The sequence below is a fragment of the Topomyia yanbarensis genome, chromosome 2, assembly GCF_030247195.1.
Source record: "Topomyia yanbarensis strain Yona2022 chromosome 2, ASM3024719v1, whole genome shotgun sequence".
NCBI lineage: Eukaryota > Metazoa > Arthropoda > Insecta > Diptera > Culicidae > Topomyia > Topomyia yanbarensis.
This window is the reverse complement of record NC_080671.1, coordinates 98,631,006-98,692,228: the sequence shown is the minus strand read 5'-3', so window position 1 is coordinate 98,692,228 and position 61,223 is coordinate 98,631,006. Positions and strand designations below refer to the sequence as shown.

At 39.9% G+C, this 61,223-nt stretch overlaps 3 protein-coding genes and 1 long non-coding RNA gene across 7 annotated transcripts; 2 read left to right on the top strand and 2 right to left on the bottom strand.

The window, feature by feature from the left end:
- The first annotated feature begins 8,927 nt into the window (after nt 1-8,927).
- LOC131678955 (uncharacterized) lies at nt 8,928-18,633 on the top strand. The gene is made up of 6 exons (XM_058959413.1): nt 8,928-9,102; nt 9,163-9,278; nt 9,343-9,442; nt 17,650-17,818; nt 17,872-18,126; nt 18,185-18,633. Exons 1-6 carry the CDS (start codon nt 9,080-9,082, stop codon nt 18,623-18,625), a joined length of 1,104 nt encoding a protein of 367 aa, XP_058815396.1. The 5' UTR covers nt 8,928-9,079; the 3' UTR covers nt 18,626-18,633.
- Nucleotides 18,634-18,697: 64 nt separating this feature from the next.
- Nucleotides 18,698-32,298, bottom strand: LOC131678952 (protein rigor mortis-like). 3 transcript variants are annotated; one of them, XM_058959410.1, is made up of 13 exons: nt 31,799-32,298; nt 31,387-31,592; nt 30,789-31,330; nt 30,019-30,685; nt 29,725-29,958; nt 29,306-29,661; nt 28,689-28,931; nt 28,327-28,620; nt 27,762-28,151; nt 27,544-27,694; nt 27,386-27,479; nt 18,994-19,157; nt 18,698-18,922 (listed from the first exon to the last, which is right to left on the bottom strand). In XM_058959410.1, exons 2-13 carry the CDS (start codon nt 31,563-31,565, stop codon nt 18,799-18,801), a joined length of 3,438 nt encoding a protein of 1,145 aa, XP_058815393.1. In that variant the 5' UTR covers nt 31,566-31,592; nt 31,799-32,298; the 3' UTR covers nt 18,698-18,798. The 3 variants fall into 3 exon arrangements, with proteins under 3 accessions (XP_058815393.1, XP_058815392.1, XP_058815391.1); XM_058959409.1 differs by having other exon boundaries at nt 27,762-28,268; nt 31,387-31,580; nt 31,799-32,295; XM_058959408.1 differs by having other exon boundaries at nt 27,762-28,268; nt 31,799-32,294.
- Nucleotides 32,299-32,981: 683 nt separating this feature from the next.
- LOC131678957 (uncharacterized) lies at nt 32,982-34,524 on the top strand. 2 transcript variants are annotated; one of them, XR_009303770.1, is made up of 3 exons: nt 32,982-33,084; nt 33,962-34,330; nt 34,388-34,524. It is a non-coding gene; the product is annotated as an uncharacterized LOC131678957 (long non-coding RNA). The 2 variants fall into 2 exon arrangements; XR_009303771.1 differs by having other exon boundaries at nt 32,984-33,104.
- On the bottom strand, nt 34,505-37,278 carry LOC131678956 (reticulon-1-A-like). Its single transcript, XM_058959415.1, has 2 exons — nt 36,745-37,278; nt 34,505-35,613 (listed from the first exon to the last, which is right to left on the bottom strand). The coding sequence occupies exons 1-2, from the start codon at nt 36,954-36,956 to the stop codon at nt 35,046-35,048; spliced, it is 780 nt and encodes a 259-aa protein (XP_058815398.1). The 5' UTR covers nt 36,957-37,278; the 3' UTR covers nt 34,505-35,045.
- Between the last annotated feature and the right edge of the window lie 23,945 nt (nt 37,279-61,223).

Genomic DNA, 61,223 nt, shown 5'->3' with positions numbered 1-61,223 from the left:
TCGATTTCCTCTTGATTATTCCATTAGCCATTCCGTTTTTTTTATTCCAGAATTCTTCTACGAGAAGAACAACATATGTTCTAATCTACTCGAGAGCTGTGTCTGTTTGTCCGTGATATTCTCTCACTCTACTGTTTTCCTCAATTCGGCTGGTCTTAGTTGCTATACTAAGTACGAACACAAATGCGGTACGCGTTATCGCAGGCGTTGTTTTGCCTTATTTGAGCTATAGAAATCAGTGATCAAAAACCGTAAAATGCAATCTCATCGCGTATTGTAGTATTTTGGGTGACACGCTCAGAACATATTTTTCACCATCACATCCGTTTTTGCACTTGGGGGAACTGCGGGTATGCCTGATACCCTGGGTAAGCCCGACATCTTATTACTTTTCTCAGAAATACAATTTTGAATCAGTTTATAATAACAGGATAGTGTTGATGCTATTATTTTGAGCGTTGCTATGTTATATAAGTACTAGGGTGGCCAGACGTCCTGGTTTCCCAGGACATGTCCTGGTTTTTAATATACTGTCCTGGTGTCCTGGGACCTTGGGGGAAATGCTTGATTCGTCCTGGTTTTGCTCTTCCAAGGCAAAAATCCTCGCTTGGTTCATTCTAATCGCAACGCAAACAAATCGACCCGGTTCTGGACGTGGACCAAAATCTGAGCGCTATCGATGTTAATGAATCCATAAATAGCTGAGCTTCTTCTTGGTTTAAATCATCTTTCAATCTTCTACAAATTTTAATACGTGGCTTAGCCAGAAATTAGGTTTGGGTGGGGGGGTTTTGATGAAAATCACATTTTTTTCGGATAGTGCTAAAATTTAATATGAGTTTAATATATTATTGAAATTTTTTTTTCGGATGATGCTAAAATTTAATATGAGTTTGATAAATTATTGAAAATCCAGAAACATGTGTAGTCTATCAGACGTCGTTCCAGGCAAACAAGAAAAATCAACATGGAACAGTTTTCAAACCTCTATATTATTTTCTTGTATAATATGTCAAAGAATGCGAGCTTTTAAAGTGGGTTATATGTTCTAAAACATTTTCAACGTTCAAGATCATCTAATTTAAAAATCCTGTACTTTGAAAGTTTGACAACTTCGATAAGTTTTTCAACATAAAATAGCGCATACTTTAATATAAAAATTTTAGTGATTAATTCTCATAGAGGTAATTATGGAGAATGAACTCTTCAAAAATAGTAAGAGACTTGGCGCCTTCAGCAAAGTTATTGATAATGTCACAAAAAAAATGGTTAAAAATATGCAGGCTACATGAATGCGGCATATCGAGATATAAAATAACATGCTATATTTCTACTTAGTAGAGAAACATTTAGGTAAAAACTATTTTTTCTGCGCTAAGGAGAAAATTGTTTATTGCGTTTAGACAGACTCCTCAACAGAATTCGACATTAACTTAGTGACAGGACTAAGCTAGCGCGGAATTGATGCTATCTCCAAAAAACGGAAACACTCTTCGTTTCTGGGCAAACCCTATAATTTTAATATTTGAGAATTTGTTTAAGCCAGTTCTCTTGAATATAGCTTTTTTGTAAGCTTCAGAGAATCATAACTTGAATGCAATGTGAATTTTATTGTTTATAAACCTCAGAAGAGATTTATCAAATAAAGTAATATCAGAATAACTTGTTGTAAAGGTTTTCTACTACCATATTTCGATAATATTAATATATGGGATATTAATATTTTCAACAAAGTTGTTTGAAATAGAATTTTCGAAAACTTTACTGGAGAAATTAAATAAGTGAAGAGTAAATTCTCTTTAATTACTTCTAGGAGGATTAGCCGCCAATTTTTTAATTTTGATTATAGAGGGTTGGAGTCATTCGCCTCTTTTCGGGTTAGAGAAATCACTTTTAGAAAAATCTCTAACCCTATGTGCAGGGTTGGGAATTGAACCCAGGTGAGCTGCGTACAAGGGAATCGATTTACCAACTACGCTATGTCCGTCCCCGCCAAAATTATTTTGTTAGAAGATGGGTAGTTTTACGTTTTGAAGTTCTTCAATGTTACTCAACTTCGAAATTTGACAGTTTCGAATGAATGTGATCGTGACCGTTAAAAATTTATCGAGCATTTATTTTACTTTTCTTCATTATTCAAGCTCACAACTTGACAACGAGTCCTAGACACGAAATTTTAGCACGCCATTCAATTCAGCACTCAAATATACACCAATAATAGCCACTATCTTGAACTATATTGAAATATTTATTAATTCCAATCCTGCTTAGAGGATGTTCATATAATTGATAATACAGTAAAAATCAAATACTCATAAAAACCGTTCCTGATTTGGTAGAGACAAACTGTAAACATCATTTTTTATCATCCTCCAACTAGTTTCCGAAACGTTATTCTTGTTATAACTCATATTAAATTTTTGTCTGAACTCTGCGTAATCTGAAAAAAAAACATTTTCAGCGAATGTATGCAAGTTTTCGGTGAGCAGATTTACACACTTAATTTTTTCTGCCAAATCTTTTTTCGCCCCTTGTCCCGAAATCTCAACAGCTGAGATCTTAGTAAACAATTTTTTTGCTGAGATCTCAGTCAAAGTGGCGTTTCATACCTGAGACTTAGTAAAATATTTTACGATAAATCAACAAACAAATTCCACTTTACTGGGATATCAGTTTTTAAATTTGCTGACTACATGGCTGTTGGGAAATTGCTGAACCGAATTTTGTGTGTATGTTTCATTAACAATCAACCTATTCAAACTGTCATAGACAATCAACATATTCAAATTGTCTCTAATCCTTATTTTACAGCATCTTTTCAAAAATGAGCTCATGATAATTCAGGTAGTTATTTTATTTTACATTGAAGAAATTTGACAACTATGGGATTTCGGCTAAGAGATAAGTTACAAAATCCACAAATCCAAAATTTTCCAAAAGTTTTCATTATGTTTGAAACACGGTTCTCAATGTAGTGATCAGAGAATATTGCTCCAATTTTTTTTGAAATTATGGTACCTCGTAAGGCTCATTGACAGCAATAGCTCTCTGCTGCTTCTGATATCGAACCATGATATAAGAAACAGAAATTTATTTATTTTCATCAAACATATGTCGACTTCATAGAATGGTCTTTAAAACGTAAATATTTTTAATTAATGACAATTTTTGTAATTGTTTCGATACTACTTCACTGGAGAGATTTCCGGGTACCCACATTTAGGTACTGCAACATCAATAAAAAATCTCATGGAAGGCAACTGATACTGTTGATGTTTTCGCTGTACTTCAATGATGTACTTTTAGTGCTGAAGACTTCACGACCGTCCTTCGCGGATGATCTGTAGATATTTCGTCTGATTCGCTCAATTATAGATTTCTCCACCATCTGCATCCAGTTTTCGTTGATTGGTATAGAAAGAGCCGCATGTGTGTAAATCGGAAGTAGTGTTCGGTGAGCTCATTCTCACGAAATAAAGACCCCTTTGGCTTCAACTATCTGCAGAAATTGAGCTCGAATATTTTTTACTACAGAAAACCTGGAAAGACGTCAACAAAAAGGCAGGGCCTCTTACGACTGTCCTGGTTTTTTACTCGTCTAATATGGTCACCCTAATAAGTACATCAAACGTAACATACGTAAGCAAAGATGATGTTCTCTTGGATGTTATTTTTAGGTGAGATTCGAAGGTTTGAAAAGCACAAAAGCTTTGAAAATCAGTTGTGGAGTTTTCGTTTCGACTTCGTCTGAACACAATCCGACACCAACTTAGTGGCAGGACTAAGCTAGCGGCGGATTGACGCTAGTTCCAAATACGGACACCTAATCAAGCGTGATGACCCGCCAGAAAAGACATTCTGCTTTAGCTGATCAGAAGATATGAAGTCAAAGCTTGGTTTGACTTAGCTAGCCAATACAATTGAGCTGTACGCTAAATTTGTCCCTAAGGAGAAAAAAATTTGACAGAAATCAATTTTTCTCTATTAAATAAACAACCAAACAGAAAAAGCAACAATTTGAAAAATACGTAGTTTGTTATACTGACGGTTCTTTGTTGGAGAACCGAGCCGGTGCTGGAATCTATCGTCATGTACAGTATTCCAAGCAGAAATCTTCGCGATTATGTGTGGCGTGCAATCGGCACTTCAACAGGGAATTTTTGTAAAAGAATCTGTTTTTGCTCTGACGGTTAAATTACCCTGAAAGCAATCGGTTCGACAGATTCGAAATCGAGATTAACAATCGCATGTCAAACTCAAATCGAAGAGCCTGGCATTTCAAATGCTATCTACATTCTGTGGGTACCCGGTCGTTCCGATATTACTGGAAATGATTGAGTGGACGAATTGGCTAGAGCTGACACAGCGACTTACTTCGATGGTCCAGAACCAGTTCTACCACTGTCTATAAGATGGATAAAGCACAAGATTCGCTCGCTGGCTGCATCCGAGCAAACCAACCATTGGCATAGCTTGCAAACTTGCGTTCCAACAAAGACATTTCTGCCGGATGTGAATCTGAAAATGTCAAAAATAATTTGCTGCATTTTCCAAGCACAATTGCAGTATATATTCTAGTCAGGGCACCGACTGGACAATAATAACTTAATCACATGGCTTTTAATCAGCATGCTGAGTATTATTCCTCTGATCTTTGTGAATCCGATTACGAAACTTCATATTATTTGATATGTATCCCAGCAGTAATGCAATTGCGTATCAGGATTATTGCTTCTCCATGCATAGATGAGCCTATGTACCCCCTATAAAGTTCAGCCAGAAATAAACCAGTATTCCGGCTAGTTCTAGTTAGTATTGCGATTCTAACTAAAACCGGTTGTGTCAGTGGAGCTTTTTACGGATGAATTTAACTGGGATAGAGCTGAAACTCAAGGATATGCTATTGTTCGTATCCCAGTAAATTATAGAGAGCTATAGTTAAAGCCGTATTTGAATGACAATGGCTCTTCGGGAGTGTTGTCGTTCTGTTATCTCAACATCCTCTGTTGATATGTCCACTCATCGCGAAGTGTCTTTTATTCACTTAGGAGTGAAGAATACTTGCGTATTGTCTATGCTCTCTGTGTCATTATTTTCCTTATTCCTAACCGTACCACTTCCCCAATTCTTCCCATCAGGACAAAGACAAATCACGGCAAGGCACAAATCTCCGATCAACATGGGGAACGTACCATTTGAGCCTGTCGCTACTGAAAAAAATTCGCATTTTCCATGCATTGCCAACGTAGACTTCTGGGAAAACAAAATTGTTTTATTGAAGAGACAAAAATTCGTTACGTAATAGGGGAGGAAGAATAAAGAAATTTGACAATTTGTGATATGAAGGGAAGGAGAAGTCAATTCTTGCGTTACGCTATGTAAAAATGGCCCCAAAAAAAATTCTCTGTAGTTCTACTTTTTACGGCTCTTCTCCGAGGTTTACTTTTGAAGTTTCTAGTCGCCTTTAAAGAGGAGCGCGGAGGAGACTTTTAGAATGCATATTGTCGCAATGTTATAGTGATATATATATATATATATATATATATATATATATATATATATATATATATATATATATATATATATATATATATATATATATATATATATATATATATATATATATATATATATATATATATATATATATATATATATATATATATATATATATATATATATATATATATATATATATATATATATATATATATATATATATATATATATATATATATATATATATATATTGTCATGTTGTCGAACGATAATGGGACTGACAAGCATTACATTAGGGGAGAGTGGGTACACTTGATCCCACTTTTGTTTTTTTCAGTTAACTTTTTAATGAAATAAAATTAATTGCAAATATCGTCAGTTTGCAATCAATTGAAATTGTAAGAGCCGTGAATAATTTGTAAATCCAAATACCATGCCCTGTCAGTAATATGAACAGTTTTAAAAATCATATCAAAATGAAGTTTTTGTTAAAACGTGTGGTAACTTGATCCCCTGCCTACTAGGGCTAAACAAACAGAGCACACTATGACTAATTGAACCGAAAGTTAAGCTAACCACCTAGTCTGACAAAATAATTAATAAGACTACCATTTTAGATGCACGACAAGCTTTAACACCAGTAGAAAGTGAAGCCAGATATTTGCGGTAAATCAGTGCTGTTTAACTGACTGTTCCAACTTTCAATAACTTATATCAAAATTTGTTCGCGAAGCAAACATTTTAGTTAAATTTATACTGTCAGGTACCTTATGTAAGTGATTATTTCTATTCCTATACATTTTTAAAGTGTGTGTGAGAGTTAATAATAGGGATCAAGAGTACCCAGTGTTACAGAGATCAAAGGTACCTGTTGTATGAGATGAACGAAATTTAGTTTTTTTAGAAGTTGTGTAACTATTTATTCGAAAAACATGTTTTTCTAGACAAAGGTCCTTATAAATAAATTGTAGTTGAAAATATTCATAAATAATTAGTTCGATGAGTTCAAAAAAATCGTAAAAAGATCTTCAAGATGTATTTCAACCCATATTTTCAAAAATATAATACAACTTTTCCAAAAGAAATGTAATACATTTGATTTGTTTTTTAAACATAATAAACTACCAAATATGTCATTTTCTTTTTGCCTTTCTCATAAAGAAAGGATATGCAATCACTCTGAAAACCGACTTTTTAACCGAGGCCCGGAGGGCCGAGTCTCATATACCATTCGACTCAGTTCGTCGAAATTGACAAATGTCTGTATGTGTGTAGGTATGTGTGTGTTTTCAAAACTCACTCACTTTTCTCAGAGATGGCTGATCCGATTCGCTCAAACTTGATTTCAAAGGTATAACGCTCCCATAAGCTGCTATTGATTTTTTTGTCGATCGGACTTCTGGTTCCGGAGTTACGGGTTGAAGAGTGCCGTCACCCAGCAAATTTCCATATAAAATGACCATGATGTCCAAATGGAGTAACACATATTAAAAAGGGTGCAACATAACTCGGATTTGCGGGTCTAAGTCACTAATGATCATTCTAAGCAGCTTTGACCACGTTGGCCACCTATGACGGTTCTTGATGCCCCGGGTACTTTCGTATGTTCGTAAGTTAATGTCACACCTTTTTCTCAGGGAATTCTTGACCCATTTTTATAAACTTGGCTTCAAATGAAAGATACAATATTCCCATGGTCATTGAAATTCATTCATATCTGACATTGGGTTCCGGAGCTACAGATTTGTTATTGCGACCACATGGGAATTTCCCATATAAACCTGTACAATCGTAATACTTCAAAGGTTAAAAATTCATTTTCATTTGCAAGTCTAGATCACATCATTTCGTTTTGCAAGTCTAGATCACTGATGGCCAATCAAAGATTCTTTGAGTATAATGTCCACTATCGACAGTTCCGGAATTTTCGGGTTCTGGACATATTCCAGAATTAATCACATCGATTACTCGGTGATGACTGAACCGATTTTCATAAACCAAATCTCAAATGGAGGGTATAATTTGCGGATGGTTGTTGCATACTCCATCAGCCCCCTCTCAACTACCTCTCACACCATCTCTTTCTACATCACTTCCCCTCTCCCTCCCCTTTAACCTATATTCTCTTCATCCGCCATATACATTTTTAGAGAATTTCGTCCCATATCCATATATTATTATAAGCGAATTTGGAGTCGCTCAGCTCAAATTTGATTTCGAAAAGATCAGATCAATTCATCTTATAGTGATAAATTGATTTTGTCACACATTTTATGATATAAGTTTTGCCAATAGTTGGTAATGAATACGAATGAGTACATAAATAAACTATCCGATTTCATTATCGTCAATTCGGTTCTTGCGGATTAGATTTCACCGTACTTTAGTGATCTGTAACTTATTTTACTACAAATTTTATATTAGATGAGAGAATCTATCGACATTCTTACTATTCTTACTATGACTTTCAGCTATCAACTCGGTATCGTTTGATGGTTTTGTGATAAAGAATTTTGCGACAATTTGTGACATGAAGGAAAGAGGGAGTCAATTTTAGGCAATTTTTGTTTAATGTAATTTATGAATTGGCTCAATATATTGATTATCTGAGGTTCTACTTGCTACGGTTCTCTGAGGTTTATGTTTGAAATGGTTCTTTCAAAGCATTTAGGTGAAGTGCAAACGATCCAAATGGGTCCTAATGATGGTTTGGTATTTGTGCATACTTTTGTCTTTGTTAAAATATAAGAGAAAGAAGGAGATTTCTAGAAGAGCAATGTGCATATTGTCTCAATGCTGTAGTGATAAAACATCAAATCGAACGATAAAGGGGACGACGCATCATTACATTACAACCCTGACCAGGTTATACTAATGGCATATTCTTTTTTTACACTGCACTACACCGGTGTAGTCGGTGCTACACTCATTCAAACTTGGGTGTAATCAGTCTATCTCTTTCTTTGCACTACACCGGTGTAGCACCAAGAAAAAACGAAAACGCCATAAGATAAGCAGCAACTCTTACCCAGTTAAGCTCAGCCGGAAATGAACCGGAATTCTGGCTGGTTCCAGTTCGTATTCCGGCTCCAGTGACACAACCGATTCTAGTTAGAATCGGTTGTGTCACTGGAGCCCGTGGACGAACTGGAACCAGCCAGAATTCCAGTTCATTTCCGGCTGAACTTTACTGGGTACGCTGAATCCTCACTACGTTGAGGAAAACAATGACGTAACAACTTTGTAGTATCAAAGCATTGCTCTTAGGATATGAATAAAGTTTTTATGAGTTCATCTTACTGAGGATATAACTTTAACAGGCCCACAGAAAAAAAACTCTTCAATGGGACAGTAGCACAAATCATCAAATGGTGAGAAGCTCTAGATTACCCTTTATCAGACATCCGTTATCAATATCAACAGGGGAAGTATGTGTAATATTGACGTCGCGCACCTAAACGGCGTCCCGAAATATTTTGCCTATCAAATCAATAGCATAGAACCGTCAGTTGATTTAAAACTTGTGATCTGTGAATACGTATAGTACAAATTAGTAATAGCATTCGGAAGTCTTCACGAAATGTTCCGACTTCGGAATCTAAAGTAATAACTTGGCTTAACAGTTCCATGTTCTCAGTATCTAATATTTATGTTTGCTTACAGAATCCATCTGTTTTGGAAGATCTACTTGTGTACATTATTTTGTTTAATCCTGTACAATGAGTACCTAATACACATTTTCCACAGCATGCACTGGTCCCCAATAGAATGTCAAACAGGTAACTGTGTAACTACATTTCAGATGAAAATTTTTAAGTGAATCAACATGCCAATATCTATTAGATAAATGTTTGAGGATTCTGCTAGTGGCTGATCCACAAATATTAGGAAACACTTTCGATACCAAGCTGTATTGGCCGCTGGCAAATTATGACTCAGATAGGTGAGTAAATCTGACCAAACCGCTTATTAGTGATAACAGCATCGTCGAAAAGCCCTCCGAAAAAATCAATATCACGTGCGTGGTGTACAACAATCACCTATCGTTATCTTTTTAATAGCTCATTGAGTCGGTAGTCGATACGGTTCCTGTATGTCATGATGAGTTAACAGTGTTTAAGTTCAAACAAACTCTTTTACTATCGGGGTCCATCCGAACCTAGTACCACCAACTAAATGGTGAAGTACAGCATTCTAACCGAGCCTAGCAGCTGAACTGGGTAGGATTTCAAGCAACTGACCCACCTATACGGGATCCCGTTAGTAAACGGGACAGCGGAAAGGAATGGTTGTTTACCGCGGGCAAGTATCTCGCGGAAGCATTCCAGTGACAGGTCGACACGAGCAGGTGATCTGAGTCTGATTCTACGATGTTTATGAGTTTTAGCGCTGATACGGCTAATGCGGAGCCATAGCTACCTTGAATACCTTGTTGGTTACAGCGTAATTTTGCCAATGCCGGGCGTATCGTAGATCTCCATCTCTGTCCAATGGGTTCGTGGCCTCCCACGAAGTTGGTGTCCTCTTCTTGGCTCCCGGATGAATATTGTTTTCGCAATTCTTTCTTCCGACATTCGTATCACATGACCAGCCCATTGCAGTTTTCCGTATTTTATCTGTTTAACAATATCTGCAGTTTTGTAAACTTGGTACAACTCATGATTCATGCGTCTGCGCCACATTCCATTTTCGCATATCCCACCGAGTGTTGTCCGCAGCACTTTACCGTCGAAGACTCCAAATGGTCTCCTATCTGCCTCCCTCAATGTCCACGCTTCGTGGCCATGAAGAGCGACAGGGAGGGTCAGTGTCTTGTATAAGGCGAATTTTGTTGACGTTTGCAGGTTCCGGAATCAAGAGCAATATTGAACAGCCAATTTGAAAGTTCATTACCTTGGTTCAGCCCATCTACGGTAACAAATGAGATTGAGATCTCATCTGCAATCCGAATACTTCATTTTGAATCATCCAACGTCGCACGTATCAGTCTAATTAGTTTCGCAAGAAAACCATGTTCTGACATAATCTGCCACAGCTCATTTCTTCCCACTGAATCGTACGCCGCCTTAAAATCAATGAACAGATGTGGGTCTACAATTTGTACTCCCGGAATTTGTATCCGCAGGCTGAACATCTGATCCTAACGAAAACCAGTCTGGTATTCGCCGACGAAGGATTCCTCAAGCAGTCTCAGTCTACTAAACAGGATACCCGACAGTATTTTGTACGCCGAGTTCAGGAGAGATATCCTTTCTTGTAGATGGGATAAATTAGTCCATCCAGCGAATTCGGATCCATAAGAACCCGAAAGAAGGTAGATCGCGACAGATACTTTCGGTCGGGCTTGAGGGTTGGTGGAGCTTACCGGGGGTTGCTCCTGGTTCCACGCGCTGGCAACTATCGAGGATTCAATGCATGTCTCCGACACTTTCTGATTCGTAAATGATACGAAGAAGAAGGCTTTGATGATGTACGGTACGCAGATTTTGTCAATGTTGTCTCGGTGATTCCGAGCGACCGGTTACCAAGAGTTGGTGCTATAGCCACAGACTAACAGACATAACACTCAAAAACAAAGCTTCGCCCGCTTTAACGGTCATTTTAAATATATTTGTAGTTGGGACTGTGGCCACTTTTGAAATTATGGCGCCACTGACATATGAACAAACATATGGGGGATAGACTACTAGTGAAAAATTGTTCCCAAACCTGAGGGGTAACCCACCAGTAAATAAGTGTTTGGGACTGTGAATAAAAGGTGGAGCTAGTGTTCTGGGAAAATTGTCGGATCGATGTTTTTTGAGGGAATTCCCTTATAGTGTTATGTCTGTTAGTCTGTGCTATAGTATCGAGAGGGTTTTTAAGTTAAAATAACGACCCGAGCGAGAGGTTGTTGTTCTGTCGCGATGATTGACGGCGGAATATCATCTAGTAGGTATTGACTAAGTACTGAGGAGGCGCCAATAGTTTTGCTGATTTCGTTTCTAGATCAGAGTTGCTCTAGGTTAGGGTGACCATACGTCCTGATTTCCCAGGACACGTCCTGGTTTTGCATTGACTGTCTTGGTGTCCTGGGAAGTCGAGGAAAATGCTTGATTTGTCCTGGTTTTTCTCCTGTAAGCCCAATATATTTCTATTTATTCAGTCTTCGCTTTTCACTATGCTCCAGATCGCAGTTACGACCGACCGCAACCATAACTGCAACTTATTGAGTATTCGGAATGCGTCCATCGGAATGCGACAAACAAAACTTAATAAGTCGAATCTCCCAATTGTACCTTCCGATGTTTTTTTTAATCTCTCAAGAGTGCCTCGTCAATATCGATGAAACAATGTTTACCAGCGCTTCTTCTCGGCTTAAATCGCCTTTCAATCCGGGACCCGAAGAATTCTCTTTGGTACCTCTGAAATGACACATCGGCGTTTGGGTGCTTCTGCTTCTACTTGAGTCCTCTTGCTAGTGGCTTTTTTCGTGTTACTGGAAATTCGTTTCATAAAAAGAAAAATATCAACTATCGTGGAAAATGTCATTGAGCGCTCTCTCGAGCTGGGGATCATGGAATTACTACGGGGTCGATACCAGTACCTAATCAGTCGCTCTGCTTGTTAACAGTGCAGTGAATCAAACGAACGTTTCTACCTACAGTCTGCTGTCTATATGAACCGTGCGAGTACTATAAACAAGCAAAGCAATTCATTTCAAGATGTTTGAAACTCAACAGCAAATTTGCAAATGCAGTTTAGACTAACGGAAGTCGTCGTCATACACCACATTCGTTACTGTTAACGTTTAAAATTTGGCCATAACAGAAAGTTAAGCTATGGAAGACAACAAGTCGTTGAGCATGATAATGTTAGGACCAAGATATCCGTTTATATTGACAATGATAAGATTGATATGCGTCTGCACGATAAACAGCTGGGTACTATTAATAAATTTATTACAACCATCATGTCGGAATACGTAAGATGGAATCCTTTAAGGTTGAAACCTGGAGAAAATTTTTCTAGGTATTTCCAACGGTGTTTGTTTCGTGAGAATGCGAGTGTCGGAACCTATTCCTTCATATCTGAACTTTCAATTCAATGCAAAACGCGTGACCAAATGTCAAATCACGCTGTGCACGCATGAAGGACAGACCCCTGCGTGCCCTACGTTGTTACACAAGAAGACACACTACGAGAAACCATGCACACAAACCTCTAACGAAGCAACATCAACTGCAAGCATCACACAGCCCTTTATCAACATCAACTAAACCAGAAAGCACCGGAATTGCAGCTCAGGCACCAACGAAAACTGGAACAAGAGAACCTACGCACAGCGTGTCCGATCATTGTGATGCGCCTACTAATTCCCAATCAACTGATAGCACCACCGATAATAAAGTAAATAACAATTCAAACCAGGTAATCGTGAAAGCCCATACAACATTAACAGCAAGTATAGCATGAACGAAAACGATAAACCGAGAGAAAGCGGACTAAGTGATCCACAAGTAACAAGAGGCAATGAAGTAAATAGATCTTCAACAAGAAATAAAATCTTTACGCAAAGTAACAAATCGCGTACACAAGATCCGATGGATATACAATAAAATTCGATATATTTATTTTTATTTACACATTGATAATATTAAAAGATCCACGGCTCAGGTAATGCATTGAGGCGTATCAAATAAATGAAATAGCTAATGGACGATTAACATGCCGTCACGCTTGGACGCTGAATAGCGACTAACCGCCGAGTCTAGCATCCTACATAATAGGGAGTATGGAATGTCGCGCTCAAACCAGTGCTGCGAAATTTCAAAAACAGTTTCTGCTTGTATTTACCGGAACCAAAATTCAGATTCAGCGCCTCCCTCATTCATTAACTTTCCAACTGACTGAAACTTCATGCAGAATGGAATGCATGAGTGCAGAGGAAATATAAATTCCAAAGCATTTTTTTGTTTTATGTGGACAGTTTGAAGGCAGAAGCTGACATCTTCTACATTTTCGAGCATAAGTGAACTGCATAATCTATATCTGGTGCAATTTTGCTCAATAATCCCTCTCATAGGTAGAACGGAAACAAAATTCAGTTTGCTTCTGAAACCGAACATGTCCGAACCTGAATACGCTGTGTCGGGAGAACGAATGACGAGGGAAACGAACCAAACATTTCATTCATCGCGACGGGCATGACTTGAATTTTGTTTTCTTTCAAGCTCACGCAGGGATGTCAATTTTTTCAAGCTCTGGCTCAAACTGATATTATTTACACCAAGCTATCCACCAGTTTTCATATAACAATCGATTAAACGGAGAAATTTTTGGTAACAACGGTAGGTTTTGCAGCTCTCAAATCGAGAGATAATGGTTGTCATTGGGGATTGCCAGGCATAGCGCAGGGAGCTACTTGGGATCGCTGATGTTTCTGATTTATCTCAATGTCGTGTTTTTAGTACTGAAAACTCCTCGTCGGTCCTGCACGGACCATCTCAGCATGAAACGTTTGCCTTTGTTGTCTTGGGGATCGAACTCTGACGAAAAACTTTCTGGCAGAGCTCTTCCTCCCAGACTCCCAGAACTTTTTTACTGACGAAGCTCTGCCTGCCAGACCACAGAACTTTTAACCTGCCGAAAACATGCGGTAAAGGCAATGTCGATTGAGAGGTAGCGGGGGGAAGCAGTACTCTTTCGACTGTCCTGGTTTTTTACTTGTCTGAAATGGTCACCCTACTCTAGGTTTGCTCGGAACTGTCACTTTTGCATGGATATTGTAAACATTGGAGCGAACCTAGGGCGGCTCGATTCCAAAACCGAAAACAGCGTTTGTCTCCATAAGAGTCTGCGCTTTTGGCATATGCGACGATTTTCACTTCATACGTCATCGCGAAAAAGCTAGAATTCTTGGAATTTCGGTGGGAAACGGGTATTTCGCGACCTAGCCGTCTACCAGAAAAGCCGGAGCCCTATCGAGAAGCGATTTACGAAGTGTGACGATCCATACGAATTCTTTGGAGCTTCTTTCTTTGCTTCCGTTCGTTACGAATTTGTCCAATCGAATGAAAATTATTTTCAATTTTCCAAACATTAGCCTACTTCGCGTTGCTAATAATTTTCATTGGGTGTTATTATCATCCTCATGGTAACTTATATGCTACACTCAGGGAAAAAATACAGCAAATTTTATAGGAATATCGCATACTTTTTAGCCACAAGTAGCACGTATGAAAATCATAAGATTCTCTCATGAAACGGCATTTATTTTGTCAAATCGGTTTGCTATGATTTCATGTTCCATAAGGCATCTTTGATTTATCATAAGACAATAGGGTAACCGTACCGATTTTCGGTCTATTTAATAAAACTCAAGCTTATGATTATATTTATTACATACTATATCTGTCTACTACACGAAGCACTTAGTTTTCACACTAGCAATCAACGTAACGTAATACGTCTAGTTTAGTTCCAGATAGCCAAGGCTGAGCATAAAAAAATCCCCTAGTTTTAAGTAATTTGAAATGTAAAACAAACCAAGATTGGCACCTTTAAGCTAACGCAAACCTGCCTTATCAAATAAACAAATTGAATAAAAAACCATACTACAACCTTCCCGTGCCACCTAAGCCAACGCATTGAGGCCTTTCCGTCGGCTGGAATCTTTCCACCACTTTGGCCAACTCCGACACCTTCCTTTGGTCAGTGGTCGATCCGAGATTGTGACTGCCACTGTGTTGTTTCTCTACCACTTCGTAATGGCTTCCACTCCACCTGGATAACCTCCCTTCGTTGCTATCTCCGTTCCGTTTAGCCACTGCTTCGCAGTGTGCACTGCGGAAGGCAGAAGAAAATCACTCCTTCGCAGTTTCTGCTGAGTGTCAACAAAAACCTTTCTACTGGAACGTTGTTGCCGCGAACTTCGGAGAAGTTTAAGAATTCGTTCTGCCTGTCACGCCCTTCGCCTGGACGAGCCCACTTTCGTCGTTCCGTTCGATTGGTGATTTCTTCTTCGCAATTAGCTCTTAGCGCAGATCACGCGAATCAATCTTGTGCAGTAACCTCAATTCTTTAGAAAAATGGTGCTGTCTTACGGGATCTAACCCGAGTTTGACCCGATGTCTTGCTTGTCGTGCGTTTCTCTCGGAAACGTTCGATTTCTTCAGATTCTTGCTCGATCAACGCTGGGTTTATGTTTCGCCGTCGTCTGAATGCTTCTTAGAATGGAGCTGCAGCAGATGAATTCGAACTCCGTCGGATGCCTTTTAGGTAATGTTCGACTCGTGGAGATTACAGCTGTCCGTCTACTGCTATACGCCGTCCCGACGTTTTTCCATGTGATTCCGTCTCCGATTGAAACCGAGATCGATCTTTGTTGCGCACTTCTCGCGGAGAAGCGAATTTTGCAATGCTGATTGCCAAATTACTCGTCGAATATGACGGCTGCTCCCTGTTTTGTCACCAGCACAATGCGAGTAGAATTTTCCGTTTCCGTTCTGCTCTGGCATGATCGTACTTATGTGGTGGTGTTGGCAACATTTTCGTTTCCACTGAACTGATGTGACATGAACTTGCTGTCAAACTAAGGGCTTGATGATTGGCGATTTCAGTCAGTTGGCGAAAACATTAATTGTGAAGACTGTCTTCACTAAAGGGCGAACACGAAATTATTGCGACACCGAAAATGTCATGCCAATTTTCTTATAATGTTTAAAATCAAACCAAAATTTTAGGGTGGTTTTATACATATATTTACTTCAAAAATCAAAAGAAAAGTTAATCGATGGAGCCTTGAGTATAAAATTGAACGCATTTTCGCTTGATGCCCTCCATCAAAGTCTTTACAGTGTCATCCGGTACCAGTTTCTCAGCTTTTTTTTTCATTTTCTTAACATGTCCTTCTCGTCTTTGACTGTCTTCTTGCTCTTCCGAAGTTCCCGCTTCATCATTGCCCAGTACTGCTTCACCGGGTGCAGCTCCGGACAGTTTGGCGGATTCATGTCCTTTGGAACAAAATGGACAGAATTGGCCTCATACCACTCCACGACACTTAGAATAGTGGCATGATGCCAAATCTGGCCAAAATAGCGGAGCGTCGTACTGCTGCAAGAACGACCATTTACTGTGCCCTTTGTCACGAAAGACTCACTCCTCGGTTCGCAAGAGCAGATGGCCTGCCAAATGAGATATTTGGAGGCGAACTTTGACATTTTCTTCTTCTTATTTGTCGTCCACATAGAATTTGCTCTTGCCGGTGAAAAACTCCAACGCCGAAATTTGCTTAAAATCGGCTTTTATATACGCTTCGTTGTCCATCACACAGCAGCCATAATCAGCATCTTCTCGTAGAGCTCCCGTGCCCGAGTTTTAGCCGTCGATTGTTGCCGCTCATCGCAGTTTGAGAAGTTCTGTACCTTGTATGAATGTAGTCCAGCTCTCTTCTTTGCATTCTGGACGTAGCTCTGCGACATGCCGATCTTTTTAGCCAAATCACGGCTTGAGACGTTGGGATTTGCTTTAATCATCCGCCTCACCTTTCCCTCCGTCTTTTTGTTCTCCGGTCCCGGTTTTCTTCCAGCTCCTTTGCCGTGGTCCAACGTCAACCGCTCCTGGAACCGCTTCAACACTCTGGAGACGGTTGAATGGTGAATGTTCAACATTTTTCCCAACTGCCGGTGCGACAGGTCAGAAAAATCCAGGTGTTTGGAAAGAATTTGTTCTCTCGACTCGTGTTGGTTCACCTCCATTTTCGTTGAATCGAAAAACACGACTTCGAGTTTGACAGCATGTAAACAATACACATCAATGAGAAAGTGTGCAAAATTTGGTTGATTTTTACCCAATGGTAAAAAAGTTATGCCCTGTTGTATGTGTCGCAATAATATCGTGTTCACCATTTATTGCTAACGCTAGATTCATGCTTACAACTAGATATCGTACAGCATTTAAATGTAAATGCTACATCCTGTTTGTCCCTAACCGTTGGGACTTCCACAGTTATTACAACGAACTCTCTTTGAAAAAACCCAGAACTTAGATAAAATTGCATTACTCCTAACTCTCTAATCACTAGAATATATTAGCTTGTGAAATAAGGCATTTAAACCAAATATTTTGCACGATTGATTTTTTAAGGATATTTACATAAAATTCCTCCAGGCAACTGGCGATTACTTACCGCAGGGCGCTGCAACACACCATCCCAGATGTAATATGCTTTCTCGGAGACCTGATGGATGAAGGCAGCGTAGCGACAGATGATCAGTATGAACAGTATTTTCAGAGATTTGTCAGGATTTTTATACAGCCGGAAACCCGTATTTCGATGGTAACAATAATAGCCACTTTATAGCACTATCTTTTTTTAAAGCTCTCTGAAAGATCTACATTCCAGGAGACAACGACATAGGAGGAGAAGGCTATGAAGCCGTTTCTCAGGATAATATCCAACGCTTCAAGCGCTACTTCAATGAACAACCACAGTGGGTGCTGCCAAACGGAGCAACATTTTTCAATATCAATCGCTTCAGTAAAGTTATGCCCGAACTGCAAGATAACAATGCCGGTGCAGACCTCTACTCGATTATCCTCAGTCATATGAGTTTACTGAAACAGACTGATCATTTTTCCCTGAAAGCAAGCATTAAACATGTTTTCCTCATTCCATTCGATTTTACCAATTTGTACTTTTCAGGCCCTTGAAACATTTCAACCGGACGTAATATTTTCAGCGCACGATCATACCTCCAAGTACACCATAGTTCAAAAAGATGCGCTATTAACCAACCCTCCCTCTCTGGCACTTAACACTAAACGTGATAATCGACATGATCTGTCCACGTTCAATCTGTACGGACTGCGAAGCAACCAACAACTGTTAGAAATTTCGGTCCCTACGTGTTCCTACCGAATGGGAGTAATGAAAATCGGTTACGGCTTCGCCGTGCTGGACGGAGCCACTTTGCGGTATACCGTGCTGTGGACTTCTCAACGTTTGTACCAGCTGGCGATATACTCCCTGCTGATCATTCCACTGAAGCTACTGTGCGGACAAATATGGTGCAATGTGCTAAAACGATATTGGTGTTGCTATCGGAAAAGAAATCGGAACTACCTACCATTGCATGCAAGTTAAAGTGAATTCTCAATCCTAGGATAGGTCGATAAAGTTGTAATTCAATTGGACCGCAAATGTTTTTCGTTAACCTTGAGTTCAAGAATATTTATTCAGATGGTACCCGGTAATATCAGTGGGCAGGCATCAAAAGTTGATCAAATAAAAACGTAAAACAGAACAAAAATTTCAGGTCACTCAGCAGCTTCTTGTAGCTTCGCGTTCAGTTCATCTATGGCACGTTGCATATGTTCGGTTATTTCCTTTCGCTTGGATAGAGCTGCAATAGCGTTTTTGTATTGTTTTGCCGCAGTCCAACTGAAATGAAGTTAAAAAAAAAACGGGAATCAAAATGACTATTTAATTGTTCCACCAGCAGCAATACATACACGAGGGCAGCTCCCTCAAGGTTACCGACAGTTTCCAAATACTGTGCCCACTCGGTGGACACCTGTGCGCGAATTGGATCGTCACTGTCTTTGCGTAGTTTGCAGATGGCCCACGCCTCGCGGAAGAACTTGTGCTTGCATAGGTAATCAATGGCTTCGGTTATCTGGAAGGCAAAAATATGTTGAATCAAAACTAATGAGCACGATTATTTATGTGAGATAGTTGATGGATGCTGCGCAGATCTGTGATGGTACGCTCTTGGTCACTCATGTATATTTAGCCCGAACACTCAACACACTCACGCAGTATTATAACTAACAGTAGCTACACATATGATAGATTCTGATTTTAGATTTTTGTAATAAATTGACTAGCATAACGACAAGCATTTCTTCTCCCGTGAAACTGTTTTGGCAACCTCAAATTTTGATGATCCCGATACGATTGGTACCTCGAAATCACGAAGTACTCATTTGGCAAAACCATAAACTTCTTCAAATCCGCTACGAACGCTAAAGTAACACCTTTGCGAACATAAATTCACTTCTGTCAACTTCAGTACCGTCAGCAAACAACCTACTGCCCCCAAATCTTTCCAATCAACACTCGTCAAACGACACATCGCCATCAACCCCGAACACAAAACTACAACCAAGCCAGAAACAACTGCTTTTATACAATACGGAGAAGTAGAATCCGATACACCTGATACTTGGAGAAACTTCTTCCCGGGTACTCCTAACGGCGTTTTTGTAGTGAGGATGCGGGTTGAAAGGGCTATACCCTCCTACTTGACAATAAAACTCAAAACTCACGGAACTACAATTATGCAAACTACGCGGGCAAACTCCTAAGTGCAAGTATTGTAATCAGACAGCTCATCATGGACAACCTTGCGCGGAAGATGCAGATGAAGACGCTTCTCAACCGATTGCCAACTCATCTACGGCAAACCAACCAAAAACAGAGTTTTTAATACCAATGCCTGAACCACAAACGGTGGCCAAATTTGTGGCAGCAGTTGCACAGACCATAATGACAACCACAAAAGAAGCATCCAGTACCGCAAAATCAACGGTAAGCAACATTGGTAAGGATAACAATAACAGTGACGGATTCACGCTGGTCAACAATAAGTGCAAGAAACAGGGAAAAACATCTGATCGCGGACACCAAGCCGGTTTCGACCTGGACGTGAAAAACAAAAAAGAATTAAATGACCCCCCAGATGCAGATTGCCAGCACACCCCGCGAAAGAAGGTCTCCGCTCGCAATAAAAAGTGGCGCGCACGAGATCCAGTATTATAATAAAATTTGTTTATATTTTAATTTTTACATTTGTAAACATAGAAAAGATCCATGGCTCCGTTAAGCTACCGCTATGAGCCGTGTCAAATAAACGAATTATAAAAAAAACTGCTTTTATAGTGAGAATGTTCGCAATATTATCACAGCGCTAAATCCCAGCGAATGGAAAAACAACATCACAAATCGTCGACTCCGTAGCCAACCCTCTATCGTCGGGCGTTCCCTACATCAACGCCCTACAAACCGCGGCATTAATTCCGAAAAACTATACCCTAAAAACCCCAAAAAAAAATGTAGATACCAAAAGTATCACGATCCATTGACCAGAGCCCGGTAGCGGTTTGTTCTTGGGACCACAATATCATCTACGCGGTAATCAGCAAACAATAGCAACAACATTCAATAGCTGAAACACCTCTGGAGGAGAGTCAACGCTTTCAACGGCAAGAGAAGACGCACCGGTTTTGCTCTTGAAAACAACGGGATTGCAACCATGGATCCAGTGAAGATCGCTAACGAACTGGGGAGTTAGTTTTTCTCCGGACTTAGGGAAGGATTTCAATAATCCCTTCTCTGATTCCGAGTTAAACTACGCTCTTACATTAACCCACGGAGAAGCAGTGGGACTAGATGGTATCGGCTACCCGCTTCTGCGGCATTTACCACCGCTCGCTAAGAGGATATTACTGAAAAGTTTCAACCAAGTGTGGGACCACAGTTTATTGCCGAAGAGCAGGAAAACCGCCCTGATCATACTAATTCCAAAAAAAATGCGAGGATACACGCCAAAGGTTTCCATCCTTTCAGCCGGATATCTTGCATTGGAAAACCCATGGAGCGCATGGTTAATCGAAGACTGATGTCTTTCCTAGTGGAGAACAGCCTGTTAGACAACCGGCAATTCGCATTCGGACAAGATCTCGGAACCAGCATTCATCTCGTATCCCACCAAAATATAGTTAGCCAGGCTCACTACGGTAAACAGCATACAGACATTGCGATGTTAGACATTGCCAAGTCTTACAATACGGTTTGGCGGAAAGGAGTACTTCGCCAACTTCTGAGACAAGGAATCACCGTAAACCTTGCAAACTTTCTTCAAAACTACCTTCACAACCGTTGTTTCAAAGTCAGCATCGGCGACCCCCAGTCAGATACGTCCCAGGAAACCAACGGGATCCGTCGGGGATCCGTTCTCACCGTCACCCTTTTCCTGGTGAGCATCAATTCTTTCCTATCAGTGTACATCTTCGTTTACGCGGACGTCGTCATCGTGGTCCCATGGAAGGCTGATTCTAGTAGCAACGATCGACCGCAAAATGACTTTTCTCCCACATTTTCGGCAGGTCAAGAAGCACAGCGAAAGTAGAATACAGTTTATCCGCACCATCAGCTGGTGACACCTGAAACAGAATAGGAACACAGACACCAGCATTTGCCAGGCTACCATCGACAGAAGATTTTTTACGGAATGCAAATCACGTGCCGAAAATGGAACGGCCTGATCGACATACTTCCCCCATTATGCAACCGAATTATGGTACTCCTAAAATCTGCTACCCTGCACCCCTACTGAAACGGCGTGTATGGAAGCTGGCATCCCGAGCGAATTCTCATGGGTTCGAACACCACACAACCCCATAAAAATACCATGAACATGGTCCGCGCCAAATTTTACAACCAATAAGACCCCATGAAATGGTCTCAAAAACCCATAAATACACCAGAATGTGGTTTTAAAATGGGACCTTCCGGATCATGGTGATGGTGTTTTCATGGGTTGAACCCATTCCAAACGCTATCAAAACACGATGCAGTAGGGGTGAATTCGGACCATGATCATTGGGGCATTATGAGCTTTTCATTTGCTCGGGATACTCCGATTTCGGTAGGCAGCCGCAGTCGCCACCATTGGGCGGGCTCTCAGCTATCTTGAGAAAACATCCGAAGACGACTCAAGACGACCATTACCACACTTCGACCGCCACCCATAAGCAACCACTCAAACCATCAACCATACAACCAGAAGGAATTAGTTGCTTACTCGCAAGTATTTGCTAGAGTTGGCGCAAGCAAACCATCACTAACAGCACCGTACAAAGTCCCCTACAGAGGACTACGACGCATCAAGAGCAGGAAATAGGCTATCACCGTCGATCGCCTCAAAGCATTACACATCCAAACAACCAAGTTACCAATCCAGCAGTATTATAATACCCAGTAGCTATACACATATGATCGATTCTGATTATAAATTCCAGTAATTAATTGATTACCATACCGACAACACGCAAATCTTCTCCCGTGAAACTATTTGGGCAATCCCAAATGTTGTAGCCCTGTGCGCGGGGCAGGTTGGGAGCCTTGTTGAATAAATAAAAAGGACACTCGCATACAGACTACATAAAATACTTTTAATAACGATAGTTAAAATAAAGAGCATGTGCTTAATGAACTGACTGATGACTGGTTAATGATGGTTTCCGCTTATGGTGGCATCTCGGAGTGACAGCAAGACTGTCACTAGAGAGCCTAGCGCAGAGAGTAGCGGATGGCAGGGCAGAGTTGCCATCGCTCCAGTTTAGTTGTCTCCAACATCTCCCCTCTTAATAAAGGTGGTACGGGTCAAACCACTGCGGCGCTCTTCGAACTCTCAAAGATCGGCGTGGTAGTGCTGCCACCGGATCTGCTTCAACTGCTGACTCAAATTCGGAAGATGTTACATGTGATGACGAAGACAGTGGAGAAAGTGATGGACCACCGATTCAGGCGGCTGATCACAACGAGGTGTCGACGATGCACATTGTGAGGTGGTTGGCTGCAGCATCGACGATGACTGCGATGTTGTATCAGTTGGTAAGCTCGGCAGCTTCCACACGTCCAACAGAATATCCAAAGGTAACTGAGCATATCTGGTTTGCTGTCCTACTTTGTTGGTGGTTGATCCGGTTACAGTTCGACTAAGGAGTTGAATAATATGCGAACGTAGCATTCGGCGGTCCTCCACCCAGATGTTAAACATCACGTCACCAATTCTTTCGATGATCACACCTGGAGACCATTTCCAACTGTTTCTTGCATATATTTTGGCAAATACTGGATCATTCCGACTGAAAAATATCGACTGGCAGTGCTGCTTCTCGATTGGCTTCGGTTCAGTCGCAGGGGGCGGCCGAAGTAGTTCGAGACAGGTTCGGATGGAGATTTGCCTTCAGGAGCCGAACGGTTAGGTGTGCTTCTATAAGCGAGCAAGAAGGTATCCAACGCATCAGTAATTGATCCACTACCCTCTCGGATTTTCTTGCCGGCCCTTTTGAAAATGTCTACAAAACGCTCAGCTTGGCCGTTGGATTGTGGATGAAAGGGGGGTGTCGTGATGTGCTCGATACCGTTGATTGCGCAAAACTCAGCAAACTCCGCGCTCTTAAATTGGGTACCGTTGTTGGACACTAGAGTCACTGGCATACCAAGTCGAGCAAAAAGGCCACACAGGATGCTGATTGTAGCCGTAGAGGTGATTCTTGTGGTTTGCATAATCTTCGGCCACTTGGAGTACGAATCCACTGCGATGAGGTAATATTCGCCTTCGATGGGACCGGCAAAATCTACGTGAACACGCTGCCATGGGTCGGATGTTTTCGGCCACGGTACAGGAGCAGCGCAAGGAGGGGACCTGGACACGGATGCGCAATGCTGACACGCCTTTACATAACCAATGATATCATCATCTATGGAGGGCCAGTAGACGTAGCTTCTGGCGATTGCTTTCATCCGCTGCATGCCCGGATGTCCACGATGAAGCTGGTCCAAGCATCGTTTTCGATACTGCGATGAAATGACGAAGGCCAACCGTCTTGTATGTACCGGAAGACTTTGCGAAGCAGTGGATCAGCTTGGGTACTATGTGCTACGACTCTGAAACTGAGAGGTAATATATTAACGGTATCTGCGGCTACTGATCTTACATCTCCTTCGAGGATAATGCTCGCAATGACGTAATCCTCCTCTGGCTTAACGTGCTGGTTGATTAGACGAGACAACATGTCAGCGTTGCCAAATTTGTCGGATGGCACGTATTCAATGTTAAAATCAGATTGAGGGCGAAACGTTGCAACCGGTTTGCCATATATACCGGTATGCCCTTCTTAGAACCAAAAATTCGAAGCAGAGGAGCGTGGTTGGTTTGTAGACGTAATTTCCTACCGAAAATCATTTTGTGGAACTTGGTGACTGCAAAGATGATTGCTAAATCTTCGCGATCGGGCTGGCTAAAGTTTTGTTCCGCTTTCGTGAGTGCTCTGGAAGCATGCTGAACAACCTTGATGGACCTGTTTCGGATCGTAGCGTGTCAGCAGAAATCCCGAGGAGAGAATCTGCTTGAATCGCTCGAACGCTTGCTGGCACTTCTGATTCCAGACGAACTTTGTCTCCGACTTCAGCAAGTTGTTGAGTGGATAGCGCAACTGTCGCATGTTGAGCACAAACTTGCCGTAATAATTGATCGCCCCAAGGAAAGAGCGACCACCTGAAACGTCAGTAGGAGGAGGTAGCTTGGTTACTGCTTTTACTGGATCAGGTTGCAATCCACGTCGGTCGAATATATGGCCCAAATAGCGTATCTGTTGCTTACTGAAGCTGCACTTTTCGGCTCTGATGGTAAAACCAAAATCCTGAATCCGCTGAAGAACTGCTTCCAAATTACGGTCGTGCTCCTCTTGTGTTTCACCGCCAACGATGACGTCATCGAGATAACCAGAAGTACCCTTAAGACCGGCTAGTATGGTATCGATGAGCTGCTGAAAAGCACCAGGTGCTACCTTTACACCAGGTGAAAGGCGGTTGTAGTGGTAAAGACCACGGTGTGTGTTGTCAGCTCGTCGATTTCCACCTGTAGAAAAGCGTCCGAAAGATCAATCTGGCTAAATATTTTGCAGTTAGCCAGCTTGGCAAAGATGTCTTCCGGGAGTGGCAGTGGATACTGATGAGGCTGCAAAGTGGAGTTTAGACCTGTTGAATAGTCTCCGCAAATTCGGATGTTGCCATTTGCTTTGCGCACTACGACGATCGGCGCTGCCCATTCTGAATAATCGACCGGTGTGATGATAGTTTTTTCAACCTGTCCAATTCCTGGTTGACTGCGCTGTACATTGCATACGCCACCGGACGCTTGGCACAAAAAACAGGCTTACACTGTTCTTTTACCTCAAATTTAATTTTAGTCCGGTTGCACAACCCGAGCTTTTCGCTGAACACTTTTGGGTAAGTAGCTTTGAGAGTTGCACTGGTAAACGCGAACCTGTGTTCCATCAAGGGCAACGGAAACGAATCTCCTCCGCTTCTGCACGTTGCACACATTAACGACGACCATTTTGCTGGCCACCGAATGCTTACCCTTTCTCGATGAACGTTGTGGCTTTTTTGAACTGCTGCAGTAGCCTTCACGATGTCCAAACTGCGTACATTCGGAGCATTTGTGGTTTTTGAAGGTACAGTCCCGTACGTAGTGAAATGCACCGCAAAACCAACAGGGTGTATCAGATTTTTTTCTCGTGTCGTTTGCAGCAGGCTTCGAAGATGGCTGATCCCGTTTGTTGAACCGTTTATCAGAAGATCGCTGCTTAATGACATTCACTTGACCGAAACATGTGGCTGACTCGATCATAGCATTGTCATGTTTGAGGTTAAGAAGACGCTGCCATTCTTCCGCTAGCTGCTCCAACGTGACGCCATTGTTTTTCTCAATCCTGGAAAGCAGCCGTGACCGGGTTTCTGCATCGCTTTCTGCTTTCAATCCGCAAACGTAGGTCAAGCATTTAAACTGCTCTTCCGATAGCTTCCCCAGCTAAAACTCAACGAAGGCTTTATTAACACGGCAAGCGAAAGCAATATGATCTTCAGTCGGGTGCTTGGCGATTTGCAACGTTCTATACCGCCTGCTTATTACCGTCTCTTCCGACCCAAATAAATTTTTCAGCTTCGCTACTGATTGGGCAAAGGTGTGTTCTTTCGGAAGTTTTGGTAGAATAAAGGAAACATACCTTTCATGTTCAACTGCGCCCATCTTTCGCAGCAGTAACCTGACTTTCGCTTCGTCATCCATCGGCATCTTTCTCGAACAAATCTTCATACCTGCTGTACCAAGCCGCAAACGTGACGCTATTGTCAGCGTCGTAACGAAATTCCTTCACGTTGCCTGCCAAAGAGTCAAGAATTTGCTCTGGGTTGGGTGGTACTTGTACGTGGATAGATGAAACTGCACTCCGGAAAAATGCTTGCTGCTGCTCGTCGTTTTGCTGCTGCCGCTGGAGAAACTGTGCCATCAGCTGCTGGTGCTAAAGCTGCTGTTGCTGCATCAGGTGCATGAACTGCACGATGAGCAGATCTGCTGCTGGTGGGACCTGCTCCCGGTCATTATCATGTGGAATTTGACCATTTTCCATGCTTCTTCTCCGTTTTTTACGCGGGGGTGACGGAATTTTGAGGTTACTTTTCGTGAATCGAAATTTCACCAAATATCCGCTAATGTACTCGTCGCCACTGTTGTAGCCCTGTGCGCGGGGCAGGCTGGGAGCCTTGTTGAATAAATACAAAGGACACTCGCGTACAGACTACATAAAATACTTTTAATAACGATAGTTAAAATAAAGAGCATGTGCTCAATGAACTGACTGATGACTGACTGGTTAATGATGGTTTCCGCTTATGGTGACATCTCGGAGTGACAGCAAGACTGTCACTAGAGAGCCTAGCGCAGAGAGTGGCGGATGGCAGGGTAGAGTTGCCATCGCTCCAGTTTAGTTGTCTCCAATACCAAAGATCCTTTCTCTTGTGTTTAGGTTAATGGGAGAATGCAATAGTAATTGTTGTTGTATTAATGACTAGAAGCCAGTTTACTCTGCATCTGAATGTGATCTCAATGAATTCTATAATCTAATGGATTCGCCTTTCATGTCTTCTTGTCAAGGCGGAACACTCCATGTTTATTCTACCCAACGGAATATCTAACTCTAGTTTCTTGAAGCCTTAATTTTCATCGTCTCCTCAAATTATGAACGGTAACTAATTCATTATCAGATCACTTACCTTATGACTAGCCAAGAAGTATGGAATTGACGCAAGCGCGTATTGTTTCTCCAGGAATTGATATCCGTAGGCTTCGCAACATTTGCGCCAAAATCTGTAGGAAAAAAAAGATACAATTGTTTAAACACACTGCTTGCAAATTCGCGCAAAAGCCATACTCATAGGAAATTGACGGAGCTAGTGCCACGAGCTGATCCGTAAGCGTTCTGGACGCAATCCTTTCGACGATCTCTTCCTTCAATCTAAATCCGATCTGAGGCAACAGAATCGTCCCTATCGATGAAGTTCGACCATCGTGATGATTTTTAGCTGCAATATGATTGATATGGAAATGAGATAAGTTCTCGTCACTTATTTTCACTAATCTTATACTAACTTTCCTCCGCTATCAAGTCCCGTAGGTTCTTCTCTGAGGTGAACAACTTCTCGTTAAAATACTTCGGTTCATCAGACTTTGGTTCCACTTTCTCGGATGCGTCGCCATCTTCATCAACCTGATCTTCGTCGTCGTCTGGCTCTTTGAAATTAGCCACTCTTATGATGCATTCGAGCACATCGATAGGTTTGTTAATCTCTCGATTCGACAAATGAAACGTCGTCGGAACATTGCTCTTCAGTTGAATTGGCTTGATTTCTTTGAACTTAACCTGCTTCAACTGATCGGCCAGCTCGTCTACCTGTGCGTCAGTCTTCTCGAACTTTTCTTCTTCTTCCTTACTTTCTTCAGAACGTGTGGTCGGTTCAACCTTCTCTTCTGCAGCTTCGCCTGAAAGTCGAAGTGAGTCGAGTTGTTCAGTACATTTAGTAATGCGTGTTCTATCTCTGCCTTTCTTTTTGCTGGCCGCGCCCTCGGAATTAACCCCCCATTGCGGTTGCTTTGGCTCTAAAAACCCAGTTTAATAGTTACAGAATTCGTGGAAAAAATAAATCAAACAACTTACTCTTTACTGTAGATTTATCCAACGGAGGATGCTTTGTGTAGTCAATGAACGCCAACGTTGTTCCCTTGCCGGTCAAAATGATGATGTTTTCATTGATCGGCGAAAATATGGCGCAATACACGGAATCAACACTGTTGTATACCGCTATACAACTGCGGTTGATCGTGTCCCACACGCGGACACTGCTGTCAAAGCCACCCGACACCAGAAGTTTGCTATCACCGTAACCCCACCGTAGGCAGCAAACGCCTTTACTGTGGCCATCCAGCAGCCTGATGTTGTCGTCAACGTTATCTGAACGAAAAAAAAAAACAATCGAATTACTCTAGATGTTGTGATTCCACCTGTACCGCAAATTTTACCGTCAATCGTACTACTGAAATCGATAAGCCTAATACTGTTTTCATTCGATGCAACGGCCAAAATATTGTCCTTAAACTGCATCGAGGTGATGTAGCGACGGGTGATGCTGCGGCGGTACAACTGTGCGAGATTCTTGCTGAGATCGTTGACGTACACAAAGCCATCCTGGGTGCCAACAAACAGGTACTGCTCCGAAGCCGACACACTCGAAACCATGCCGCACTGATGCATCTCGATCATCTCTGGAAGTATATCCAATGGAGTTTTATGGTGAATTGGAAGAAAAGGTAGGTAGCTGTAATGGAAATGTGCCCAAGACGGACACCTGCTATCGTCTAAATAATCTCTCAAACCAGTTTCTTGAGTTACTTGACTTCTGTTTTACAATCCCACTGACCACTAACTCCTGACGGTGGCTTATGAGACCGGCGTATTAATCTTTGAATTGTCAGACAAGTACATTATAATTAAAAGCAAATAAGTTTTAAAAACTTTGAAGTTATATTAAAACAAGGTCATACCCCTAAAATACTACTTCAGCATGGTCATGCCCCTAAAGTACTACTATCTCTTGCAATGAATTCGATCGAACAATGTCGTTCATACTCATACATACCATGCTTTCCCGGCTTCATCTTATAGTACGCCATCTTGGCCTTGCCGGTTGCGAACAGCACCGTCTGCCGTACCCGCATATCATCGGTAATCTCACTCCACTTCAGACTGTACACGTCAGTCGAAAGAAAGGAGGGTAACAGTACCGGCACGTTTATTTGGTTGTTCGTATCGAGCATGCCCACTCTACCTTCGGAAGTTCCGAACGCAATTATATTCTCCCGTTCCGGGTGCCAATCGAGCGCAGTAACTTTACTGCTTACTTTGTTCATGAAAGGCACACCGGTAACCTCGTTGTAAGCCATGCTTGCAAGGTTCAGCGTAACCAGTCTTCGATCGGTACAACCAATTGCCAACCTAATTTTAGAAAATGTCAAATCAAAATCTGCCGATAGGTTAGTTAAGCTAAGACAAACTTACACGGTCGATTCCATAGGGTTTTCAACCACGCACGTATTTCCAATAGCAAGGCAGGCCAAATCTGCTACGATTTCCGGCTTCTCCGATGTGGAAACAGCCAAAAATTTCCGATTGAGTGACTGACACCAAATGTATCTCACTTTCGGATCATAATCGGCAATGGGGCCCATGGCCCGCACAACATAAATCGCTGCATCTACGGGATAGTGCTTTAGACTTCGAGTTGCTTTCATTCTGAAATGAGAAACATTAATTTAGGACCAATACCCGATCTATAAAACAACACACTCTTACCTGATTGACGGCCCTTGAAAGTAGAACGAAACCTTCCACTCGAAAACGTTTCCTGTAATACTATTGGCTACAATTTTCGACTCATTCAACCACACCGCCGTAATAAATGTCCCCGGACACAGGCGTTTGCTCACATTGCTGTTCGGAAGAGACACCTTATCGATGGACACTCCAGAGTAGTAGTTCCAAAAGTGAATAATGTTCTCCCGGCTGCTACTCGCCAGTACAATCCGAGGCGTTCCTTCCTCCTTCTGTTCTTCCTCCGATTCCTCTTCCGAGCCACTTTTGCGTTTCTCTTTTCCTTCGCCATCAACGATAATAAAATCTCTCAACTTTTCCGCCTCGTCCAGTTCGTTTTCGTCGTCCGTATTCAAAGCGTGCGCTCCTTCCGTTTCATCATCCGCGGGTTGACCGCTTTCATCTTCCGCCGCCTCATCTTCCTGTTTGGCTTTGATTATGTCCTCCTTCAAATTCTGGCAAGCTTCCAAAAAATTAAAGCCCTCCGTTGTGTGTATGTTTTCCCGGTAACGATCTCTCTGATCGAATGTTGAGGTAGTCCGATCCACTATTGTTCCGAATTCTTCTTCCTGCTCGTTGTACTCGTAAATGTCGAATATGTCTGAAGTGTCGACCGCCGGCGTGGATGTGTCTGTTGGTTTTGGACTTTCTATGAATATACAGAAATAAATGTTTAGACAAAAGCTCCAATATTGATATGATCGAATTGGAAATGTCCAATAACACGAAGTGCATTGCATTTATAAACTTACCTTCCACTTTCTTGTCTCTCTTCTTGCGAGCTTCTTTCTTCGGCCGCTCCTCTCTTCTCCAGTTTTCCGCGGGTGGCTTCGATAGCACACTCACCTTCATCCAATCCAGTGAAACAATTTCCTTATCGTGTCCGCGCAAATTGTACAATACTGTCATTTTATGTAGGGAGACAATCTTAATTAAGCCGTTTTTTAATCCGGCTGCAAAAATGTCTCGTTCGTACGGGCACGGTGAAAGAACTACGATTACGGAATTCTCGCGAAAGAAATCGGCGTATGTCTTGTAGCTGTTGGTGACCAGGCAATATACAATCAAAACCGAATGATCAACCGAAACTATTTTCTGTGCGTGGGTGTAGCAAATAGCAGAGTTAACCTCGATGTTTTTCTCCGAACGCGAGGACACCCAGTGCTGGTGTCCTTTGTGACCTTTCACCGATTCTCCCTTGTCAAGATCCCAAACTTGGATCGCGTGTTGATCATCATAGGTGGCGAACTCTCGGCCCTCTGTCCAATCTGGAGAGCAAGCGAGCGCTTTGATTCTTAGGGGAAAACACAATTGGTAAAGACGCAAATAACATAAAATCAACACACTTACGTTGTTTTAGCGTTGATGATGCGAACCTTAGGAAGCTGTCCGTTGACCAGTGGAGCAATGTAGTTTATGTCAGCCCGTGACTGGTAGAGTAGTCCATTGTCCGGTGTGCACATGAAACTGTTCTGCCGAAACCATGCTTGCATGTTCGGCACCACAAAGCCATCTGTATTCATATCCATTTTTGCTCGAGGAAACTTGAATAAAAACTAAACTTAAATAATCAATCAGGGAAACGTACGAAATCGTTTTGCGATGAAACACAAATATTGAAAGTTTCGGCATGCCATACGATCCGAAACAGACACTACTGTGCAGTACACCTGTGTAGTCGGTGCTAATCCGTGTAATCAGTATCTTTTTTGCACTACTGTAACCTCAGGAAAAAACGAAAATGATCTACGTGTGTTATTACCTGATGTTGACACTAAAACTGTGGTATAGTTTTCAAATATCAGTACATTAATGTGAATACCGATTGTAACAACTGTTTCGAATAACAACTACTATTATTTTAACTCTATTGTTTACACGCGTTGTTAGCATGTGCGAAGACAAAAACATAAAAAGCCGCGCACAAATTGAAACGATTGAGAAACAAAACAATGAGACGAATGTCGACTACACCGAATTTTTCTGACTAATCGTTATTCATACATAGAGCTGAGCACTTTACTAATTAGACCGTTTTACGGTAATGAGCCTATTTTCACCTAAGACAAGACGTGACAATCGGCTTCTTATTTTTCTTTCAACATTCTTCTTTTCGCACATTTTCACCCTGCCGAAATCTTCCGCGTGTTGCTATTTTTCTAAATGAAAATGGATTTTTATTAATTTATTTTATGCCTACAATATTCTGTATCTTGAATCCACTATATTGATGAAGGGCACTGTTTTTCCATGCCATGGGTGTATAATGAGGTTTGATGAAACCATTTTCTGACAAATTTATCATTTGGTTGCTGTCTTATTTTTTTAAAGTTAATCAACCACGTATACGGCAAATGCGTGGTAGATTCTATTCAATTTATCATTTTTACTCTTAACGATAATAATTTTAATTGTCAAAAGTAATTTTATTATTTTCCTATAAATATACCAGCACACTCATTTCGCCATCCCTGCAGTAACACTGCATACGGTGCAAAAAGTCAAAATCAACCAATCAGGAGCTGGACCATTCTGACGTAAAATTGGAACAAAAACAACTCCCTATGGTCACGTCTTGTCTTAGATTTTCACCTGTTTCTAAACTGAGAAATTAAAATATGGAGAGTTAGCATATTTTCTATCCAGCTTTTTACGTGCCATAATGGCAGTCTAAATAGTTTAGTTCGTAATACCAAATACAAATTAAATACGCCAAGGTCCCATACAAACGGGTCACCACTTTTTGGTTTACCGAATAATCAAATTACTCTACCCTATTCATCTGTTTCGCGATGACAGCCTAGAATTGCCTGAAAAGAATTAAACTGGCAACGCTATTAGATGAAAGCGCGCTGTGGCCTCCCGTTGCTACAACAAAAGTTTGTTGTTTTTTCAGAACAAAAAACTAAGTGCCAAACGATTTTCTTAAAATTTATTTGAAAGCTCGTAGAACAATCTATCAATCATCCCTCCATCCGGATAACGGTTCGGGACTCAAAATAAATTCTGTATGGATTCCGTGCAGCTTTTTGTTGCTATCAACATTCGGTTAGTATCGTTCATTTACAGTAAGTATTACTTGTAACATGATTGCATGTCGTTCTGAATGTGCGTTATTTTTACTTAGGGGCCGTACACAAATGACGTAGCTTTTTTTCGGCGATTTTTAACCCCTCCCTCCCCCCTCGTAGCATTTGGTCACGAAATTCTAACCTCCCCCTCGTAAATAACGTAGCATTTACCTACCCCCCCCCCTCTCCTCCTGAGCAACGCGACCGTGGATGAAAAAAAATTACATATGCTTTTCAATTACTTTAAATACTTGTCCTTTTAAAATGTTTGACGATTTTTATCAACATCATTATAACAGCAAGTTGCGTACAAAATAACCCCATTTCTTGATAAATATAGTGTTGATAGTTTTGTTTTGAATTTTATATGTCAAGGAGAGCATGTAGAGAAGTTCTCTCAGTTCACAATCCTGCTGCTACCAATGATATACGTTCACCTAAATTATTAAATTTTATTTGGTTAAATCCGATGAGAAAATTTAATTCAGCTACCAAACTAAGTCTACTAGTTAGCAACATTAGCTAACTAATGTAGCAACTTAAATCCTCATGCAAAACTTTTTCGTTTTTTTTTGCTAGCTTGTAATTCTACGAATCGTAAAATTTTCCTCATGAAAAACCGCATGAGTAACTTGTGTGAATTTAAATTTATTGCTCTTGGGAATGGAGGCACATTAAATTGTTTTCTCTAATCAATGGGTTTTGACACCCGTCAAAAAAAAAATCAAACATAATGCTACGTCGCACAACTTCTGACCCTACCCTCCCCCTCGTCACACTTCGTCACAAATTTGCTATACCCTCCCTACCCCCCAAAATGCTACGTCATTTATGCATGGCCCCTTATTTCGCAGAAGTTACAGCAGTATATAATCAATGACGGCGCCGGTAGTTGAGTGGTAAGCGTGGCCACCACTCGCCCCTCAATCCCAGCCGAGGTCATTAAGTTTTTTCTGAGGTGAAAAAAATCTTGAAACATTGAAGCATCCAAATGAAGATAAAAAATAAAAATGCATTGAATACTGATACCTCTACTTCTATACTGGCGGAAGCGATAATAATTATTGTTCTTGGTCATATAAATTTCGGTGATATAAACCATGCTCTCTATCATGGGCATTGTATTACAGGATCGGAACTCGAATGCTGCGGTGGCAAGTAATACGGCCGGTGGACAACAAGGAATGCCCCCCGATAGTGCGGAATATAGTCTAACCAACGTCGTAAGTTGTTTTAGAATTTTATGACTGCATGTGATCCTAACGAATTTCTGCTTACAGTCAATTAAACATTTCAAATGTCTCATGACCTTACATACATGAACTGAAAATCGACCAGGCCAATCACATACCCTTTCTCCATGAGCCCAACATAGTGACGAGGAAGAGTAAGGATTCAAGTATGGTGCCCAGTACATAAACAAACCTTTTTTTTTGGTATGCATAGTGGAAGAGGTGGCCACTACGAAGTGATCGAATTTCTAGAAACGACGTTAATGTTTTTGACTGGCGGATTATGTCCTCGCTGATGCTATTGTTTTACTCAGCTATCTATATTTGGAGTGAGTTATGTGTTAGCATATAACATAGAATCAATATAAATATGTATATAACTTTAACCCGTATGAAGATACTAGGAGCGTACACTGTTCCCTTTCGTTACCTGATGACCTGTTATACGAAGTTTTGGAGTACTAATCTATTCATTAATCCACTGGCAGGATCTACTTCATACAAATCCATCGTACTTTTGGGGCTCTATTCTCAAAGTCACGTCACCTGGTGACTAGAATGAAATTTTGTTATAGTCACCACGTGACGTGACTGTGAGAATAGGCCCCTTGTTTTATTAGTGATATATGTACTGCCTATAATCGGCAGTCAATCCGATGTGAATAGGGATTCCCATAGAATTTAGAACTGACTTGCGATTGTTTCCTCATAGTTTCCTTATAGTACATTTTTGGTGTAGATCCGGTCTGATCGGCATTTTTGCCCTAAGCCAAAAATGCAAATCATTGAAAAACAATTGAATTGTACTAGTGATGCTGAGTCTTAAAGACAAATCAAAGAATGTAATTAATTTTTCGATGATTTCCAGAATTTTGCTTCTGACCAGTTCCAAGTAAGCGTCAATCGACTGCTTGTTATTTTCGTAGATCTTTGGCAAGGTGAATAGTGCAACGAATACAATGATGACACACGTCATTCCGTTGAAAATGGCACCGATATAGGCTAAGCAGTAAAGGACAACGCCAAACTTGATAGAATCGATTACATCTTCCACCAGGAACAGACGGCGTAACTCCGACAGCAGAGCGTTGGCATGCGCTACCGCAACCGTGGTCAGCTGCTGTACTTTCTCCTGCGATAGGGTCAAATCAAATTCCAGGTATTCTTTGAACGGGTGTCCTTCGGAGGTCTTTTGTACGGCCTGAAGCACGTTCTTGTAAATTCGGAACGAAACGGTTCCGAACAGGACCAACAGCGAAACGTACGAGACAACGCTGATCAACACTCAAAAAAAAGTAAACGTTATGCCTATTGATTTTACACATAGATTGTTGTAATTAACGGAGGCATATAGACACTATTTGTTGGCACATAAACCTAATGTGTGTATTTACAAGAAATATTAATCTTGCATACACATTTCATAACTATTAGGCACATTAAACCCCATTCTATAACAATATGCACATATAACTTAGGGGCCGTACACAAATGACGTAGCTTTTTTTCGGCGATTTTTAACCCCTCCCTCCCCCCTCGTAGCATTTGGTCACGAAATTCTAACCTCCCCCTCGTAAATAACGTAGCATTTACCTACCCCCCCCCCTCTCCTCCTGAGCAACGCGACCGTGGATGAAAAAAAATTACATATGCTTTTCAATTACTTTAAATACTTGTCCTTTTAAAATGTTTGACGATTTTTATCAACATCATTATAACAGCAAGTTGCGTACAAAATAACCCCATTTCTTGATAAATATAGTGTTGATAGTTTTGTTTTGAATTTTATATGTCAAGGAGAGCATGTAGAGAAGTTCTCTCAGTTCACAATCCTGCTGCTACCAATGATATACGTTCACCTAAATTATTAAATTTTATTTGGTTAAATCCGATGAGAAAATTTAATTCAGCTACCAAACTAAGTCTACTAGTTAGCAACATTAGCTAACTAATGTAGCAACTTAAATCCTCATGCAAAACTTTTTCGTTTTTTTTTGCTAGCTTGTAATTCTACGAATCGTAAAATTTTCCTCATGAAAAACCGCATGAGTAACTTGTGTGAATTTAAATTTATTGCTCTTGGGAATGGAGGCACATTAAATTGTTTTCTCTAATCAATGGGTTTTGACACCCGTCAAAAAAAAAATCAAACATAATGCTACGTCGCACAACTTCTGACCCTACCCTCCCCCTCGTCACACTTCGTCACAAATTTGCTATACCCTCCCTACCCCCCAAAATGCTACGTCATTTATGCATGGCCCCTTATGTGTGTACATACATAGTTTATACAGTTGACACATGGAAGGTATGTGTGCGCGTGATAACAATAGCATTTCTTCTTCATATGAATTTTAAGCGGTTTGAAACAAATAGAATTAACGTTTGGATTTTTTTCAGTGAACGAAATTAGCGACATGGTGAGTAAGATTGTTAGGCCACTGCCGAACACGATTGCTGATTTCTTAACATCGCACCAGTAGATCAGGGATTCCACTTTCGGGTGCAATTTCTCCGGCTTGAACCAAGCATCCAAACCAAACTGCTTGAATAATTTCTCCGCCTGTATACACTGGTCAGCAGGTTTACTGCAAGAAGCTTTTACCGGTTTCGGCATTTCCTCCGATGGTTGTCTCACCGGGGTCACCGCTTTTGGAGTAACCGCTTTTGGAGTAACCGCTTTTGGGGTACAACTGGCGGCGGGGTCGCAACTGGTGCGGGATCAGGAGTAGCAACAGCCGCAGTCACATCAACAGCAGCCACACCAGCTGATAGCGAGTCTTCGAACTGTGGCTCCACGAATTGGTCCTTTTTGTTGTGACTGGCGAAAGCACTGAATATATCTTCTTTTTCTACACTATCGGAAGCAGCACCGGATGGCTCTTCAAATTTTTGATTTTGTGCGGTTGTGCTTGAACGAACCTCGATATACGAGTTCATGTTCATTTAAAAGTCATAAATTTTCAAACATAACAACAAAGCAAAAGCTGTGTTGCTAGTTTGGCAGTATTTCATCAAAGTATGCTGTCACTCTGATAGTGTACCTTTATCGGTGTACCTGGGTGATAAAATCTCGACAAACATATGATTACGGCCTAAAAGCCAACTGTCACAATCCCCTTTGAATGGAAATTCCGGACAAACCGTTACACGCCAATCACAGATGTTGGTAGTAAACGAAAGAGAAAAGTTTTCTTTTTCATAAACTGTCGTGAACTGAGTTCGACTAGTAACGGTTTGTCTGGAATTTCCATTCAAAGTGGATTTTGACAGTTGGCTTTTAGGCGGTAATCATATGTTTGTCGAGAAATGTGTCCTTGAAAAATCGTTAGAGCATTCCGTATTAACATATTTGTATTTGGTAATACGTTCAATTGCCCTTTTTTGACAATAATCGTTTACGTCATCCGCCCTGTAAGATTAAGTCATCCTACGTTAGTCCAATGGGTGGGATGTTTGTTCAATGAACGCCCGACATCCTCGGACGATGCTGTCAAACTGGCGTAAACGATTATTGCTAAAGCTGGACAATTAAACGTATTACGAACTAAACAATTTAGACCTGCATTATGGCACATAAAAATCTGGATTCCTGTCTCTTTTATTCTGTTGTGATTTTAATGCATTTTTTAAAATATACTTTTAGAAAGCTTCAATGCATGGATAGACCGAATATGTCCATTGCATCAGTCTATCTTCTGACCCCGCACAAAGCAGAAGCAAAAAATCGCTCCGCTATAGCAGGCTATGACCAGTGAATCAAGCCAGCTTTTGTTCTATATCAGTGCACAAACAAATTGTATCGTTGCCCCCGGCTGCAGAGTGAAATGAGATTGCCAAATGAAACAAAAGTGCCCGTGCTACGGGATAACACGATTTCGAGCGACTTTAATAAAACTCGTGTTAGACCCACAGCTCGGGAAGTGGAACAATTAGTTAAAGTTAAAATGGAGCTTAATCTCGCTGAAGTTACGTACATTCAGCTACATCACGTAAAAACTGTCTTTTGATCACGTTTAGAAGCTTAGCACAGGCCGTAAACTTCATTGCAAAGAACAACATGCAACACGAGGTCGAATTTTATAACACCAGAATCAAGATCCCCGAGCATATGGAAAACGACATGGTGGACGTGCGTATCCATGATTTGGCCCCGCGCACGAAGGAAGATTTCATCAAACGAATCATGTCGCCATATGGAGAAGTAGAAGCTATTACGAATGACACCTGGAGAAATTTTTTCACCGGTATTCTCAACAGCGTTCGTATTGTGCACTGAGCCAAAAAATCACGTACGTTTCATGTGAAAAAACACCTAAATTTTAAAAACGATTATGCACATCATATTCATATGCATCAAATAAAACTTATACAATCACCAATGAATTTCAAATACAAAATGAATAACTTTCAAGCGTGCCCCACATACATATTATGTGTCCATCACATACTTCTAGCGTTATGTGTAAAACACATTATTATTACGGGTACATACAATGTGAAAAAATCAGACACATTCAACATGGCGTCAACAAACAGCACGGCGGTGAATACATTACTCCCGGACTTTTGATTTTTCTAATTAAATGTGAAGACGTTAGAAATACATATATATCCGCTATCTCTGCTCCAGGTTGAAGATTCCAAGATGGCATGGAGTGCATTACAAATCAATTATCAACACGGACCAGCAAGTCCAGCCGGAAAATGTGCCAAAGTTCTGGTAGTTAGTACCTGGCTCCAGCGATTGTTTTGTCACTGGAATCGGTTATTAACTAGAGCCAGTCAGAATACCGGCTCAATTTCCAGCTGAGCTTTACTAGGATTATCCGCGCATTTATTAAACCAAGCTACATTACCTACCAAAGCATTTGAATACTATTATACAAGCAACTAACAATCACATGAATATCAGATAAACCCACTTCACGTAATACGATTGCTATTATACATTCAGTTAATAATCATCTGAATATCATATAAAAGGTATATAAGTTTCAAATAGAAAATATGTGGCATTCCGGTGGCAAGTAACTGAACCTCACGTAAGATATATCTGTAATCAATACTGCAGAGAGAACAGATTATGTGTGAAAATAATAACATTCATGTGAAAAGTATTATGGAAAATATTTACATGTTTTTGCATATGAAATGTAAGTGATATTTTGGTTGAGTGTGAGGATGCGAGTGACTAAGCCAATATTCTGGTAACAGTTGAAAATCGAAATATTGAACTTACGCCTTTTGCTTTTTCCCTATTTACAGAGTGGGCAACTAATGCCACCGACACCTTCAGATAAACCAAAAACAACGATCCAATTGACCAATAATGCAGGTATTACGACAATGACAACCGCTCCCAAACCAACAACTTACATCGCCAATAAAGAAGCAAATACCGATGAAGACAGATTTACAACAGCGACGTAAAAGAGCGTAAGAACAAGAAACAAACAAGAACCTCTGATCGTGAACAGCAAGAAATCAGTAGGGGAATTGTGGGAAAACCCGACACTGTGGGTAAAACCGACACCCCACAACTTTCCCTAGAAATCAAATTTTTATTCATTTCATAATGACACATTATTATTACCCAAGTAACCAATAAGCATGCTGAATGCGTCTTAACGGCTACTTGATAAGCACTTAAGTCGTTTTAAATGCTATTTAAAAGTCGCTTTTGGCAAAATATACGGCTACATTACTGCTGTGCTATGAAAATGCTTTTTTACTACTGTTGTGCACTCAGAATGCTGCTTACTGGCAAGAAGTTTTTAAACAGTTTTTCAAATGCTGATTAACAACAGTTATGCATAACGAATGCCAGCATACTGCAAGAAGCATCCGGAATGCAAATTTTACGCTACTTTACTGCATACACTAATGCTTGTTGGTTACCTGGGTAGTATGATTATGTAGAGCATTTGAACACAAATTGGATTTACGTTAGTACGCCGAATGGCATAAAAATAAACAAAACATACGACAGCAGTTTTCATACTCGTTTGGATGTAAAATTTTGTTGGTAGTTTTTAATGTTTTAACCGAACAAAAGCTTTTCAAATCATCACATTTTTCAGTACCTATTATTATCGGCCTTTCCTATGATCAACTGGGTGCATTGAAGACGAGTTTGAGAAATTCAATATTTTTAATCGCCTTTAAAAAAAAAATGTGCGCTGTTGGGGTAAAACCGACACCCTTTGGTTAGGGTAAAACCTGTTAAGATGTTTGTGTTTACATGCGGTTCATTACAAAAGGCTGGGGATCTTTGTGACACTTCAATTACATTATTAGCACACTATAGTAACAGCAGAAATACACAGAAATACTTTTATTGTGTTTATTTCTTATAAGTCTCCTTAAAAATCAAAAATTGGTATTTTTGCTTATAAGATTCTAACGAAGCTATTACTATTTCTGCAAAAAGATCCTCAAACCGAAGTTCTAGTGCATTCTTGGTTTGTCATAGATGTACTTTATCACAATGAGACAATGATCTTTTGTATAACCTGGTAGATCGTTGATGATCAGAATTCGAAAAATCAAGGCTGGAAAAGGTAGTTTTACTAAGAAGTGTGCGTCACTTATAAGTGAATGAATCCGATTAGCAGAATGTAGAACACTTGCAAATCTTCTCTTACGAAATAATGTGACACTGAAGGTTGCAATGATGTGCGTAAGGATTATTTGGAAATATCATTATCAAGAAATAATCCTATAGCATAAAATACTCTTGTTTATTGCACTATGCTTTCGAACTCTCTTCTCCTCACTATTGGCGATTCTACGTTAAAATCGCTCGCAGATAGCGCTGGAAGGAAAGTGTTGCTGATTTTATTCTGTTCTGTCATAGTGCATATATTTTCTTTAAACATTGGTAAAAAATGACTTAAACACCAAATTACCGATCAATTTGTTGATAATTGTTTATGAAAATGAAGGAAAACCATCATTTTATAAGATGATGAGTAAACATCTTGCGAAAAGAGTGTAAAACAGTGGTTTCTAATATTATTCGCAGAGCTATATGCGCGCTGTTTCGAAATGTAATTTGTTGAGCACCGTAGCCGCCGCAACAGCATTTTCCGTTCGTCCTAAGTTAAGCTAAACCTTCATGAGATGGTGTAAATTCATGAAACTCTCCAGTTCAGGCGAGGAAAGAATATATCCGGCTAATAGGAAAGTGTCAGCTTTGTATCATGCAAAGCCGATCATTCTCTCCGATAGTCTTCACTGAATCTCCTACGTAGTTCAAAATATGAAGGAGTTTGACATTGGTACTGATTGGGTCTCGGTTTCGAGTTGGAACTTTATTTATGGAACGATTTTTTATAGCCACAATAATACCCCGATTACATTTCGAAGAAATGTATGAGTGAAATAGTTGCAAATGGCTGTAATTTCAGAATAATTGCAAATAAAACTAAATTTCTTACTCGTTTCATTCATATTTCGGCTGTGGTAAGCTTTTTCCGAGAAGATAATGAAGATTTTGTTGTAAGCTACGACTCATTTACGGGTGAAAAAAGCAAACTGTATCACTTTGCAAGTTCATGAGCTGAATCATAGGTGTCGCATGACTAATTTTGGTTTTGCCGCAAATCGCCAATATAATGAAGCTACGAAAAGCACATATTTGTATCTCACATACTCACACTTTATTACTCAGGCATACATCCTAGGGGCAGATCACTGTAGGAATGTATAAAAAAATTGCATTAAATTAGAAAAAATGCATTTAATTTCCATTTTTGCGTCAACTTTGCACTCCCTCGCAGAAAAGTTTGTTCAAAAAACGTCCTACGCTGATCCACTTTGTTCGACGTTTTGTGCGTTAATCGTAAGCCGCTTTTTTCACTTTCGACGGAGCCACCCCAACACCCCCACTCATGACACGCTCAACTTTGCGCGCTTATAACTTTGTCAGTTTTTGTTGGATTGACTTTCAGTCTTCACGAGTCGATTTGTTGTTACAAGAAGATTCTTAATTTTTCTCACGAAGAACATTGATCAATTATAGCGCCACCTAGATCTGAAAATGTGAAACTGATACATTTCTCCATACATTTGATCAATTTTTCCCATACAAACTTTGAGCCATTTGCGGAACCACTTCTACTGTACCAAATGAGCTGAAATTTTCAGGGAAGCTTATTAGCCACCCAAATTATCATATTCAGCTGCAAGGTTTGAAATTCCGCACTTTGCATTTTTTTTCATACAACTTTGGGCCACTCTATTGAGCAGTGTTATTTAAACATTTAGAAAAAAAATAGTGTTTATTAATATTATTCGCAGAGCTGAACTGTGTGCTCTCCCGAAATGTAATTTGTTGAGCACCGTAGTCGCCGCAACATTATTTCCCGCTCCTCCTAAGTGAAGTAAAACCATTATGAGATGGTGTAAATTCATGAAAATCTCCCTATTACGAGAGGAGAGAATATATCGGGCTTATTGGGAAGTGTCAGTGAGAAGAAGATGAGTTGGTGTTTTGGAACAGCAAAGCCTAGCAACTTTTTGCGCCCAATGGGGTTCCTTTCTCTGTTGTTTAGAATTCCCCATGTTTGTTTAGTGTCAGTGCAAGATAGATATTAAATTTGTTCAGAACTAAGGAAAATATGTGAGTAGTAAAAAAATCTGAATTTCGTGGTATAACGGCATAGCTACCGGGTCAGATGAAGTAGATAAGCCACTATATGTGTGCACTAAGCGGTTTCTACTTTGCATGAGCATTGTCAGGATTAGAGAATTTTGTTACGTAACATTTGATTATTTGTATCATACACAACCGGTCCTTCTCTCTGATAGACCTAACAGAATTCAACGTAATCCAAAATATCAAGGAGTTTAACATTGGTACTGCATGAGTCTCGGTTTCCAGTTGAAACTTTATTTATGGAAAGTATTTTGTAATCACCGTGATACCGCGACTACATTTCGAAGAACTGTATAAGCCAAATGGTGTCAAATGATTGTAGCTTCAGAATAAGCTCCACCTTTCATTCACGGTCCCAAACACTCATTTGCTTGTGGGTTACCCTTCAAGTTTGGGAACAATTTTTCTCTAGTGGTCTATCCTAGAAAAACTCTAGAAAGAGAACTGCGGAGAGAAAAACACCATTTTTGGCAATGTATGTCCCGACATAGTATGGCAACACGTCCAATGTTATAAGGATAGGCAATGTTCGATTGGATTCGTTTTTTGACAGTTAAACGCGAATCCAATCGATACAAAATTGAGTCTCAGCAGTTCTCTTACTACAGTTTTTCTAGTCTATCCCCCATATGCTTGTTCATATGTCAGTGGCTCTAGCAACTACAAATATATTTAAAATGACCGTTAAAGCGGGCGAAGCATTATTTTCGAGTGCTATGTCTGTTAGTCTGTGACAATATAGCAAACATTTTAAATGCAAACCTTTTTAATCCTCCTGGGTTTGTGGTTGGATCTACCAGGAGCATCGTTCACCTAAAATTCTCCCACCGGTATTGTTCTAAGGTATGCACGAGGTATGATTACCCTGGATTTATACTGCAAGTACTTCTGTTGCCAACCAGAATGGGTTATTTTTCCCAATTTTGCGATCCACATCATTAAAAGAAAATCCGACATGCGCTTCCCATATCGTAACATAACCTAGGCTTTATCGCCATGCCATCTATAGCGATCACAATGACCTTCTCCTTGTTGAAAATTGAGGTTTCCATGCAAGTCGATTAAGTACGGCCTCGTTGAACCTAAGAGCAAAGCCTTTTTGGTTTTCTTGATTCGGATTGGAGTTGCACAATATTTAGTTTTTTTCTCACTTGCTTTTGCAATCGCGATTTCAGTTGCTTGATTTCTTTGTGTAAGTGTTCCGCTCTTAGCAAAAATCAACCAACGCCAACTATCAGGTTGAAAGTAAAACTTTTAAATTAATCAAGAATAATAATCAAAGTAACAGTTTTCCTTTTAAGCAAATGAAGAATAGTACTCACAACAAAAGTTTTATTTTTAAACTAAGAGTATGCGTTGGTTGTTTTTTGCTAAGAGTGAAAAACTCTTATTTTTACCAACATTTTTTGTCTGTGTGTACAATTCGTTGACGTGACAATTTCTTTTTAGTTCTCCTTACCGCTGCTCTAGTTCCAAATTCTATTGCTTCTTTTTCCCATACAAGATTTGATAGTTGTTATCTTTTGACTATGGATTGATAAACTCGGCACAATTTGTCCTCAGCATCATCGAATGCGATCGCTAAGGCTTCCTCCAAAGTTTGCTCTGATGGACAATTTCCAATTAATTCGACATCTTCATATTCGCCATATTTGCTCAGTGTGCTTAGAGCTTTAACCTCGAGACAAACGGATTTATAACATTATTTTCAGTGTAAGAGCCACCCTACTGTCGATATCGCCCAGCCGTGCTAAAATAGCCGGCAGAATATTCGCCGATTACACCGCACCTGCACTTTCTCTTTCTTTCGGCTACCGTTTCCATCGTCCCTCCTTCTCTAGCCGCTTTGCTTTGATTGTCAGTCTGCTTGCTTTGCTTCTTCGCCTTTGCTGTTTTCCATCAGTCGGGTTGTTATCTCCGCGTGATCAAGACGTAATTTCGCGCACGTATCGTGTAGTAGTGGTGCGATTTGTGAAGAAAACTTGCTATACAGCTCTGGCCTTTTCCCTCCTGTGTGGAGTGTTAACGATTTTCGGTCGGTCTCTGTCTTACCCGGGCGCTCCATTATTAATTCTTGTGTGGATAAAATTGCAAGTTTCCCAATAATTCATATTGTGGATTATTGAAATCGGTGGAGAAGTGTCCAGCAATTGCCGCTGCATTTATCGGGTAGGTCTATTCTTTGTAGAAGATAACCGAAGTCACCTAAACGGACTGGTCCGTCACAGAAACGACGGAAGACGTGCAAATCTCTTTCCCCCCTCTACGTTCGATTTTTTTCCGCTCGCTGCGTTTTTTACTGTTACTTTAGGATTGCATAAATTAAACAAAACTCGAAAAGTTGGTGACAACGCAATGTTAGAGAAATCAAACGGTGCAATTTACATATAATTTCAATAAGGAAACCACAATCACTAACAACGGCCGAAACCTGTGCTCTGTGTGTAAGGGATAACACAAGTGCATTTTTTTTTCGTGTGTTGCCCGTCGTCGATTGATCGCACACAAATATTGCGTATTTTTATTATGACGTAAACGGGAGGCGGGGGCTGAATGGACCAGTTCAGTATACCTGGAACGATAGTCCATGTGTTCCATGCTAGGACCTTGTTTAAAGTGGTTTTGACGTGAAACAAATTAGTTGGAACGATTTTACATGTAATAATTGTAATTTTAATTTATTAACTCACGAAACCCTGTGACTACCGTTCGTATAACATGTGACAGGTCGGAGAAATTATTTTGGAAACCAAAGATTATGATAAAGAATGTGATTGGTCTGGTATACAAAGTGTCAGCGGTCAAGAAAGAATGTTTGGTGTAATTAGAATTGCTCCTTAACGTAAGAATTCTGACACATTTGATATAATTGAGATCTTAATGGAGATGGAGTCAATGGCAGATTGACTTCATACACGAGGATAATTAATTTCATTGTTTTTGCTGTTACTAATGTTAGCTATTTAATAGTACTAGCTACTGAAACATTAGTTGCAATTCAAAATCGTCCGCTTTAGCGATTCTTCTTAATGATAAAATTTTTTGCCGTGTTTTGCAAATGCATTCGTGCTACATACTTTCGCTGTCTATACACTTTACAGTTGTATGTATAGAAAACTGGATAGAAACAGAACCCTGTAGTATGGAACGTAGTTCAGATGTAATCGTCTTTAACCACCGCTTTTGTTTGATCGTTAGCAGTTAATTTGTGTACTTTAAATACCTACATTAGCAGTAACCATCCGATACGTTAATCACGATTTTTCATCCTTCACGCAAAAGCATCAAAGTAGCGGTACCGCAATTGGCTTATCCAAAACTCAATAAGTACCTAGCCGGTTACAGTAAAGTAGTAACAGTACTAAGCGAGTGCGTAAATTATAACTGCTGCTTTAGTGGGTTGAACCAGGATGTAAATACAAGACATTTAATTGATAGAATGAAGGAAGCATTTTCACCTAATATGTGACGTAAATTATACGTAACCTTTTTTGAGGCAAAATTTTTAATTGTCTTCTTTAGCAAGTCTAATCCTTTTGGTAGCGATAAGCGCTCCATGTTGTTCCTGGTTTGATTATTCGTCCGACGAAAATATTCAAAATGCTCGGAAGGTTTAGGTGTACTTTTTATTGATAACTCGAGCATTCTGTTAAGCCCAGTAATCGGCTGGCTCGATCGGAAATTTTCAGATCGGTTACGATTTTCAAGAATTGAAGTAGTTTTTGAATAGACGCGAAGATGGATCGAGTAATGTGGCGTTTTGATGCTCCCTGGTATGCTATTCCTTTGGATTATTTTTTTGACAACTGTTTAACATTTCTATGTAGTCTTTCACAGGCCTAGTGAAAATGTTACAAACTGTGCATGCACAGTAAGATAACTTTCGAGAAAATGGGATACTTGGAAGTGGTCATTAGAATGTTATTTTGATGCATTTAACATAACTGACCAAAAGATGAAGCGAGCAAGGCTACTTCATCTGGGCGGAGTTGAGTTACAACGAATTTTTCCTAGTTTACCAGATCACGATAACAGGTCTTTGGTTGCATTGGAGCCGAAGGTATACGATGTTGCTTTAGAGTTACTTGATTCTTACTTTCAAGCTGGAAGACAGGATGTTGTTGAGCGACGAACGCTTCGTAAACTAAAACAAGAGCTTAATGAAAAAATCTCGCAGTGCATTATTCGTCCACGCCAACCAGGAATGAACTACAGTTTTGAGAAATACTCGTATAAAGTGTGCGATATAATCAAGGAAATCTATTTTATAGACATTGTTGTAGAGAACTGTCGATCGGATGAACTTCGTAAAGCTATATTAAAGCACGATCGTATTCTAAAAGAAATCGAAGGATTTGAAGAACGACAGTGTAATGCGGGAATCAGCAGTGTAAGTTTAAAAGACAGCAAGAGATGGATGGTCCGGACATCGAGCATCCACTGGATATAAGAGGCGTTTCAATCCAAGGTCTTTGATGAAGAAAATTACTCTTTTTTTCATGTGGACAGTCAGGGCATTCTTCAATTTAATCAGAGTGCCCAGCTCGAGGTCGAACTTGCCGTCGATGTCAGCAGTACGAATTTGGTAGAAACACGATGAAGCAGAAAATTTTACTGGTTTTAATGTCATCCAAAGGATTTTCTGGGATTTTAAAAGGATATGGTAGTGATAAACCACTTAATGTTGTTGGAAAATTTGAAGCGAACGTCAGTATTGGATGTAGAGCAACGGTTGCAGAATTTTTCGTCGTTAAGGGTGGTCAGAATGATATTCTCGGAGATTCTACGGTTAAGACGAAAGATGTCAATAGCGTAAAGAAGGAAGTAATTTGTAATTTGAAGTTTTATTGCATACGAAAATCTGTTAGTTTACACTGTACATCAGTTCAAAGAAAGGTAGTTTTGGTTAGAGATAATAACATTAGGAGCGAATAAAATTTTCAAATTAGCTTACACTAAAATTATACGATTCCCCTCAGTGCATTCTTGAAGGCGGATTTCCGGTTTTCTTGCTTGATTTCCATCGGCAATCCATTCCAGCATGACGCTCCATATACCATATATGTATGTTGAAGCCTCTCGTGCGCTGCTGTTGTCCTCTTTGTAGGTGTTGCAGAATGTATCCGGGAAGCATTTCATCGAAAGCTTGCTTCATAAAGCAACAAATACGCAGGTAATAGTTCGACGGTAGATCTTGCCCAAGAATTGTATTTCTTACTGCTGCTGTTGTGTCACGACGGTGAAGTCTGTAGACGAAACGAACTGCCGACTTGTAACAGCGGTGAAGCTGTTGTTTGAGTGTAGCTGATAGTCCCGGATAGTATACAACGTCGCAGTAGGTGAATATAGGTACTACTACGGCCTGTACCAACCAAGTTGCTGTTAGTTACTGACGAGCAGAATCCGAAATACTAAAAATTCAAACTTTCAATCTTCTGAAAAAATATAGATAATTTTTGATGCCGTCCCACCCAAATAAAATTATCAAAATATGATCGAATTGCAAACCTTCAACACTACAAATGATGTGATGGCACGGGTGATGATGTTAGATTGCTTAGTGTCTTATCTGTACGGAACTGAATTGAGTTCAACACACCGGATTATGAGTGTCAGATATCTTCAAATCCTGATAAGCACAGTTATTCACCGATACGATACTAGACAGATCGGTGATTTTTGCCTTTGGAACCGAAGGGAAGCTCGTGGAAAAAAATCACCATCAAACGATGTAAACTCATTGTATCGAGTACCGGAAACAGCGAAATGAACAGCTGTGACTTGGAGAGCCTTTGAATGGAACGTAACTAAGCAGAAGAACTGAACTAAAATATTCGTAAAATATATCAGATCGCACGAAGAATGTTTCACTCTTGAATAAAACATTAGCGAAAAGATGCTAGCTCAAAAAGGCAGAAGTGACTACACAAAAATCGAAAGAGGAAAGCTGAATATGCTACGTCATCTATGCAAATAGTCCAATTAAATTGTAACCCTATAATTCGAATTGCTGCTGTTGGTTATGATATCAAATGATGACATTTTTTGGCGGTCACGCGAAATGGTATATTCATAGAAAATGGCACATTTTAAATTGTCAAAATCTTTTTGACCGCATGCGTAAAAAATCTGAAAATTCTGGCTAGAAGAGGTCGAGTTTCACAGCAATTTATACACTACTTGCAGTCATTGAAGGAACAGCAAATCATCCGTGAACAAATGTTGAACATATCACCCAGAGGATTATCATCGATAGATTGCTAAGAAGCTTGAAATCACTAATGCTACCGTGAGTAAATGGAGTGGTTGTAAAAGGGTTTCGATGAACAGCCAGATAAACTTGAAAATGTTGACAGAATTCCACCGACAATCGAAATTGGATAGACATCCGGGACGTCGCTATAAAATCTAGCAAAATGTGTAACATTCTGGACTACGGTTCCAGCAAAAATAAAACGTTCTGGACTACACATTATTAAGATTCAAGAAGCATCAAGCATAATCATTTCATCGTATTAAACACGTGCCTGAAACTTTACCAACAGTTACCGAATAATCACAAATGGTGATGGGCAACGAAACAAACGTTCAGGCTGATTCTGTCAACTTGTTGAACAGTATTAATTTCGTTACCTGTTCCAAGTGTGTCTTTTCAAAGCATTTTAGATAGAAGCAAATGTGCCACGAAGTTCTGATCTGGCAGGCTGTTTGTAGATGTGGTAAAATTAGCGCTCTATACATCACTTCTGGAGCAGAAAATTGTGAGAAACAAAACATTGTCTTCAGAAGCGACCATTTATAAGGAAATAACGGTTCAAATTTATTTTGAACTAATCGAGCCTACTGTCATTATGTACGAGGCTAACAGCATGAAACAAGTGTGGGCATCCGAAATGGAAAAATTAATAATTTTCAAGAGAATACTATCATAAGGAATATTTTACTAAGCAACAATGTGTGTGCTATTTATTACAAATGCACCCTGTGATGAAGAAACTTTGCAGATTTTATCGTTCTTTAGAACGAGCATTTCTCTATGGCACAACATACACAATTCACCCCGGTTTCGCGTTGCCGGGATTCGCTTTCTGTAGTATTCGCCTTACATCCTGTTGGTATGTGTTCTAGTCGGTATCGTACGATTCGTATGAGATGTGGCCTGATGTCTGCAGCTGATGACGATGACGGTCATGATGAGGCGATTTCACCATCATGCGGTAAACACGCAGAGTAAGAGGATGATCGCGTCTGTGGCCATGCGGATGGATATTCGCTGGTTCATTCTGTCAAGTACACTACCGCTATCAACACCGGCTTTATCGGTGTGATCGTGTCCGAAATTGTGCCGGTATCGGCATGATTGTACCGTTTTCTGTCTTCGCCCAAAACGACGTCGACAAGGTGTTGAATGAACTAGCGTTTCTGTTTACAACCGGTTAGTTGATCTTTGGCTTTAATTGGGAACTGATTGCTTCACTCATGTTGATTCTTTAATTTGATAAAATAATACATAATAATCACGCAGTATACTCTCACGCTTGGTGGTTTAGGGGTTCTGTATGAGAGGGTGTTATTATTAAGGGGGTCGGCGTGTTTTAGAACCTTCAATTTATAGGTTGGATAAATCGAAACCACAAAAGATATTTGCAATTGTTTAGGAAATAATTATTTTTTGTCTTGACCTTATCCGTGTCTATACAAATTGGTTCGAGCAGAATGAGATACTGGCGATCCAACTTCAAGTTTCAAATCCAACTTATGAATGGTTGTTTTATTGGTCATTAGGTGGCAGAATTCTGAACAAAACATTTGGCTATTTAAATGAAGGTGACCTTTTCTGAAGAAAATCTGACTCTTTCTTAACGCTAAAATACCTATCAAGGCTTATTTACACACGAAACATAATGAAATTTAAACGAAATGTCAACCATACATTGCTTGAACCAAAAATTTGATTAAACAGAAAGTTAAAATCAATGCACACAAGTTGTCAGTCAAAATTGGTGTTGTCGCTTATGCTTCTGATTTTTCTACCAATTGTTACTTCAATGTCATAAATTGTCTAGAATTGTCACTGTATGAAAGCAAGTTAGCACAAGTAGACAAATAGTTTTTATCCCCGGAATTGTCATTTGGAATTTTCTAAGTTTCTATTATAACCAGCTGTCGGATTTGTAGAGGTTTGGAGGTTATACGGAAAACGTCAATGAAGGTCACGTACATTTTATTCTAATAATCAATCGAGACCTTTTCCCGATTCTTAGGTGAAACACCAATGATGGGACCATCAAAAACACTTAAGACAACATTGAATGACTCCTTTGGCCTTACCAAACCATCACGTGAGTGGTGTCGTGGAAACGTTCGAATAGGAGTTGACTTAGCTTACAGTGACATCTGATGGCTTCAAATGTATATGCGCAAATTGGTTTAATCCAATTTTCCCTTTTGGGAATTAATATTGCATAAGTATCATTTTCTGGCATTTAGACGATTTTAAGTACTTTGATTGCATGTCATATGTGTTCTCTTCTTCTACTACATTAGCCTGTTTTTGTAATTCTAGTAGTTTACTTTTCCACTACTCATGTGCACCAATTATTTTTTGATCAATTTCGCTTTTTTCTTCACTCGGCATGTTATTTTCTTCTTTATTTGCTATATTTTAAATAAGATCCATGCTTACACTCACTAACACAGTAAATTGCTTATTCTCTCATATACACTCACAATCTCTGATAGCAGTGATCACGATTGAAGACTAATAGATGAACTAAAATCTCAAAAATCAAACAATTCCATCACTATATGAGTATTCCTCGTACCTTAACGATTAGTTGGATAAATAATAATTTTTTGTTGCATTCGGGAACGTTTTTCCTAAAAAATCGCTGTTTAAGCTCTAAAAATTGAATTAAAAAATTCTCATCTACAAAACAAAAAATGCATAAAAAAGTAATCGATAAAATACGGGAAAAATATAATACGATCGATCAAAAAAAAAATTGAAGAAAATCTGTTGAATGGTTTTTCGGCGATCGTGATCACGGAAAAGCCATTTTTGGAAAAAAGATATTTCGAGGTAATCGAGTTTAAAACTTCAAGTTACCACTGCTCTTCGTAGACTAAGCGCGCTTGAAAGCGCTGTAATTTTCGATCCATTTCTCGTATCTCTATGAAAATTTGAGAAAACAGTCTCAAGGAGTTGTACTTTCAGATAAAATAATAAAAAAATATTGATTTTTCGAAAAATGAACGTTTTAACCCAATTTATAAATTTACCAACGTGGTCTCAAGCATAAACCCACCGCTCGCGCGATCATGAATCGGTTACGTCCAGAAGTCTCTACCATCGATCCTAGCAGCATATCATGCCTTCAGTTGGTCTAATAAAAAAAATAACGCTCATATTCACTGGACAACACGCTGCATGGCGACATGACCGGGAACTCTAGTGAAATGGGAGTACTCACTCTCTTCTAGCAGCTGAACCATACACAGATTCACGGTCCGCGCGCGATCATTCAAGAATACCTACGCCGGCGATCTCGCAAACAGGATAACACCCCGGTGACTAAGTGAACGGTTTAGCATTTATAAATTCACAAACGCGGTCACAGGAGTGAGCCTACAGCCCACGGACCCCTTCGGGGGGGGGGGGGGGGGGGGGGGGGGTTAATGGTTCCAGCGTGAAAAAACATTTTGCGAATTTTTTAGAACTTTAGGTGAAGCAAATTTTTCAAAACTTAACTTTTGTACATTATATTTTAATAACATGCTGTAATTTTTTTTATGAAAAAATATCGACAAACAACTCGGTGACGGAGCTTTTTGTACAGCGTCTCTGGAAAAAAACATGATATGCGGTGTTACCTGCCATTCAAAAACTACCTTACCGATTTCTTTCAAATTTTGCATGCACATTCTATGTAAAAAATACCTAACCCCTACGTTGAGTTTTTGAGATAAATTTTCAATTCCATAAATACAAATGCCTTCAGGTGGACCAAACAAACAAATGACGCTCGCTTCCACCAAATAACACGTTCCATGGTGACACGAAAAAGAAAATCAAAACTATACACGCGAAGTCACATATACGCGACAAATTCGTTAACATACAAATGCTTGAGCACTTCACGGTCATCCACACAACCTACATCCGCGTTCTCGCAAACATGATAACATCTTGGTGATAAAGTGAAAATCTGAGCACTTATAAATTTTCAAACGCGGTCTCAAGCGCGAACCAACAAATTTCCGTGCTGGCGCGATCATGAATCAGTCACTTCCGGAATCCTATCCTCGGTACCAGAAGTCTAGGTCCATGCCTCATATCCACTATACAATACGTTCCATGGCTACATGACCGGGAACTCTAGTGATATAGGGTAACTCACTCCCTGTCGGAATCGTACATCGTAAACTAAATATAAGAATGACGGATCTAGTGACCATCTAAGAACGCTTGTATATATGGTGATGGACACATGGTTATAGAATCGAATTTATACAGACGAAGCATATATACTCGGGCACGTTAGCATACGAACGCTTAAGCCCTTCGCGGTTATCCACGCACATTTCCGCCCGCGATCGCGCAATGCGTAATATTGAGAACTTTTTTAGTGCTTACGAAGTTACAACAGCGGTCTCAAACGCGAGTCCACAAACGCCCGTGTTCGCGCGATCATGTATGATTCATTCAGTTAGCCAAAAAATAATGCTCATATCCACGTTTCATGGCGATGTGGCTCTAATGATACGGAGGAACTTTCTTCTAATATCTGAACCAACAACTGAAAATTAAGCACCAGATTCACGCAATCATTCAAGAACACACGCGAGTATGCGACCGTGTGTCCGGTCATTAAATCGAATTTATACACGCGAAGTTACATACACGCTTGCACACGCGAGATTCAAACGCGCACGCCATCGAACACGTTAACGCAGAAATGCTCGAGCCTTTCGCGATGATACACGCGTTCGCGAAGTCGCGGGCGAACCGGTAACGCGGTATCTGAACCGTACAATGAATATCAAATACAGAATCACGGCCCGCTGCAATTAGCCTTCAGCAGTGTTTTAGTGGGTGAGTTTTCCCGTCCCGTCTGCAATTATAGTGAGTGATTCTGACGGGGAGCCCTGCCGAGACTCTAGCTCTACAGCTTCAGTAGAACAACTCTCGAAAAAATATAACATATTCAACAAAAGGGAAGAGTTTTTTTAATATAAAAATTAATGGCGGATTTATAAACAATCTCACGCAGCAGCTGGCCGCGGACAGCTCAAATTAAGATTCTGTCCAAAAAATTTACCTGAAAAACTGGAATACTCCCTTATTCGGAAGGCTTTTCTGCACAGTATAGACTATTATGATTATTGAGAAAATCACGGCCGTCATTTTTTAGTTTTGTGATTTTTTTACCAATTCCGGATTTTGTGTAGATACTGCTACCGAAAATTGAAGACGTGGTTTTCATTTAAAAGTTTGTTTGTGGAAAGCGTGGAAACAACGAGAACGTCGTAAATGTGAACAAATATGTGAACTCGGCTGCAGGCCTGTACTCCGATCATTACAAGATCAGGACGTCAGGATTTGTCAATGACATGGGAAAGCAGCAGTGTTTTTCGGAGAAAACGCATTTCTTCGATGTCCGTTATATCCGTGCGGACCCTTCAAGTCTGTTGCAACTCGTCACTCCCAGGATACCTTCTCCAGGACTCGAGTAGTACGACATACCCAGATAGAGCAAGACAAAAAGATGTTCCATTCAATAACAATGGTTATAATACTTCCAGCAGAATACACGGAGAATGTGGTGGAAAGGTGGTGTCTGAAGCTTTTTCCTGTTGCAGAGTATTCATGAAAATTTGGTGAGATCAACCCAATTTATTGTTATTTTATAGTTCATTATATAATTCATACCATGTCATAATTATTAGATCCACTTATCCACTTCCCATTTTCCTCCCTACTAACAAATTCATCCCTCCGTAATACCTATGAAGATTGCGTGGGTTTCCCGTATCTTCTAAAGTAGGTATACAACTAACATTCCCTTCCCTTTAGCGATCGTAAGGACATGGCCAGGTGTGCAGTGAACTATACAACATCACTGTATCAGCCACCCATGATGAGTGCGGTCGTTTTTGCTATGCTATGCTAGTATTAGGTTCTTTACGGACACAGTTAACCTCACTTTTCTTGACAGTTCACTTGTACTGTTTACATGGACTTAGAAAAATTTTGTGGACGACTATATTTGCACGATGCAATTCGCAAAGAATTTTTCTAAGTCCGTGTAAACAGTACAAGCGAACTGTCAAAAATGAACACTTCAATTCATTTGTGACGTCAGCGTAAAGAACTCAATAGACTATTATGATTATTGAAAGTTAAATTTTTTGGAATCTTAGTCATTTTTAAAATAAAGTTCTCGATTGTCGGCCTTTTTAGCAGTAGGTGCGTTAAAAATATTGCAAATTTATATTTTATAAACATTTTTTAGTTCTGTCTGTGCGTTATTAAATTCAAAAAAAAAATTGTGTGCATAGATTTTATAGTTTTTTTTGTAATCGTTCACAAAATTTTGCAAAACATGGTTTTCATAAAATGGGCTTTAATGTTTTAGAAGGAAAGGAACCAAATTCAAGGAGGCATTGAATGTTAATCAGCACCTCCCTGAAACTCTGAAAGAATATTCTTCTGCATTCTTAGGGAATATAATTGTAACCATTAAAGCATAAGCATAAGAGATCGCCCGTGGTTGTTACTCCGTTACTGATCAGAACCAATTGAGATTGGAAAGTGTTCATTGGAGCAACATGCTTCGGACTAGCATGATGAGCCACATTGTGCAATCTATATTGATCCCTGTGTGCTGATCAATACCGGCACCGGCCACGTCCGAATGCAGATCTTCTGGGGAAGGAAGGAATGTTAGTCCGATACATGTTGCATATGATTGTAACCATTGGGCAAAGAAAAAAACTGATTTTTTAAGTTGACTGATGAGGAGACCTGCTTAATGGAAGGTCTCCGACCCAACAACATTTATATAAGCACCAGGATGTCGTGTCAAAGAGAGTGCATTGATCCATGATTCGTCACCACCAGGCCAGGTGATCATTTGCCTTCAATAATTTGTTTAACCTTGTTTAAATTTTGAAATATTTAAATTGCTTGGTAATTAAGAGAGACAAATCAATTAATTGGAAACAGAAAATACTTCAATTGGAAAAGGTTATGCTTAAAAAAATAACCAAAAATGCAGTTCATATTGTAAACTAAAGCAATAAATATTTTAAAATGCAAACTTCGTTCGTGTATGGTGGCCCAACCTATACGACACGCTTGTCCCAACCAATTTTTCGAAGAAAAAAAATCCAATGAAGCAAACGCAAAACCCTGGTCGGTAATAATATTTTAGTTACTTCTTAACACTTTAAAATTATTTACGTTGAAATTGCGATGAAAAAGATGGGTGGGTAATGTCTAGAACATAACCGGAGTGTCGTTACTACTCGTTTGACTTGACTTGATTCAAATCGAATGATACTCAATGAAATATGTGGGAATGTTTCAAGTTATTCTTTATAATAATTATGGTGGTTCTGAAAAGAACCTTTGTTGTTGGCGTCTGCGTTGATAGGGAATACGCTGGATTCTAAGCTCGTTGAGACATTCATTCATGAAATGAACAAATTTCATATTTTCTTGCTTTGAAATATCAATGTGAAAATCTCTCGAAACGACCATCTGAATCTTTTTCCTAGCGTACAGAAATGAACACGCTTAGCGAAAAACTAGGGGCGATGATCATATTCTTAAAATCCTACTTGTATATCTTTCAAATGGCTAAATTTTACGCATTAAGTTCGATTCACCGGGCTCAGCGAAATTTTCCTGGGAATCCCGTTCGTTAGTATATTCAGCAAAACAATTTTATTACCAAATTCTCCGCATTGAATACAGGTCAATAATTTCATATAATGATTTCAACAAGCAGACAATGTACATGTATGACAGGTGGGAGTGTTCTGAAGTGTTTTAGTGGAGGTAACAACATAAAATCGTGTATTGGATATTTTACAATGATTCTCCTTAACCCTGCAAAAGCACGGGGTTGGCAGCAGAGGTTTAAGTTGTTTGGAAGAGATGACAGTTAATATATGATAACTAAAAATATAAAATTGTTCTATAAATTGCAAAGTTATTGCCGCGTTGACCTGAAAATTTGTCATTTCATTCATAATTGAAATTATGTCAATTTATGCTTTGCAAGATTTGAAATAACTTCGAAGTTTGGTCACGACACCCCTGTTATGTCATATACATTACCAACCCATCTTTTTCCATTTTTCATTCGTCCTATTAAGGACGGTTTGTAGATAACTATGTTGATACAAGACGAGAATCTTTTGAAACAATTCAAACCTTGCCGACGATTGTTTTTACTGCGTGCACACATATGATCATTCCCCTTTCGCAGCTCACACAGAATGAGCACGCTTTGCATCAAGGCGTTCCTATTTATTAACTTTTCGATGCAGATGAAGGGCCCTCCTTTTGTGCGATGAATGAAAATATTTTCATCATTCGTTTTGGTGTAGCTTTCGCTTAGTGGTAGAGTTGCCATATTCACTGATTTTCTTGGAAGGATTTGCAAAAACCTGTTATTAAGGTTCAAAATGTACGTAACGCTTTCGCTAATATGCACTACTATCGCTTTCTCGCTCGTTCTCGTGCCGTGCATGAGCCTTTCCTTTCCGTCCGGTTTCTAATGGCATAACCAAAACGAAAATGCCGGCTTTCCCCCACCAACTACTCTCGTCAAGCAACCCAATACGAATAATCATAGGAACAAACATGTAGTGGATCTATATTTAAAACTTTTCATCATTTTATTGTTCGGTTGGTGCACCATATTGACGGCTCACTTTTCCGAGTCGTTTTCGAAAGATTTTTCAAAACACTATTTTTCCGTTGATAATGAATGTCCTACATATTCCAAAATTTAATACAACATTGGTACAAATATTTTCGACAAAATGCCGAAGAAATTGATTAAATTCATTCAGTACAACAAAAGATATAAGCGTTAAAATTCTTACATCATTTTTCTTTCGAAATTTTGAAAAGGGGCCCCTATATTGAAAGGTAAGTCGTTAGTAACGACAAAGGATTCAATTTAAGATGGCGCAAAAATCAGCACAACAAAAGATTTTTCGCACGTTTTTTGACATTGCTTAGTGCAGCTGTGACAATAATGAACTATAACTTCAACTTTGTATAAAAAGTGAGATACGATCGAGTCTAGTATGTGCTAAAAATAACAGATGGCAACACTATAGGAACGAAAATACCGAGCTGTCCCAACCTATACGACAATCCCTTACCCTTGAAAACTTATAAAAGTTTTTGGAAATACCTGTGGACCTGAAAAAACTTTTGGCCAAGAACAACAACAAAAACATATTTTATCCTTTTTTAGCCAGTTACGGCAAATTTTTTTGAAGAAGTGATAATTTTTAGAATCACATTGAAAAATTTAAAATTGCCTTTAATTTGATATCAGTATCATGAAAAAACTATCCAGTTGTTCTCTTGTAATCCGTGACGCCAACTGAAAAAACCTATTTTAATCCACCTAGCGGTGCAATTGTGCCTTTCTCAATCATGAATCACGAGAATGTGTGCGTTGTTTATATTCATTAAAAACTTTTAAATGCATATATTACATTGTATTATTATACATCACATGACAACTATATACAGGAAAATATCATTATTCGAGTTCTAAAATTTTGAAAAAGAAAAAACAGCTACGGTAATATTGAACTGAAAAACCTGTTTTAATCCACCTAGAGGTGCAATTGTGCCTTTCTCATTTCTCCAAACTATGATTTAGTAGCTGGTTCGTACAATATAACATTATGGTAATGTTTTTCATTCTTATTACACTTGGTAAGTATATATAAGAGCACCTTTTTGCATTCATCGCGGTATCGGTTAGAATCGGAGTTTTCTATGTGATCGCACTCCACAACCCGTAACTCCGGAACCGGAAGTCGGATGGAGATGGAATTTAATATCGGTTTCCGGGGACGCAACACCTTTCATTTGAGACTAAGTTGATCAAATCGGTCTAGCCATTTTCGAGAAACCAATATAACCGTTATTCTGAATTTGGATGCTTCCGGATCCGTCGATGGTGGCCAGTGTGGCCAAAGAGACTTTGAATGACTGTTGGTGACCTAGATCTACAAATTCAACAAATGTGTTTACATTTTGGAAAAAAATTCACCTTTTTACATTCATCGCAGAATTCGTTAGAATCGGGATTTGCTGCGTGATCGTACGTATCACCCTGTAATTCAGGAACCAGAACTCGTATCCACACAAAATTCAACAGCAGCTGATGGACCTTTCATTTAAAATCAAGTTTGTCAAAATCGGTTCAGAAAATTCCGAGAAACCGATGTGGACAAATCAAATTTTGTTTTGTAACCATACTCTTCAACTCGTAATCCGGAACAAGATGTCGGTTGAAAATGAAATTCAATAGCAACCTATGGGAATATTATACCTTTCATTTGAATCTTGGTTTGTAAAAATCGGTTCAGTCATCTCCGAGAAACCGATGTGGACATTTTGTTAACAAATCCGCACATACACACATACATACATACATACATACATACATACATACACACATACATACACACAGATATTTTGCGATCTCGGCGAACTGAGTCGAATGTTATGAGTCGGTTAGAAAGTCGGTTTTTGGAGCAATTGCATAACCTTTCTATATGAGAAAGGCAAAAGAATAATATTTAGCTTAATCAGCATGAGTTCAATAGTATTTTCATGTGATTATATTTTGAAATGATGGTGGAATGGGTTTGAAAGTGGAGGGAATGGGGGGTTAGTAGAGTGGGAGTGGAGGATGCGTCAGAAATCCTTCATCTTATTTCGGTATACGGGATGGATGCAGGAAATGCGGGCGTGAGGGTGGTCCAAGGGGAGGGGAGTGATGAAGGATGGAGGTGTAAGGGCAAGACGGAGGGAGGGAGGGGGGCGGCGACGCAATACTCAACTGCATATTTTGTCTTCCATTTGAGACTTGACTTTGAGAAAATCGGTTCAGTTATCACCGAAGAACCGATTTGACTTTAATTGTGGAATATGCCCGGAATTCCGGACTTCCGGAATCGTCGATAGTAGGCAATATATTCAAAGAATGTTTGATTGGCAATCAGTGATCTAGATCTGCGATTAGAAGTTATTTGGTGACAATTTCAATAGTTTTTAGCCTCTGAGGTATTACGATTGTACCGATTTATATGGGAAATTCCAGTGTATCCTTACTAACACCCCTGGAACTCCGGCAGCAAGAGTCAGAACCGAATGAAATTCAGCAGCAGTCAATGGCATTACTGTATCTTTCATTTGAAATCAAGTTTGTAAAAATCGGTAGAGAATTCGTTGGGGAATGGGTGTGACATTAGCTTAGGAACTTGGCGAGTTCCCCGGGGGCGTCATGACCTGTCATAGGTGGCCAATGTGGTCAAAGCTGCTTTGATTGATCATTAGTGATCCAGACCCGCAAACTAGAGTAATGTTACATCAATTTTAATGTTTTACATCATTTGAACATCATGGTGGTACCAGTTTATATGGGAATTTGCTGTGTGACCGCACTCTTCAACCCGTAACTCCGGAACCGGAAGTCGGATCAACTAAAAATTCAATAGCAGCTTATGGGAGTGTTATACCTTTCAGATGAAACTAAGTTTGCGAAAATCGGTTCAGCCATCTCTGAGAAAATTGTGTGAGTTTAAATGACACACACACATACACACACACATACACACACACACAGACATTTGCCGATCTCGACGAACTGAATCGAATGGTGTATGACACTCGGCCCTCCGGGCCTCGGTTAAAAAGTCGATTTTTACAGTGATTGCACAGCCTTTCTTTATATGAGAAAGGCAAAAAGGTGCGAAATCGGCAAAGTCCCAAAAAGTCGATTTTTATAAAAAAAATTTTTCGAGATAACATAAAATCTCGACGTTTCATGCATTTTAAAGATGTATGGCATCAAAAATACGAATTCGATTTCTGAAATTTCATGTGGTCCCCCGCTTGAAAAAAAATTTGAGTTCCGGCTTATATGGGAATTTCATATGTGACCGGACGGTTTA

What these genes read in the sequence shown, in the direction of transcription:
- LOC131678956 (XM_058959415.1), bottom strand. Translation starts at nt 36,956, where the DNA reads ATGCCGAAACCGGTAAAAGCTTCTTGCAGTAAACCTGCTGACCAGTGT. An exon ending in CTCACCATGTCGCTAATTTC is followed by an intron (nt 35,614 to 36,744) that starts GTTCACTGAAAA and finishes AGTGTTGATCAG; the next exon opens with CGTTGTCTCGTACGTTTCGC.
- LOC131678952 (XM_058959409.1), bottom strand. Translation starts at nt 31,565, where the DNA reads ATGGATATGAATACAGATGGCTTTGTGGTGCCGAACATGCAAGCATGG. An exon ending in GATGAAGCCGGGAAAGCATG is followed by an intron (nt 28,932 to 29,305) that starts GTATGTATGAGT and finishes ATATACTTCCAG; the next exon opens with AGATGATCGAGATGCATCAG. An exon ending in GGACTTGATAGCGGAGGAAA is followed by an intron (nt 27,695 to 27,761) that starts GTTAGTATAAGA and finishes ATCATATTGCAG; the next exon opens with CTAAAAATCATCACGATGGT.
- LOC131678955 (XM_058959413.1), top strand. Translation starts at nt 9,080, where the DNA reads ATGTTCCGACTTCGGAATCTAAA. An exon ending in TTCCGACTTCGGAATCTAAA is followed by an intron (nt 9,103 to 9,162) that starts GTAATAACTTGG and finishes GTTTGCTTACAG; the next exon opens with AATCCATCTGTTTTGGAAGA. An exon ending in GCAAATTATGACTCAGATAG is followed by an intron (nt 9,443 to 17,649) that starts GTGAGTAAATCT and finishes AAATTCCTCCAG; the next exon opens with GCAACTGGCGATTACTTACC.